This window comes from Arvicola amphibius, chromosome 2, assembly GCF_903992535.2.
Source record: "Arvicola amphibius chromosome 2, mArvAmp1.2, whole genome shotgun sequence".
Lineage (NCBI taxonomy): Eukaryota > Metazoa > Chordata > Mammalia > Rodentia > Cricetidae > Arvicola > Arvicola amphibius.
The window spans coordinates 20,207,343-20,279,431 of record NC_052048.2 but is presented as its reverse complement, the minus strand read 5'-3'; the positions used below and the strand labels follow the sequence as shown (position 1 = coordinate 20,279,431).

The window sequence follows — 72,089 nt, the reverse complement described above, 5'->3', positions numbered from 1 at the left end:
ATTCAGGATTGAGACTTTATTCTGATAGATTTTTCCTGTAATGAGTATAAAGTGTCCCTTTCCATCTCTTCTGATTGATTTTAGTTTGAAGTCAACTTTGTTAGAAATTAGTATGGCCACACCCGCTTGTTTCTTAGGTCCATTTGATTGATAAACCTTTTCCCAACCCTTTACTCTGAGTAGATGTCTGTCTTTGTGGTTGAGGTGTGTTTCTTGTAAACAGAAGAATGTTGGATCCTGTTTTCGTATCCAATCTCTTAGCCTGTGCCTTTTCATAGGTGAATTGAGTCCACTGATATTAAGTGATGTTAATGACCAGTGGATGTTAACTCCGGTTGTCATTTTTTATTTGGTAGTAGAGATTGTGTGTTTCCTTTCTTTGAGATGTGCTGGTGAAGGGTCGCTAGATGTCTGAGTTATTTTGGGCAATGCTGGACTCCTTTGTTTGTGAATTTCCTTCTATTACTTTCTGTAAGGCTGGATTTGTGGCTACATATTGTTTAAATTTGTTTTTATCCTGGAATATTTTGTTTTCTCCATTTATAGTGAATGAAAGCTTGGCTGGGTATAGTAATCTGGGCTTGCATCCATGGTCTCTTGTTTTCTGCAAAACATCTATCCAGGACCTTCTGGCTTTCATGGTTTCCATAGAGAAGTCAGGTGTTAGTCTGATAGGTTTACGTTTATATGTTACTTGACCTTTTTCCTTTGCAGCTCTTAATATTCTTTCTTTATTCTGTATGTTTTGTGTTTTGATTATAATATGGCGAGGGGATGTTTTTTTTTGATCCAGTCTATTTGGTGTTCTGTAAGCTTCTTGAACCTTAATAGGAATATCTTTCTTTAGGTTTGGGAAGTTTTTTTCTATAATTTTATTAAATATATTTTCTGGACCATTGAGCTGTAATTCTTCTCCTTCTTCTACGCCTATTATTCTTAGGTTTGGTCTTTTTATTGTGTCCCAGATTTCCTGAATGTTTTGTGATGAGAATTTGTTGGATTTGCTGTTTTCTTTGATCAGTGCGTTTATTTTCTCTATGGTATCTTCAGAATCTGAGATTCTTTCTTCTATCTCTTGTATTCTGTTGGTTATGCTTGTTTCTGCAGTCTCTGTTCATTTACATAGATTTTCCATATCCGGCTGGCCCTCAGTTTGTGTTTTCTTCCTTGCCTCCATTTCAGTTTTCAAGTCTTGCACTGTTGCCATTATCTATTTGATTGTTTTTTCTTGGTTTCCTAGGATATCATTTACGATTTACTCAATTCTTCAAACTTTTTGTTATTCTTCTCGTCCATTTCCTTAAGGGAGTTTTTCACCTCCTGTTTAAGGGGCTCTATTACTTTCACAAAGTCATTTTTTTCTACTTCTTCTTGATTAGTGTATTCAAGTCCTCCTATTATAAGTTCGCTGGGTTCTGGTGCTTTCATGTTGTTTTTCAAATTGTTGGAGGAATTCTTGCATTGGCGCCTGCCCATTTCTTCCTCTGAATAATCCCCTTTGGGTCTTCTTTTAGAAGTTCAATTCACCCCAGTGAATTCAATTTACTCACCCCAATGAATGATGGATCTTCTGGTAGACAGTCAGGTCTCCTTGCTGGCCAAGCGCCTCACTGACAAAGGGCCTACCTTGCTGCAGGCAGGCTATTGAAACAGGGGACCTCCCTCTGGTCTGGGTGCACTCAATTCCAGGTCCCTGATGCCCAAACAGGCTGAGCTGTGGGATTTTGTGGCCCCAAAGACAGGAGGATGAGGCGGGGGGAGGGGGCGAGGGTTCTGGGTGCAAGCTGGGAAGGGACAGGAAGAGAGAGGCAGTATTCGGGGAGAATAACCCCTGCAGGAAGAGCAGGAAGTGTGTGTGTGTGGGGGGGTGTTGGGGAATATCGGTGGTCCCTCTCCGGGCAGCTGCCACGGTTCAGGCACTCACTCACTCCAATCTGGCTTATTTATTCTTTTGCTGTCAAGTTTCTTGAGTTCTTTGTATATTTTGTAGGCCAGTCCTCTGTCTGATGTGGGGTTGGTAAGATCTTTTCCCATTCTGCAAGCTACTGTTCTGTCTTGTTGACCATGTTATTTGGTTTACAGAAGTTTTTCAGTTTCAGGAGATCCCATTTAGTAATTGTTGCTCATAGTGTCTGTGCTATTGGAGTTATATTTAGGAAGTGGTCTTCTGTGCCAATGCACTCAAGGCTACTTCCCTCTTTCTCTTTTATAAGGTTCAGTGTGGTTGGTTTTATGTTGAAGTCTTTGATCCACTTTGACTTGAGTTTTGTGCATTGCAGTAGATACGGATCTATTTGCATTCTTCTACATGTTGATTTCCATTTATGCCAGCAGCACCATTTGTTGAAGATGCTTTCTTTTTTCCATTTTATAATTTTAGTTTCTTTGTATTAAAAATCAGGTGTTTATAGGTGTGTGGATTAGTAACAGGGTCTTCAGTTTGATTCCATTGATTCTATTGATCCACATGGCTGTTCTTCCCCCCCCCCCCCCCCAAAAAAACAAAAACCAAAGTTTCTCTGTAGTTTTAAAGTCTGTACTGGACCTAACTCTTGTACACCAGGCTGGCCTGAAACTCACAGAGATTCATCTGCCTCTGCCTCCTGAGTGCTGGGATTAAAGGCATGTGCCAACATTGCCTGGCCACATGTCTGTCCTTATGCCAAAACCAAGCTGCTTTTATTACTGTAGCTCTATAGTAGACTTTGAAGTCAGGGATGGTGATGCCTTTTGAAGTTCCTTTATTGTACAGGATTGCTTTGACTACCCTGGATTTTTTTTTGTTTTTGTTTTATATGAAGTCGAGTATTGTTCTTTTGAGGTTTGTGAAGAATTGTGTTATGGGGATTGTTTTGAATCTATAGATTGATTTTGGCAAGATTGCCATTTTTACTATGTTGATCCTACCTATTCAAGAACATGGGAGAACTTTCCATTTTCTGATATTTTCTTCAATTTCTTTCCTCAAAGACTTGTTGTACAGGTCTTTCACTTGTTTGGTTAGAGTTACCCCAAGATATTTCATTTTATTTATGGCTATTGTAAAGGGTGATGTATCTCCGATTTTGTTCTCATCCCATTTATCACCAGTATATAGGAGGAATATTGATTTTTTTAGTTAATCTTGTATCCTGCTATATTATTGAAGGTGTTTATGAGTTGTAGGTGTTCCCTGGTGGAATTTTTGGGGTCATTTATGTATACTGTCATATCACCAGCAAACTGTGAAAGTCTGACTTCTTCTTTTCTGTTTTGTATCCCCTTGATCTCCTTTTTTTTTGTCTTATTACTCTAGCTAGGACCTCAAGTACTATATTGAATCGATATGGAGAGAGTGGACAGCCTTGTCTTGTTCCTGATTTCAGTGGGATCACTGTGAGTTTCTCTCCATTTAGTTTGATGCTGGCTGCTAATTTGCTGTATATTGCCTTTATTATGTTTAGTTATGTTCCTTGTGTCCTTGTTCTTTCCAAGACCTTTATCACGAAGGGGTGTTGAATTTTGTAGAAGGCTTTTTTCAGCATCTAATGAGATGATAGTGTTTTTTTCATTTTAGCTTGTTTATATGGTGGATTACATTGATGGATTTTCATATGTTGAATCATCTCTGCATTGCTGGGATAAGGCTATGGTAGATGATTTTTCTAATATGATCTTGTATTCAGTTTGTCAGTATTTTATTGAGTATTTTTACATCAGCGTTCATAAGTGAGACTGATTTATAATTCTCTTTCTTAGTTCTGTCTTTGTGTGGTTTGGGTATCCGGGTAACTGTAACCACATAAAAAGAGTTTGGCAATGTTCCTTCTGTTGTTATTATTTGGAACAATTTGAGGAGTACTGGTATTAGTTCTTTGAAAATTTGGCAGAATTCTGTGCTGAAACCATCTGGTTCTGGGCTTTTTTCTTTTCTTTTTTTTTTTTTTTTTTTTTACATTTCCCCCTTTTATTTTTAAACATTCAAATATATGAAAAATTAGAATCAAATATTGTGTACGTTTCATGTCATTTCATCAGGTATTAAGATTTTGTAATTTTATACTATTCTATGAAGTATTTACAAGTAAGATGCAGGGGCTGTAGCTCAGTGGTAGAGCCCTTGTCTAGAAGGCCTGGTATAAGCTCAGCAGGAGAAAACAAAAAGCAGTCATAGACATCATGTCACCACATCCCTAAGATGTTCACATATGCGTATATAGTGATATATATCACAGCATATATGTGAAATACTGTGTCTATCTGTTGTGGTATATTTATAAACATGTATGTCACATATATGTATACACGTACATACATATATATGGAACAACATGAAGTTGCCATTGAACTTCAAACAGCGAGCGAACATAGCAGGCTATGTTCAGAAATATCCCCAGTAGGGGATGTCTTTAAGCTGGACTGGCAGACTTCTCCTAGTGCTGGGCACGTGGGTCCTAAAATCGTGGATGCTTGCACCCTGTTTCCATCTTCAGAAGCAAAGCGGTGTGCAAGCACTTATTCCTATAGCTACAGAGGCACACTCCTGCAACATTTATTTTGCTCTGACAGCACTGTTTTCCTGGTAGAAAGCATTTTTCTGTGTATAGCTGTAGAGACTGTAAAGGAATCCACACAGTAAGTCTATTTATAGCATATAGAGGGGCTTTGTGTATGCAGAGACATCAGCCCAAATGTAGAATGTTGAAAATGCAGATTAATACGGTTTATAGCTCAACAAAACCAGACTGAGGCTCTGTCACATACCCTGCTCTTTGTGCTTCTTAGGACAAAGGCATTTGGAGGTCCTCTCTGCAGTGCGAGAGGCAGGAGTGAGCTCTGCTGTGTGCTGTGCTAGTGTTTTACTGAGGGAGGACCGAGGCTGGCTGTTTTCAGGAACCTGGTGAGCTGCTGCTTTGTCTGCAGACTCCCAACAGCTGTCTTTTAAAGAGAATGCAATCTGGCTGCCAGTATCTTCTTAGCTGAGCACCCAGTTTCCTTCCCTAAACCACTCTGATTTGGTGACTAATACAGATTTCGTTTTTACCTGTGCGGAAATGACCGCTAGGGACCCAGAGTTACAGTAACCTTAGGACAGGCTAGCAGCATTCTCAGCCAGTAGGAGCAAGGTTAGGCTGACCCACTCCAGATCAGATTATGCTTGAAAACACACTAGATATTTGTCTATATTTTAACTCTTTTGGTGGATTTAAAAATTTTGTCGTGATGAAAATGATCAATGAAAATAGTCATTTGACCTATGAAGGGTGAACTTTGTCTTGTAATTTGTATATTCTAGTGTGATTTAGAAGTCTCTAAATTTCATTCCTTTGTGCATTTCTTATCCCTATTCCCAAATTTCCCTTATTTGGCTCTCATGAATTTTTCAGGGATATATATATATATATATATATATACACAAATATATATACAAATATATATATACATACAAATATATATATATTCCTGGGAAATTGTATGTATGTATGTATGTATGTATGTATCTATGTATCTATGTATCTATGTATGTATGTATGTATGGGCTTTTTTCTTTTTTCTTTGATAACTGTTTCTATTTCCTTAACAGTTATATGTCTATTTAATTTGCTTATCTTATCTTGATTTAATTTTTGTTTGTGATACTTATCCAGAAAATTGTCCATTTCTTTTAAGCTTTCCAAGTTCATGGAGTACAGGTTTTTGAAGTATGACTTCATGATTCTCTGGATTTCTTCCATGTCTGTTGTTAAGTCTCTCTATTCATTTAGTCCCCCCACACTGTCTCCCCTTTTGTTAGTTTGGATGAAGGTTTGTCTATTTTGTTGATTTTCTTGAAGAACCAACTCTTTGTCTCATTGATTCTTTGCATTGTTTTAATTGTTTCTATTTTGATTTCAACTCTCAGTTTGATTATTTCCTGTTGTCCAGTCTTTCTGTAAGTTTATTATTTTTCTTTTAGAGCTTTCAGGCATTCTGCTAGTTCACTAGTGTGGCATTTTTCCCGCTTCATTATGTAGGCATTTAGTGCTATAAATTTTCCTCTTATCACCTCTTTCATGGGTTCCCATAAGTTTGGGTATGTTCTGCGGTCATTTTCATTGAATTTTACGAAGTCTTTAATTTCTTTCTTATTTCTTCCTTGACCCAATGGTGATTCAGTTGAGCATTGTTCAGTTTCCATGAGTTTGTGGGCTTTCTGCAATCATTGTTTTTGTTAAATTCTATCTTTAAGCCATGATGGTCCGATAAGAGACAGGGAGTTATTCCATATTCTTTGTATCTGTTGAGATTTGCTTTGTTACCAAGTATGTGGTTGATTTTGAAGAAGGATCTATTAGATGCTGAGAAGAAGGTATATTCTTTTGTGTTTGGGTGAAAAGTTCTATAGATGTCTGTTAAAATCATTAGAGTCATAACACCTGTTAGATCTTTTATTTCGCTGTTAAGTTTCTGTCTGGCAGACCTGTCCATTGGGGAAAGTTGTGTGTTGAAGTCTCCACTATTAGTATGTTGGGTTTGATGTGTTATTCAAACTTTAGTAGTGTTTCTTTTACAAATGAGGGTGCCCATGTATTTGGAGCATAAATGTTCTAAAATGATACTTCATTTAGATAGATTTTTCCTGTGATGAATATGAAATGACCCTTTTCATCTCTTTTGACTAATTTTAGTTTGAACTCTACCTTGTTAGATATTATGATAGCTACACCAGCTTGTTTCTTAGGTCTACTTTATTGGAAAATCTTTTCCCAACCCTTTACTCTGAGGTAATATCTGTCTTTATAGTTGTGGTGTGTTTCATGTATGCAGTGGAAGGATACCATTCTGGTAGCCTGTGTCTTTTTATAGGCCAATTGAGTCTATTGATATTATGGGATGTTAATGACTAGTGATTGCTAGTCCCTGTTATTTTTGTTTTTGTTGTTGTTGGTGGTGCCATGTGTGTTTCTCTTCTTTGGGATTTACTGGTGTGGGATTATCTAGTACCTGTGTTTTTGTGGGTGTAACTAACTTCCTTGAGTTGGAGAAAACCTTCAAGTATTTTCTGTAGGGCTAGATTTGTGGATAGGTATTGATCAATCTGGTTTTGTCATGGAATATCTTTTTTTCCCTCCATCTACATTGGTTGAAAACTTTGCTGGATATGGTAGTCTGGGCTGGCACCCATGGTCTTTTAGTGTCTGTATAACACTCGAAAAGGACCTTCTTGCTCTCAGGGTTTCCATTGAGAAGTTGGGTGTAATTCTGAGAGGTCTGCCTTTATATGTTACTTGACCTTTTTCCTTGGCAGGTCTTAATATTCTTTCTTTATTCTCTATGTTTAGTGTTTTGACTATTATGTGGCAAGGGGACTTTCTTTTTTGGTTCATTCTGTTTGGTATTCTGTAAGCTTCTTGTATTTTCATAGACATGCCCTTCTTTAGGTTGGTCAAGCTTTCTTCAATGATTTTGTTGAGTATATTTTTCTGTGCATTTGAACTTGGCCTTTTCTCCTTCTTCAATGCCTATTTTTCTTAGGTTTGACTTTTCATAGTGTCCCAGATTTCCTGGACATTTTGTGTTAAGAATTTGTTGCATCTAACATTTTTTGGATCTATGAATCTATTTCCTCTATCTTATCTTCAATGCCTGAGATTTTCTCTTCCATTTCTTGTATTCTGTTGTTTATGCTTGCATCTGTAGTTCTTGGTCATTTACCCATATTTTCCATTTCCAAATTTCCTTCGGTTTGTGTTTCTTATTGCCTTTATTTCATTTTTCAAGTGTTAAACCACTTCTTTCACCTGTTTGATTGTTTTTCCTTCATTTTCTTTAAGAGATTTTTTGACTTCTTCCATTTTTTTGGTTGTCTTTTCCTTCATTATTTTAGAGAATTTTTCATTTCCTCTTTAAGGGCCTCAATTATCTTCATAAAGTTATTTTAAGGTCATTTTCTTCTGCTTCATCTGCATTAGGATGTTTCAAGTGTCGCTGTTGTAGAACAACTGCTTTCTGCCAGTGCCGGATTGCTCTATATGTTGTTGAGTGCATTCTTACCCTATTGTCCACCCGTGTCTTACCCCTGTTGTAACAATTAGATCCTGATTCCTGGAATCCTTGAACTTCTTTTTCCATAATTCTTCACATTCTGCTTTTCTCTTGGTAAAAGAAAGAAAACTACACACTTGTCTGGATTTTACTATAGAGAAATGCCAGCCTGCAAAACATGGCATGGTCAAAATAGTTCTTACCAACACAGTCACCACCAAAATCCAGAACAACAAAAAAGCCCAATGGGTCCCCTAGCAGTTTATTGGAGAATCTGACCATAGAGCAGTGGTGTTCTGCTGGGAAATTCCAACTGCCACCCACCTGCTCTTTCTGCTCTCACTCTTAACCACCAGTTTCCTGTTTGTAAAACTGTTTTTCTACTTGGTTTTGAGATGCATACTTCTGAAATCTCAGCTTATGCCTCTCATCACTCACGCTCTGGAATCCTCTACTGTAGTCAGCTGTGTTCATATTTGACCCATAGCTGTTGAAGTACTGTGAATGAATCTCCAATACATTACTTCTGCAGGGATCCAGCTATATGGTATTATTGAAAATCAAGTGTGTAAGAGGGTGTCATAGGTTGACTGAATCAGTCTGCTTCCATCTTGGGTTTAAAAGTCATCTTATAGTAAAGACAAACCAGTTTTATTACTATTTATAATTAAATATCTTTCTCAAGGATTGGACTATGCCTCACCTACAACCTTCAAATGATTCTATACTGCCTGTTTCAGGAAATGGCAATCATGCCTTTGTTTCAAAATTTGTTATGACTGCCTCATTACACTTAATGTTCAGCTTCTGTAACCTGGCCTATGTGTTTGACAAATCCTCTATTGGGAAATTCCCTACTCTTGAACTGTAAAAACCCTTTTCTTCTATAGCTAGTCTTTCTTGTCAGACTTTGGACAACCAACTCCCAAATAACAATAGAGAGACTTATTAATTATCAAACCTTGACTTTTAGCTTTGGCTTGTTCTCAACTAGCTCTTATAAATTAAGTTAAGCCATTTCTATTAATCTATGTTCTACAACATGGATATTTACCTTTCCTACATTTTGTATATCCAACTTCCTCTGTGTCTCTCTGGAATTCCCCCCCCCCCCCAACACTTAGATTTATCCCCAGTTCTTCTCTCTCCCCGTAAGTCCCACCTATTCTCTCTTGCCCAGCTATTGACCGTTTAGCTCTTTATTAAATCAATCAGAAGGTATCTTGGCAAAGATAAATCTTCACAGTGTACAAAAAGATTATTCTTCAACAATCTTCCCCATATCCAATTATGATTTATTGAACCCATCCTTAAGGAGAGTCAGCCCATGTTTAAAAAAAAGCTTGCTTTAATTAATTTTGCCATGATTTAGGTCAGTGTTCTTTTTTTCTTGCATCTGTTGTATTAACATTGTACAGAGAAAATAAGGACAGAGGAGTAATAAGGACAGGGTCTTAATTGTAATGGTGGCAATATGATTATACATGTTCTCAAAATTCATGAAAATATAAAACAAATCAATATATTTTACTGAATATAAATTACATTTTAAAATGTACCAGTTGACTTTAATCATCACATTTTGTTCATTTTCAGAAGACTCTAAGATCACAGGGATCAGAGTAAATGAATGAAAAAAACCAAGATATAGGACTGAATGCTTAAGTTGAGGAGAACAGGAGACAGAAATGGGGAAGCAGAGTTAGAAGCAGAGGTCCCAATGGTGAGCAGTTTCAGTTCTCCTTGAAACAGAAATGTTTTTGATTCTCTCCAGTCCAGACGTCAGAAGTGACTCAGTTCCCGTTTCCTTTCTTCTAAGAGAGCTCCCTGCCTGGATGCTGTGCATGGGGGTGTAACTGACATTAAGCTTGTCTGCTGAGGAGCTTTAGATCCCTAGATCTTCCTAGCAGAAACACACTGTATCAATTCCCCAGGTTTAGCCCATAACATAAATAATTTTGGGGTATCTTGAGCAGGAAAAGTTACAGTAGCCTTTGAGGCCATTGGAGATATCAGTGCTCCCTTAAGTCTGTTTCCTCTTCTCAGATGGACAGAATCTGCTTCTTGTCCTGGGTAGACATGACACACCATTGTGTCCTGTCATAAGAGTTCATCCTGCTGGGCATGTCACTCATCTGGACAAGAGACCACCCCTCAGCAAGGCTGATCCACCTAAAGCCATGCTAAAGAGGTGGCAGGAGAAAGTATTTTTTTACTGAGATAATGTGATTTACTTTCCTGAAACTCCACTCTGTGTGGTCACCTGTGGAGCTGCAGACAAACAGTCTGTGAAGCTCGCTGAGTTTTCTGAGTTCTAAATCATAAGATTTGAGCTTCTCCGTGTTCTGATCTTTTACTATTTTTGGATATTGGACAAAGTTGGGATTTTTAACTCTTTCTCTGAACATCCCAGATTTTTCATGTTGCTGCTTGTTAAATGTGGAGTTCTCCAAAATTTGTGGGAAAGCATATAGCTTGTCTTTTGGATTTTGGCTCTATAGAAAATTCTAAACCCTTTTTTTTCTTTCTAGTTGTACTTTAAACAAAGATGTCCTTTGAATTCAGTGCACCAAAATTTCCACAATGGCTTTACTTTTCAATAAAGTAATATGCAATGTTCATTTGAATACCCACCAAGCCCTATTTGGGTGTTTCACTCCTGAAATTTAACTATTTATTTATTTGCATATGTAGCTTTTATTGCTTCCATTCTCCTCCCCATTCTCTTCCTCCTCTTTCTTCTATTTAAACCCTAAATGTTCTTTATGGAAAATCTCAAGCATATACTGTTAACCATGTGTCAGCGGGCTGGTCTCACAGACAGTGAGTCCCCAGAAAGTGCAAGTTCCCAGCGAAGGTGCAAGTTCCCGGAAGCGAGTGGTGTCAGCAGGCAGCAGGTGGGAGGCACATGGACAGACACATCATACAGAATAGAATTAAATATTTATTAGGTGGGTTATGAAGGGGAAGGAAAAAGGGGAGAAGGGGGAAAGAGAGAGAGAGAGAGAGAGAGAGAGAGAGAGAGAGAGAGAGAGAGAGAGGAGAGAGAAGAGAACAGAGAGAAAGAGAGAGAGAGAAAGAAGGGGGAGCTGGAAAGGGAACAGAGAAAGAAGCCAAGATGGCAAGGGAGGGAGGGGCTACAGGGAGTGGGCGTGGCTTGTCTCTTAAAGTGACAAACAATCATAACATTTCCAGCTCTTTTTTATAATAAAACACAGAAGATTAGACACCACAGGTGATGGAATCCCGGCCCATTTGTGGGCATTGTCCTGGGTGGGGGGAACTTGAGAAGGCTGGTTGCTGGCCCCATCCTGGCACAGCTGGTCTCCCTGCTCCTATCCAGTGTTTGTGGCATGGAAATGTCTGGTGTCTCTTATACCTGTTTAAGGTATTGGCAGAACAAAGAACAAAGTTAAACTAAGGAAAATAAATTTTTAGGACCAGGGAATTGAGGGATATATCTGACCTGTTTAAGGTGGATCCTTTAATTCAGATCCCTGGAACTCACAAGAATTCCTTGGGTTTGTGAAAACAGAAGTTTTAGACACATACATTGTATAATGACTGTGACATATTTTTGTACAATGAAAAGTATTTTTAAGACTATGGAAAGCATTATGAGAGAGATATTAGATTTGAAATTTGTTTGGTAAGGATTTTTTTAAAACTGGCAAAACCTCTCAGCTATCAAACTGTATCAGAGATCTTTGAGAAGGATAAAATTTTACTTGAATTACTGATTAGAAAATGACAGAGAACTTACTTGGTTGGCACCCAGAGCTACTCTTTTAGGGTCCTCCATTGTCACTGAAAGTCGCATTTGCCTTTTGCTGCTTAGCATAGGGCCTGCCAGGCTCCAGAAGATCCTGTGGGCTAAGAAATCTGTAGGAAGACAAGCCTACCTTGACCTGAGCAGCTAGGCTGTCGATTCCAGCAATTCTGTCCACATCAGGAGATCTTCAGCTTAGATGAAAGGCAGTTTTGCCCAGTGTAGGTGGATGTTGTTGTGTGTCCATTTGTCTTCTGTCTTCTTTGGAGGAAGTAGAGTGCTGCTGCTAGGAGTCAACCTGTCTCTTTTTGTTATGAACAGTTTTTAATAATTAAATATTTAAATATCACATTCCCCAGATCTCTGAGCAGTTGAGGGCTGTTTATTAGGTATAATTACAGTGTAGAATCTGTCTGGAGAGTTGGGTCTGAGTTTGACTGTACTGGTTCTTAACAGGTAAGATTTACACTCGTAAAATGGTAGGAAGAAGAAAAAACTGCTTGCAATAGAAGGTTAATGACAGAACTGATAATAGTAGAGAACAGCTTAATATATTTTAAATGAGGGTTGGATTAAATATAAGGCATTTTTGTGAGAGACTTAAAAGTACATACCAGTTTAAAACATGAGACTTACTGATTTTGTAGACTGAAATGAGATGTAATGAACAATTATTATACACAGCATGGCACTGTGCAAAACATATGTAACAGAGTCAACAAGAGGAATGTAGTGAAAACCAGGGGACAAGGCGGGGCATACTTCAGTAAAGATGGGAGAACTTGGTCACCTGATCTGGCTCTCAGTGAAGATGGTGGGAAGTTTACCCATGTAATAAAGTCAACACTGGGGAACCAGGCAGGTAATACCTCAGTAAAGATCATGGAACTTGGTCACCTGAACTGGCCCTCAGCCAAAATGGTGACAAAGTCACCTGACCCCAATCAAAATGGCAGTAGCCACATGTTGTATGAAAAAAGCCACAAATTTTTTTTCTCATGGTTTATTTTTTTTATATTTAAAAATTTCCATCTCCTTCCCTCCTCCTCCCCCCTCCCTCCACTCCTCCTCCCCCTTCCCTCCCCTCCCCTCCACCCATACCTCCCCTCCCTCCCTCTCAAGGCCAAGGAGCCATCAGGGTTCCCCAATCTATGCTAAGACCAGGGTCCTCCCAACTCCCCCCTGGTCCAGGAAGGTGATCGACCAAGCTGAGAAGGCTCCCACAGAGCCCGTCCATGCAGAAGAATCAGAGCCCAGAGCCATTGTCCTTTGCTTCTCAGTCAGCCCCCGCTGTTGGCCACATTCAGAGAGACGGGTTTGGTCGCATGATCCATCAGTCCCATTCCAACTGGAGTTGGTGATCTCCCATTAGTTCTGTCCCACCGTCTCCATGAGTGAATGCGCCCCTCTCGTTCCTGACTTTCTTTCTCATGTTCTCTCTCCTTCTGCTCCTCATCAGGACCTTGGGAGCTCAGTCCGGTGCTCCAATGTGGGGCTCTGTCATTTTCTTCATCTATCGTCAGGTGGAGGTTCTATGGTGATATGCAAGAAATTCATCAGTATGGCTATAGGAACTGGCCTTTTCAGGCTCCCTCTCCTCAGCTGCCCAAGGAACTAACTGGGGGCGTCTCCCTGGAAACCTGGGAACCCCTCTAGGGTCAAGTCTCTTGACAACCCTCAGGTAGCTCCTTAAATTAAGATATATGCTTCCCTGCTCCCATATCCACCCTTCCTATATCCCAAGCACCCCATTCCTCTGAGCTCCCCCCATTCTCCCCTTCACACTTTTCTCTCCCCATCTTCCCTTGGCCCAGTCTTGCCCAACCCTCAAGTTCCCAATTTTGCCTGGCGATCGTGTCTACTTCCAATATCCAGGAGGATTACTATATCTTTTTTTGGGAGTTCACCTTCTTATTATCTTCTCAAGGATCCCAAATTTATAGGCTTGATGTCCTTTAATTATGGCTAGAAACCGATTATGAGTGAGTACATCCCATGTTCATCTTTTTGGGTCTGGGTTACCTCACTCAGAATAGTGTTTTCTATTTCCATCCATTTGCCTGCAAAATTCAAGATGTCATTGTTTTTTACCGCTGAGTAGTATTCTAGCATGTATATATTCCACAGTTTCTTCATCCATTCTTCCACTGAAGGGCATCTAGGTTGTTTCCAGGATCTGGCTATTACAAATAATGCTGCTATAAACATAGATGAGCATATGCTTTTGTTGTATGATTGGGCATCTCTTGGGTAGATTCCCAATAGTGGAATTGCTGGGTCCTGGGGTAGGTTGATCCCGAATTTCCTGAGAAACCGCCACACTGCTTTCCAAAGTGGTTGCACAAGTGTGCATTCCCACCAGCAATGGATGAGTGTACCCCTTACCCCACAACCTCTCCAGCAAAGGTTATTATTGGTGTTTTGGATTTTAGCCAATCTGACAGGTGTAAGATGATATCTCAAAGTTGTTTTGATTTGCATTTCCCTGATAGCTAGGGAGGTTGAGCATGACCTTAAGTGTCTTTTGGCCATTCGAACTTCTTCTGTTGAGAATTCTCTGTTCAGTTCAGCTCCCCATTTTTTAATTGGGTTAATTGGCATTTTACCGTCTAGTCTCTTGAGTTCCTTATATATTTTAGAGATCAGACCTTTGTCAGTTGCAGGGTTGGTGAAGATCTTTTCCCAGTCAGTAGGCTGCCTTTGTGTCTTAGTGACAATGTCCTTTGCTTTACAGAAGCTGCTCAACTTCAGGAGGTCCCATTTATTCAATGTTGCCCTTAAAGTCTGTGCAGCTGGGGTTATGCGTAGGAAACGGTTCCCTGTGCCCATTTGTTGTAGAGTACTTCCTACTTTCTCCTCTATCAAGCTCAATGTGTTCAAATTAATATTGAGGTCTTTAACCCATTTGGACTTAAGTTTTGTGCATGGTGATAGATATGGATCTACTTTCATTCTTCTACAGGTTGACATCCAGTTATGCCAGCACCATTTGTTGAAGATGCCCTCTTTCTTCCATTGTGTACTTTTGGCTCCTTTATCAAAAATCAGGTGTTCATAGGTTTGTGGTTTAAGATCCGGGTCTTCTATACGATTCCATTGGTCAACTTCTCTGTTTTTATGCCAATACCAAGCTGTTTTCAATACTGTAGCTTTGTAATAGAGTTTGAAGTCAGGGATGGTAATGCCTCCAGAAGAACCTTTATTGTATAAGATTTTTTTGGCTATCCTGGGTTTCTTGTTTTTCCATATAAAGTTGATTATTGTCCTCTCAATCTCTGTGAAGAATTTTAATGGGACCTTGATTGGGATTGCATTGAATCTATAGATTGCTTTTGGTAGAATTGCCATTTTTACTATGTTGATCCTCCCAATTCACGAGCAGGGGAGATCCTTCCATTTTCTGGTATCCTCTTCAATTTCTTTCTTCAAAGACTTAAAGTTCTTGTCAAATAAATCCTTCACTTCCTTGGTTAGAGATGCTCCCAGATATCTTATGCTATTTGTGGCTTTTGTGAGAGGTGATACTTCTCTGATTTCCCTCTCTGCTTCCTTATCCTTTGTGTATAGGAGGGCGACTGATTTTTTGGAGTTGATCTTGTAACCTGCCACGTTACTGAAGGAGTTTATCAGCTGTAAGAGTTCTTTGGTGGAGTTTTTGGGGTCGCTTATGTATACTATCATATCATCTGCAAATAATGAAAGTTTAACTTCTTCCTTTCCAAATTGAATCCCCTTGATTCCCTTATGTTGTCTTATTGCTATTGCTAGAACTTCAAGCACTATATTGAAGAGATAAGGAGAGAGTGGACAGCCTTGTCGCGTTCCTGAATTTAGTGGGATAGCCTTGAGTTTCTCTCCGTTTAATTTGATGTTAGCTGTCGGCTTGCTGTAAATAGCTTTTATTATATTTAGGAATGACCCTTGTATCCCTAATCTCTCCAAGACCTTTATCATAAAAGGGTGCTGAATTTTGTCAAATGCTTTTTCTGCATCTAATGAGATGATCATATGGTTTTTTTCCTTCAGTTTATTTATATGATGGATTACATTGATAGATTTTCGTATGTTGAACCAGCCCTGCATCTCTGGGATGAAGCCTACTTGATCGTAATGGATAATTTTTCTAATATGTTCTTGGATTCTGTTTGCCAGTATTTTATTGAGAATTTTTGCGTCAATGTTCATGAGTGAGATTGGCCTGTAATTCTCTTTCTTGGTTGAGTCTTTGTGTGGTTTAGGTATCAGGGTAACTGTAGCTTCATAGAAGGAATTTGGCAGTGACTCTTGTGTTTCTATATTATGAAATACCTTAAGGAGTATAGGTATTAGGTCTTCTTGGAAGTTCTGGTAGAATTCCGCATTGAAACCATCTGGTCCTGGGCTCTTTTTGGTAGGGAGGTTTCTGATAACAGTTTCTAATTCTTCGCGACTAACAGGACGATTTAGAGCATTTACCTGGTCCTGGTTTAACTTTGGTATATGGTATTTATCTAAAAAACTGTCCATTTCTTTTACATTTTCCAATTTTGTGGCATACAGGCTTTTGTAGTAAGATCTAATGATTCTCTGAATTTCCTCTGTGTCTGTGGTTATGTCCCCCTTTTCATTTCTGATCTTATTAATTTGCGTGTTCTCCCTCTGCCGTTTGATTAGTTTGGCTAAGGGTTTGTCAATCTTGTTGATTTTCTCCAAGAACCAGCTTCTTGTTTCATTGATTCTTTGGATTGTTTTCTGTGTTTCTATTTTGTTGATTTCTGCCCTCAGTTTGATTATTTCCAGTCTTCTACTTCTCCTAGGTGAGTCTGCTTCTTTTTTTTCCAGAGCTTTCAGGTGTGCTGTTAAGTCACCAATGAGTGCTTTCTCCATTTTCTTTAAGTGGGCACTTAGTGCTATGAACTTTCCTCTTAGCACTGCTTTCATTGTGTCCCATAGGTTTGAGTATGTTGTGTCTTTGTTTTCATTAAATTCAAGAAAGACTTTAATTTCTTTCTTTATTTCTTCCTTGACCCAGGTGTGGGTCAGTAGTTGACTGTTCAGTTTCCATGAGTTTGTGGGCTTTCTGGGGGTAGCATTGTTGTTGAATTCTAATTTTAATCCATGGTGATCCGATAAGACACAGGTGGTTACTAATATTTTTTTGTAATTGTGGAAGTTTGCTTTGTTACCAAGTATATGGTCAATTTTCGAAAAGGTTCCATGAGCCGCAGAGAAGAAGGTATATTCTTTCCTATTTGGGTGGAATGTTCTATAGATGTCTGTTAAGTCCATTTGGTTCATTACCTCCATTAAGTCTTTCAATTCTCTGTTAGGTTTCTGTCTGATTGACCTGTCCATTGGTGAGAGAGGAGTGTTGAAGTCTCCAACTATTAGTGTGTGTGGTTTGATGGCTGCCTTGAGTTCTAGAAGTGTTTCTTTTACATAAGTGGGAGCTTTTATATTAGGGACATAGATATTCAGGATTGAGACTTCATTCTGATGGATTTTTCCTGTTATGAGTATAAAGTGTCCCTTTCCGTCTCTTCTGATTGATTTTAGTTTGAAGTCAACTTTGTTGGAAATTAGTATGGCCACACCCGCTTGTTTCTTAGGGCCATTTGCTTGATAAACCTTTTCCCAACCCTTTACTCTGAGTAGGTGTCTGTCTTTGTGGTTGAGGTGTGTTTCTTGTAAACAGCAAAATGTTGGATTCTGTTTTCGTATCCAGTTTCTTATCCTGTGCCTTTTTATAGGTGAATTGAGTCCATTGATATTAAGTGATATTAATGACCAGTGGTTGTTAACTTCAGTCATTTTTAGTAGTAGAGTTTGTGTGCTTCCCTTCTTTTAGTTGTGCTGGTGAAGGGTCGCTAGATGCCTGAGTTTTTGTGGGCGTTGTTGGACTCCTTGGTTTGTGATTTTCCTTCTATTACTTTCTGCAAGGCTGGATTTGTGGCTGCATATTGTTTAAATCTGTTTTTGTCCTGGAATATCTTGTTTTCTCCATCAGTGGTGAATGCAAGCTTTGCTGGGTATAATAGCCTAGGCTTGCATCCATGTTCCCTTAGTGTCTGTAGCACATCTATCCAAGCTCTTCTGGCTTTCATGGTTTCCATTGAGAAATCAGGTGTAATTCTGATAGGTTTCCCTTTATATGTTACTTGACCTTTTTCCTTTGCAGCTCTTAATATCTGTTCTTTATTCTGTATGTTTTGTGTTTTGATTATTATATGGCGTGGGGATGCTTTCTTTTGATCCAGTCTATTTGGTGTTCTGTAGGCTTCTTGTACCTTCATAGGAACATCCTTCTTTAGGTTGGGGAAGTTTTCTTCTATAATTTTGTTGAATATGTTTTCTGGGCCTTTGAGTTGTAATTATTCTCCTTCTTCTACCCCAATTATTCTTAGGTTTGGTCTTTTCATGGTGTCCCAGATTTCCTGAATGTTTTGTGTTAAGAATTTGTTAGATTTGTTTAGTTCTTTAATCTGTGAGTTTATTTCCTCTATAGTATCTTCAGAGTCCGAGATTCTTTCTTCCATCTCTTGTATTCGGTTGGAAATACTTGTCTCTGAAGTTTCTGTTCGTTTACTCAGAGTTTCCATTTCCAGTCGTCCCTCAGATTGTGTTTTCTTCAATACCTCCATTTCATTTATCAGGTCTTGTACTGTTTCCCTTACCTGTTTGATTGCTTTTTCTTGTTTTTCTTGTTTTTCTTGGGTATCTTTGAGAGATTTATTTATTTCGTCTACCTTTTTGTTTGTCATCTCCATTTCTTTATGGCAGTTTTTTACCTCCTGTTTAAGGTCCTCTATTATTTTCATAAGATACTGTTTAATGTCGGTTTCTTCTATATCTTCTGGGGTAGGGTGTTCAATTCTTGTTGTTTCGGGATGTCTGGCTTGTGGTGATGTCATGTTGCCTTTCATGTTGTTGGAGGAGCTCCTGCATTGGCGCCTGCCCATCTCTTCCTTCAAAAGGAGCCCGGAGGCGTTTGGTGTCCTAGACCAATCTTTGCTGTGACTGAAACTGGTTGGATCTCCCCAGTGCCAGAGGAGGACCTATTCCTTGCGTCACAATCTGAAGAAGCCCGCACTCCCTTGCAGGAATCCTCAGACCTGCCTGGAGGCCAGAGTCTGACTCCTCTGGGTGGATGGCCTTAGAACAGGAGCAGGACACCTGAGAACACTAGGGAAATCTTGGGAGACACAGGGACGGGAGAAACCGACACAAGCCTGCAGAGGGAAGTGGGGGTAGGGGGTCTGTGCTCTCTTCCAGGGCAGGTTGCCCCAGGGTCCGCATTCACTCACCAGTTCAGATGGAATGTCAGGTCACAGGATCAGGGATTCCAGGCAGCCCAGGGTCGCAGCCCAGACAAAAGGGCCAAGGTGGGGGCAGTATGGGATGGAATACCACACAGCGAACCTGGCAGCACAATCTGAAGGAGCCCGCACCCCTCCGCAGGAATCCTCAGACCTGCCTGGAGGCCAGAGTCTGGCCCCTTTGGGTGGATGGCCTTAGAACAGGAGCAGGACACCTGAGAACACTAGGGAAAGCTGGGGAGACCAAGCCACAAGTTTTGAGCTGTAAGGATTTTAAGCTGAATAAGAGGGACCTAAAGGCTTGATCTGCCCTGTCATTGAGCTGCCATCCCACACCACAAGCCGCAGAGGGGAGCAAAAGGCTGGAACCAAAAAACCTGCACCATGCCATGGCTGGAATTGAAAAAAGCCAGGGAACATGGATGGTTGCTATTTACAGCTGAAATTGTTAAAACCCGCAAAACAGTGGCACCTCAAGGCTTATAATTGGAATGTGTCCCCGTATAGGCAGGGTGCTGCAAATCAGCATGAACACCCAGGACCCATGGCCGAGTGTCCTCTGACCGCGTGTGGGGTGTTACGGCCTGGCTGGATCTGTTCGGGTGGCTCAGAAAGCAGAGACCAGAGGCCACTCCTAGTGACCTTTTACTGTGAGGAAAGAAAAAGGAAAGAGAAGAAATGGAAAACAAGATGAAGAATCTGAAGGACCCTGGGTCCCCAGTAGAATGCACCGCATGGAGTGTACAGTGCTAACATGGGATGACGGACCCTGGGTCAGTCCAAACATTATTCCAGTTAAGGGAAGCAACCTTAGCAGAATGGGGGAGACTCACCGATTGAAGCCAGGAAGCTGGTGGTGGGAGTCGAAAAAAACTCTGGTTCAGGATTCTGACCCTGGGAGAGGAGTTCTGGGCAGGAGCACCTATCAGAGTCATGTGGCACCAAAATGTTAGGAATTTGTGCATCCTGGGCAGCTTGTGGCGGGATCCCGGTGGCTGGTCCCCAACCATGTGTCAGCAGGCTGGTCCCGCAGACAGTGAGTCCCCAGAAAGTACAAGTTCCTGGTGGTGAGCAGTGACGGCAGGCAGCAGATGGGAGGCACATGGACAGACACACTGTACAGAATAGATTTAAATATTTATTAGGTGGGTTATGGAAGGGAAGGAAAAAGGGGAGAAAGGGGTGTGGGGGGAAGAGAAAGAAGAGGACAGAGAGAGAGAGAGAGAGAGAGAGAGAGAGAGAGAGAGAGAGAGAGAGAGAGAGAGAGAGAGAGAGAGAGAGAGAGAAGGGGGAGTTGGAAAGGGAATAGAGAGAGAAGCCAAGATGTCAAAGGAAGGAGGGGCTGCAGGGAGTGGGCGTGGCTTGTCTCTTAAAGTGACGAACAATCATAACATATACAAAAACAGTAAAAATCCCTAGTGTGATAAATTCTCAACTTGGGCTAATTTGTCTCACAGAACTGTGGGATGGGTATGAAATCTGTACAACAAACAATTATGGAAATATTTGGCTCATCTGAAAAAAATCTACAGTCTTCTCAACTTTGCTTTTTTGGTAAGTATGAACATTGTTTTCTAGTAACCCCCAGCAAACAAACAAACAAACAAAGAAAAATTCAAGCAATGGAAGAGGATAGAAAAAATTAAAAAAAAGAATAAAAGAGTTTCTAAATATAGAAGACAGTTTCTTTTCCAAGTCTGAAGCAGAAATCTCACAGCATTCTTCATTTCCATAATTTTCCACAAACCAAAAGGCCAGAGGATTTGCTGGGAGGAGATTTTAGCTTCCCATTTCCTTATCTGTGCACATTGAAACCTGTGCTGTTAAAGTTTCCTTCCCTCTGAGACATAAGGAGCATGGTCTACAGCAACTTTCTGTAATTCACCAGATTGGAAATTACCAGATAGAGTGGACTAGAAAACTAAACACACACACACACACACACACACACACACACACACACACACACACACCATAGATGCACACACAAAAACCCATACATGCACACACAAAACACTCCCAAAACAGACTAGATTAAATGAAAAACCCAACCCTCTTAACTAAACAAACAAAAACTATGGCTTAGGCTCTTGTAATTAATTAATTGTTCATTTCTCTTGCCCAGAAATACTTGAGTACTATCTGCTCTGATAGAGTAACTGATATACCAGAGGCCTCCAAACATCTTCACAACTACAGAGATCTACCATGAGAGGCTAACAGGCAGGCGGTTCAGCTCCTCTGAGGGTCCCTGGTGGATCTCCTCTCTTATAGTTTGAATCAAGTTGCATTCAAATACATACCTATTTCTATTTCTTGTGTATCGCCATACAAAGACCCAAATCCCTCCAATGTGATGATGTTTCCCATTTTTTAATGTGGGAAGAAACTCTCTTTTAACTAATTCCTCCCTTGAAGAATTCCCAGTTTTCTCACTAAATTTGTTGCCCCTGGTGATGAAGATATGAGAGGCTTATTGTTGCTGTGTAGAACAGTGAGAGCCTGAATGGATTTCAAGGCAGCTACCTAGTTTGACAGCAGTCTGAGAAGGGGATTCAGGGAGAGCCTGCCAACAGAGAAGAAAGAGAAACCTAGCCAGAAGGATGGTGACCCCAGCCACCTATAGCTTCAGCCTATGTCAGTGGCTGTAAAGTTACAGGCAAAAAACTCTATCATGAATTTGTACCCCAAATGTTGGGCACCAGATGTAGTGCAAATAATAAAAACACAGAGACAGATATTGGGGTTCAAGATGAAGATCAGAAAAACAAAGCAACCAGCCACTGGCTCTTATTTCTACCTCAGACGGAAATGGTTGATCCTGCCTTCAAAAATTCTCAGACTGAGAGTGAGCTGAGATCTGTCTCCTACCAGTTTATATTCTTCTTTAGTGCTGGGATTAAAGGCATGCACTACCACTGCCTGGCCTCTATGGCTAATTAGTGTGGCTGCTGGGATTAAAGGTGTGTGCCCCCACTGCCTGGCCTGTATGGCTGACTAATGGGGCTGTTTTACACTCTGATCTTCAGGCAAGCTTTATTTATTAAGACAAAATTGCTATACACTATAATGAAGTATTTATTTTGAAAAAGGATCTCATTGTGTAACTCTGGATAGTATCAATCTCACTATGTAGACCACGTTGGACTCTTACACAGATATGCTTGTCTCTGCCTCATAAGTGCTAGCATTAAAAATGCAAACCATACTTAGCCCATATTTTTAATTTTGGAATGTTGTTACTCATAGACTCTTTAGCCTTGGCTATTCCAATAATATTCAATTATTACAATGTTTGGTAGAAGAATGAAGGAACTACTGAAAAGAAGGTAAAGGGAACATACATCTACAGAGCCATGACCTATACAGGGACCCGCAGCTCCATTCCTCAGTGTGTGCTCCACAAAGAGTACAGAACCAGACCTGTCTGAGAGATCTCATTGTGTTGTGATTGATGATCAGTTAATTGGAAGAGTACGCATTCATGACAACAATGGTGTGATAGAATGCAACAAAGAACTAAGTACAACAGACAAAACAGGAATGAGCATACAGTGGATATTGTGAATTGTGATATATGCAGTGTACTAGAGAAGCATATTGTGTTATAATACCCTAATGGAATGTGGTGTGGGAAGTCCTTCTGTATATGTCTTGCTTTTATTGGTTAATGAATAAGACTGCTTTGGCCTACGACAGGGCAGAATAGAGTAAGGTGAAAATTGTAGACAAATGTGGGTGGGGAAGAAGGCAAAGTCAGGGAGATGCCGTGTAACCACTGAAGGAGACAGATGCCTGGAAACCTTAGCAGTAAACCAAAAGTCTTGTGGTAAAACATAAAACAATAGAAATGGATTTATTTAAGATGTAAGAGTTAGTTAATAGGAAGCCTGAGCTCATAGGCCAAAGAGTATTTTACTTAATATAGTTTCTGTGTGATTATTTTGAGTCTGGGCAGCTGGGAAATGAACAAGCAGTCTCCACCAATAGGAATGGGCTGTGATAATAGAGAGCAAAGTTTTGTTACCCACGGCAGTGTAATGATGATGCAAGTGCCTGTTCCACTTAAAAAAATAAAAAGAGAGAGCACAAGGATAAATCCCTATAGAGAGCACTACATAAATGTTCAGTACATAAATGTTCAGGAGTGATATGTTACAGCTGACCGAACAAGTGTTTGTAACTCTGTAGTAAAACTTTGACATAGCTATTAAGGTTATGCATAATCAGACTATGCTGTAGAAATTTTATTTGTTTACATGTACACAGAAGGCATGTACAAAATGGTCATGCAAGCATTATTTCTAACAGCCAATTCAGAAATGTAGATGCTCATTAAAAGAAGAATAGAATGTAGTATGCCTACCACACATCACTGAACAGACCCATTCATGCTAGGTAACTGTCAGGAGCTATGCAGCCTAGTCTGGAATCAGCTCATGACTACCTGTCCAATGGGTTTTCTAGGGGCATGACACCTGTGGAAATGGCTGAACCTGAGCAGACTGGACCCTGGCAGGGTGGCGTCAGAAGGTGGTTTGTATTGGGACTGAAGGGAATAGGATTCTGTATAAGGGTGCTGCAGACCTTCCAGGAAAGCCCCTGGTTTTAGGGAAGGACAGGTAATCAAAGAATTTTTGAGATGTGTGTGGCCTGTTCCAGTAGAAATGGGACAGTGTGGTTCAAAGGAACCTGCTCTTTATACAGATATTCTTTTTTTTTTTTTTTTTTTGGTTTTTCGAGACAGGGTTTCTCTGTGGCTTTGGAGCCTGTCCTGGAACTAGCTCTTGTAGACCAGGCTGGTCTCGAACTCACAGAGATCTGCCTGCCTCTGCCTCCTGAGTGCTGGGATTAAAGGCGTGCGCCACCACCGCCCGGTTTATACAGATATTCTTAAGCAAATGGTTAAAGCAAAAGGTTTAAAAGTTTCTACTAGTTTGCATTCCCACCAGCAATGGATGAAGTCAAGACCGTGAGGGGTGTGTCCATTCACCGAGACAATGGGACTGATCTAATGGGAGCTCACCAAGGCCAACTGGACTGGGACTGATGGAGCATGTGATCAAACCAGACTCTCTGAACGTGGCTGACAAGGAGGGCTGACTGAGAAGCCAAGGACAATGGCACTGGTTTTTGATTCTACTGCATGTACTGGCTTTGTGAGAACCTAGTCTGTTTGGATCCTCACCTTCCTAGACCTGGATGGATGGGGAAGGAACTTGGACTTCCCACAGGGCAGGGAACCCTGACTGCTCCTTGGACTGGAGAGGGAGGGGGAGGAGGGATGAGGGAGGGGAAGAGAAATGGGAGGAGGGGAGGAGGTGAAAATTTGTAAAATTATATAATTTAATAAAAAAAGTTTCTACTAGTCAAGTCATGGGGATATTACAGTTTATTCAGAAAGTTTGCCCTTGGTTCCTACAGAGGAAACACCTTTGTTATCTCATTCAGGATCCGAGAAAGGGACAGCAAAAGTATCATAATTCTGATTGGTACACCCTGTAAGTCACTCCACACAAACCCTTGAGAAACATAAAAAGGGGCTGGTGGGACCTCTTGCTGCTGTGCATCAGGCCCACTCACAGGATGATTCCTGGGGGTGTGGGAGAAAAGGAAAAGTTAACTCACAGAATGTTATGGGTTTGGGAAAGTACCTTGGAATGGCCACTTGGCTAAAATTAACCAAGGAAACCTTGCTGACAGTGTCTAAGGTACTGTGCCACATCCCTGACACTAAATTGGAAATGCCAAAAGGCGATCCCCTACCCCACTTTAATCCCAGCACTTGGGACCCTTTACTTGTTTGTCTCCCCAGGAGTTTCTTCCCCTTCCTGCTCTATGCACTTGTCTCTCTGCTCCTGCTGGGTGGGTGTCACTATGGCGCTCCCAGCTTTGCTTAGTTTTACTATGAAAGCCATACAGGTATGCCAGGAAACTTCTTTTCACCCTACTGGACTTCCATCACAGGGAGAGGGACACCTTTCCTCTGTGATTTGGGACATTTCTCTCTGACAGGTCTTTCAGTATTTTAGGAGACATTCCCAGATTGAAATTCTTGTGACCATGACACTTATATCCTCTGCTTTTTCATAACTGTTCTTGGTTCTTTCCTGGAATTCCTTTACCTCCCAATTCTCATTTTACCCTAAAAATCTCGCCCTTGTGATCTCTCCTTTTTTTTTTTTTCAGGAGGGAGCCTTAGTAGTTTGGAATAAACCTTGTCCTTTTTCACCCATGGGGTGGCTATTCTTGTTTTTTTTTTTTTTTGCTGAGCCTCTTTTTATTCATGGTGTGCTATAAAGTTACCAGTCTCTCTACGAACTATATCTATGATTGAAAGTTTTATTTTGATACTAGAAGAGCTTTATTCAAAATAATTATTTTTAAAGGCTAATCCAGAGGGAGATGGATCAGAAAGTTGTGGTCCTATACAAGCTATTAACTTATTGTAAACTGTAAAAGATAATTAAAAACTATACAAGTTAATGGTTAGTCAGCTTACAAATGATCAAATTCTTTAAAAGGTTCAAAATTATGCTTATAGTCATGTTAAATACTAATGTATTTAATTTGAAAAATAAGCCCTACTCAACCCTATGTATAAGTTTTTAAAGTTAAGCCTAAAAATAGTAATTAGAAACACGGTTTCTAATATGCTTCAGAGAGCTGCAAAATATGGCATTTAAAACATTTAAGTTTCCATAATAGACTGCCCCATAACTGACTTGTTGCCACAGCTTTGCTCAAAGTGTGGGCACTTTTGGGCTGATCATCCTACTTTTTTTTCTGGTGAAAGTGAAGCAATCCCTTAAATTGTTCTACAGAAAAAAAAATCTCAGACCTGCTTCTGGCAACCAAAGGCCTATGCTGCTCTGCATGGCAGCTAAAGATTAAATGCCGAAGGTTTATAGCTACTGCCTTTAACAAAACTGGAGAAACCCAGAGCCTGGGGTAACCTGTCTGGGTAATGGGCCTTTGTCATTTCATTTGATGCTTAGACCATTTAGATGATATTTGCAGTTATTATCTGTCCTTTTCAGATCTCTGAGGCTATGGACTGACTGTAGCTTTAAGAGCAACAAGCACCCAGTTCCTTTCACAAGGTCTCAGCTGCTTCTCACTTCTCTTCTTCTGTGAAAACCAGGCCACAGGTCTCACTTCCCCAAAGCTGCTGCTGGGTCTGAAAACAGTTTGCTTTGCTACCAGGTTCCAAAAAGAGACAAATTCACCAAAAAGGTTTCAAAGTAACTTTGTATTATTACTGCATTTCAAGTAACTGGCTTTACAACAAGTGCTTCAGTAATCAACCGCCCACATCTCATGGTAAACAACTGGGTAAAAAGAGTGTAGAACTCACAAAGTCTAAAGTCATAAAACCAAAAGCTGTAAGGTCTAAAAATATAACTTAAGGTCTAAAAATATAACTTAAGGTATGTAAATACAAGTTGTAGAGGTCTGTGAACATGAAGGCTTGGGTGGCGACAGTCTGAAAAGGTGTTTTGAGGAATGTGGATCTCATTTGTGAGGGTATTAAAAGATGGCTTACGGTATATAAAAATGTTCCAGATTTCCTCCCTCACTATGCTATTGTTATATTAAAACTTTAAGCTTTCAGAGTTCTAATAACCAAAAGTTCTGATAAGCTATTACTCTAACTCTGGTAAACACTGACTATTATCCTATTCACAAGCATAAGATTTTAAATTTCTCTTTGGTTATTTTCTAAATATAGAGCTAAAAATATTTCTTATTGTACTAAATCATTTGTCTAATCTAATGTCTAATCTAATCTAATTTGTCTAATCTAATCTAATCATCTGGTGTACCCAGTCTTCTAGAAAAAAAAGTTAATGCTTTCAACCCAAATTATTCTTAGGTTTACCAAGTTTCACTATGACTCAAAGACATGAGTCTACTACCTTTAGACAATGTGAGTTTCAGTACAGGCTATGAACAGTGAAAATGTTAACATGCTGGGGGGATGGAATCGCTTCTCCTTTTCCTAATTTTGGGACATCCCTCTCCCAGCTTCCAGGACTATGGATCCAAAAGTTTCAAATGTATACCTAAAAAGAAGATTCCCTTCTAAGATTCTTTAGCTTTATTTCTTGCCCTTAATATAAATCGATTCCAGCAGATTTACAATCCAGAACTAAAGACTGCTCCAATTGCTGCCTGCACGTCCCTAGCCTCAAGGGGTCTTGAGTGAACTGCCATGCCGAGAAATGCAACAGGCATCTACAGAGGCCTTCTGGTAAGTTATAGTCTGGTTTTGTTTTGTGGGATCCCTATCTAAGACATTGAGAAGATTTGGCCGGACCCCAATGTTCTCCCATCCAGGGCAATATAGCGAAATGTGACCCTCCCACCTGGTTCTGGTTCTGCTTGAAAAGTTACATTTGTTTTGTTGGAAAGTTTTGCTATTTTTCCAGAAAGTTGTGTCTTCTTGTTTTGTTGGAAAGTTTCATCTTTCCACGTCCATAAATTTTGTTGCAAAGCTGAGATAGAAATGGGTCATATATTTTTGCTATCTTTGCTGCAGCCAGCTGCCCATCACCCCCACTGTTATGGCTGCTTTTATGGCCGGGCCTCAGAATTTATCTCTGAGCTCTCTGGTCACTGGATTCCATTTTGCAGGAGTTCAGACGTCTTTTGGGTGTGGATAACATTAAAATTGTTTTATGCTGTTCAATTTTATTGGAAAGCTGGCTCAAGCATCCTTAAAATTTTATTTATGTCCTTTGTCAGTTTAAAGCATCTGTCACAGAAACAGGGAAAAGAAAGCAGAACAGCCAAAAATTTAGACTTGGTTTATGTGAACATTCTGTACCTCAAGATTTAAAAGTTTACTTTATTGGATATGTGGCATGTCGCAGTAATTGTTAGATAATTTGAACACACACACAGCATTTTATTTGTGTTCTCTGTTCTGTACTATTTTCCTTCAGTCTGTTTGTATCTATGCCCATACCACACTGTTTTGATTACAACAAATTATTAATATGTTTTCAAATTAGGCGCATGTGTCTTCCAAGTTTGTTTTTAATGCTTAAAATCCTCTGAAATTCCATTTAGATTTCTGGATAAGTTTTTCTATTTCTACAAACATTTTATTAAGATTTTAATAAGGAATGCTTTGAAACCATAGATACTTTGTGTAGCATGATAGTTCCAAGAATATTGCCATTCAGTCCATTAACTCAAGATTTTATTAGTGTTTGCTATCATTCAACAATGTTTTATCGTTTTCACTGTACAAATGCTTCATATCTGTAATCAGCTTCATTCCTAAATATCTCAGTCTGTTTCATGATATTAGAAATGGAATTTAAAAAATTTCCTTTTAAATTGCTTTTTAATGATGCATGCTGTACAAAAAGGTTTTTAAAATTTCTGATTTTTAATTTTATATTCTGAAATTTTAAATTACTTTTTCAGTTCTAGTGAGTTTGTTCATATGAATGTCTGACGTATACAGTGTGAGACATACTCGGAGGTTTCCATTCTTTGAGAATTATATATGCACACAATGCATTTTGATCATATCCATCCCTCACATCATTCCCCACCACATCTCATCCCAGATCCCTCTTCAACACATCCTTCTCCCAACCGAAAGGCTTTTTCATAGTTTTACTTTCTTATTTATAATCTACTGAGTTCAGCTACCTGTATATGCACAGCTGTGGGGCCACCACTAGAACATGAGCAACACACCAGAGGCCACACCCACAAAGCAAACCGACTCTTCCTTTCCTAAAGCTAATAACTAACTGCTAATAGTTCCTCAGGAAGGGGTGGGGCCTTATGAGCCCCTCCCTCAACCATGCTTATATTTTAGTTTTTGTATTTTTGAGAAAATAAAAAATTAGTTTGTTCTGTAATCTGGTGCCTTGGAACTCAAGACTTCACTAGTTAGGGTCTAACTTACTTCCATTCAACAATGTTTTACCATCTTCACTGTATAAATCCCTCACATCTGTAATTGGCTTTATTCCTAAATATTTGTCTGTTTCATAACATTAAAAATGGAATTGAAAAAATTTCCTTTTAAATTGCTTTTAAATGATGCATGGGGCACAGAAAGGTAATAATTCTTGTAATCTCTCTGTAACCTGGTGCCTTGGACCAGGCTGGCCTTGAACTCACAGAAGATATGCTGTGCTTGCCTCCCAAGTGCTAGTATTAAGCAGTATGAGCCAACACACCTGGCCTGTGCTGGAATTTTGTCAGGCATGATTTTGTGCAGATAACCACAGTTGTGAGTTTGTAAGAGCAATGACCATATCATATCCGGAGAGAGAATTTCAGGGTATTTTTGCATTTTTATCACCTGCTTCTTCCACGATATCCCCTGTGTGGGAATTAATATAGACATCACATTTAAGGCTGGGCACTCATAGTTACTTATTCTCAGTACTTCGAGCAGTTACACTCATACTGGATTTATCATTGCTGACTAAAAAAAATATGCTTCACTGACCAAGGTGAAGAGCATCATTAATCTATGGGGACAAGCATAGATATTTAGAAGGTAGTATGACAGCATGGCCATTTACCAAAAGAACAACAGGTTCTTACCTTGGGCCTGTGATCTCATAGTCATTGTCTTAGTCAGGGTTTATACTGCTGTGAAGAGACAACATAACTATTGAAACTCTTGTAAGGAAAACATTTAATTGGGGTGCTCACAGGTTCAGAGGTTAGGTCTATTATTATCATGGCAGGAAGCATGGTGGCATGCAGGCAGACATGGAGCTGGCTGCATCTTGATCAGAAAGCAACAGTAAATGGACTCAGACACCAAGCAGTATCTTGAGCATAGGAAACCTCAAACCCACCCCCACAGTGACACATGTCTTCCAATAGGGCCATATCTACATCAACAAAGCCACACCTCCTAATACGGCCACTGCGCATGATTTTATGGCAACCAATTATATTCAAATCACCACACCATTGGTTTCAATACATATACAGCACCAGGCATAAATTCTCTCCTGTGGAGTAGGGGACCTCAGACTCATTCTGAAACCAGATGTTTACCCCATAACCTTCAGACCAGTACAGCTCCAGTGATCATTTTGTATACGTGGTTGGTGTTGTGGGTCAGTACCATTGATGGCTTCTCCCTCAGCAGCTGCACAGTGCCTTCCAGCGTTGGATCACAGCTTGGAGGTTTTCTGGTTCAGGTTGCTTTATTTATGTGATAACCATGTGTTATCTTCAGCAATAAGGTCTTAGCTAATAGTAATTGTGGACAATCAAGGACAATGTTACTATTCTGTGTTGTTTTGGGGACCTTTGATGTCTCCCTGACCAAGAACTTGTAGGGTATCCCATGCTGGGTATTGAGATGTTTGTTTAATAACCCAAGTCTTCTGGGAGCAGTGTTGCCTATCTAGGCAGGATAACTCACCTCACCTCAAACTCTTTACAAATATATCAAACTTAGATGGACTTACTGATTCAGTTAGGGTTTACTATTGCTGTGAAGAGACACCATGACCATGGCAACTCTTACAAAGAGAACATTCAATTGAGGGTGGCTTGCTTACAGGTTCAGTCCATTATGATAATAAAGAGGAACCACTTTGGTGGTCCATTTTAATGTCCAAAACACTAAGTAACCACGGCCTGGGTCAGGGTGTGTAGCCACATCTATTGTCAACAACTTTGAAAGAACAAAAATAAGCTCAAACTCTCTGATCTCAAGTCAAGGTGGAGCAGGGTCACTTCTTTGGGTCCCCACACTTTTGCCTCCACCAGCACACACATGTACTACAGATACTAACCTACACACATGTAAACAGACATACACACATGCACACATAACATATACATATGCAAAAACAGAAATAAAATTATGTCATAAGCATCTTACAATCTGTGACACTTTAGTTTAATAAGTACTTTTTTCCTTTTGTTAGGCCATCTTTTGCTATTTAATTTTTTCCATATGATTTGGGCATCTAAAAAACCAGTATCATCTTTCTTAATCTTTGCAAGGTCTTTATCTGAGGTAAACTTCATCAGTCTGAGGTTATTGTATTTCTCAAACCAATATATTCTTGCCTTCTTCTCTTTCTACTGCCTGCCCATGAACTGTGCCTCAGACATGCTTTCTTCTATTACCTGGGGGCTCTAAACTGGTGACATGCCCATTGGCAGTCCAAGTATGACAATTCAGAAACACTTGTCAGGTATCCCAAACAAACCAGAAAATTTCATTCTTACCCAATTTGTTTCGTTGAAAAGAAGGAGGCTGTCTTTGATGACCCTGACCAACAGGTTGTTTTTCAGCAACAGCTTGCTGAAAAGGAAGGTCCAGGGGATCAGAGATACAGAAGATGAAGGCAATCTTGGGATGAGTTACAGAAGCTGTGCTTTATCCCAAGCAAAGTTATCAAGAAATACAGCATCTCATACACTATTTGCAGGGGATAAATGGGGCAGCGCCAGAAGAAAGCTAACATACAGTGGGATGAAGTCAGCAGGAAGCCAACCAAGCAGTGATGTGCAAAGGGAACATGAGTATTGAAAGGCCATGGCAGACCAAGAACACAGTGGGCTGGGGACTGACAGCTCCAGTCTTTATACGGAAATATCCAAGTTCCTTGTAACTGAAACGTTAAGACCTTTCCAGCCTTATCACCAGCCCCAGACTAGCCTTTCCAAGTTCATCCCTGGCCACAACACGGGATTAGTTCCTTTTGTCCTTTCATCAGGGCCTCTGAGAAAGCCTTGGACACTGTGGTGATTTGAAAGAAAAGGTCCCCAAAGAGAGTGGCACAATTAGGAGGTGTGGTCTTATTGGAGGAAGTGTGTCCCTGTAGGGGCAGGCTTTGAGGTCTCTTTTGCTCAAACCTTCCTCAGTGTGACTTACAGTTGGCTTCCTGTTCCCTGTAGGTACCTCTCCACTACATCTGCCTGCACGTTGCCGTGGTCCCATCATGATGGTAATGGACTGAGCCTCTGAAACTGTAAGCGAACCACCACAATTAAATGTTTTCTTTATAAGAATTGCTATGGGCATGGTGTCTCTTCACAGCAACAAGAACCCAAACTAAATTAGAAGTAGATTGATCTGTCTCTCAACAGTGTGGGAGGTTTCCTCCTAGGTCTTCTGCAGGATGAAGCAGGAGAGAGCTGCACCAGTTACCTACCCCCTTCTCTGTAGTGCAACTCCTTGGTTTTAAAGTGGGCTCTGACTGCACCCTCCCAGCTAGTCTCAGACTTCTCACCGAGGTGCTCTTGTCTGTATGGTCTAAAGCAGTCCCTCTGTGGAGAAGGAGGAGGTCTTGTAGTTTCCTGGTGAGCCATTCTTCACATCACCCACTCCTTTTTTTCTTTCTTTCTTTTCTTTTTTTTTTTTTTTTGTAGTTTTAGCCCAAAGCATATGATCTTACCTGACAATTATTATTTTCTGGCTTTTATTTTTACCTTCTTGCTCAACATTATTACTTTATTACATTCATTTTCACATTAGAGAGTACGATTGCTTATAGTTTACTCATTTTTCTATACATCCAAACTTCCATTATTTATCTGGAAGAGTTTGATATGAAAAGAGGCTTCTAGTTAAAACTTGTCTTTATTTTTTCTTGAGACACTCAATATTTGTTTTACTATTGCCACACTCTGAAATCCTGCATTACTTAGAATCACTCACTATTTGACTTACTTTGATTTAGTATCTCATATTTGTATGTAACACCATGCTGTAGTCTTTCTCACACATTCTCTGTCTTTCTATCTGTCTCTTTCCATCTATTTCATCATGATAAGACCAAGGTAATTCTGAATTCTGATCTATCTATCTATCTATCTATCTATCTATCTATCTATCTATCTATCTATCTCATACTAAAATATTCTGGCAATCAGGTGGTCAAAAGACATCATTAGCACAGCTAAATTCTCTAGAAGTGCAATCTCAGGAGGGTTTTATTTTTATCTCTCTGATGATGACTGTATACCTGTACAGTAATTGGTGATGTTTCTGATATTCTGTAACTGACAAGTGGTCAGTTTACTTCACACTCTTGTGGACAAATGATACTAATCTCTGGTTGTTTTTCCACTTAGTTCACACTTTGTGGCAAAGAGGCATCTGTAAGCATCTTTACTAGAAATCTTTTTACCCAAAATCTGCCATTCTTGGCAGAGCTATTGTGGATTCTAGTAGCTCTAGACAGGTTAGATCTTACAGCTGAAGTTCAGCATCCTCACAGCATCATTTGACTCTCCTCAGAGCATCAGGCTTCTCTTCGCTCTATTGATATTTCCTGTTCATCCCACAGCTTTCATTGGCAGCAGGACTGTTTACTTAAATGTGCTACATGAATGAACTTACACCAAGCAGTATCTTGAGCATAGGAAACCTCAAACCCACCCCCACAGTGACACATGTCTTCCAATAGGGCCATATCTACATCAACAAAGCCACACCTCCTAATACGGCCACTGCGCATGATTTTATGGCAACCAATTATATTCAAATCACCACACCATTGGTTTCAATACATATACAGCACCAGGCATAAATTCTCTCCTGTGGAGTAGGGGACCTCAGACTCATTCTGAAACCAGATGTTTACCCCATAACCTTCAGACCAGTACAGCTCCAGTGATCATTTTGTATACGTGGTTGGTGTTGTGGGTCAGTACCATTGATGGCTTCTCCCTCAGCAGCTGCACAGTGCCTTCCAGCGTTGGATCACAGCTTGGAGGTTTTCTGGTTCAGGTTGCTTTATTTATGTGATAACCATGTGTTATCTTCAGCAATAAGGTCTTAGCTAATAGTAATTGTGGACAATCAAGGACAATGTTACTATTCTGTGTTGTTTTGGGGACCTTTGATGTCTCCCTGACCAAGAACTTGTAGGGTATCCCATGCTGGGTATTGAGATGTTTGTTTAATAACCCAAGTCTTCTGGGAGCAGTGTTGCCTATCTAGGCAGGATAACTCACCTCACCTCAAACTCTTTACAAATATATCAAACTTAGATGGACTTACTGATTCAGTTAGGGTTTACTATTGCTGTGAAGAGACACCATGACCATGGCAACTCTTACAAAGAGAACATTCAATTGAGGGTGGCTTGCTTACAGGTTCAGTCCATTATGATAATAAAGAGGAACCACTTTGGTGGTCCATTTTAATGTCCAAAACACTAAGTAACCACAGCCTGGGTCAGGGTGTGTAGCCACATCTATTGTCAACAACTTTGAAAGAACAAAAATAAGCTCAAACTCTCTGATCTCAAGTCAAGGTGGAGCAGGGTCACTTCTTTGGGTCCCCACACTTTTGCCTCCACCAGCACACACATGTACTACAGATACTAACCTACACACATGTAAACAGACATACACACATGCACACATAACATATACATATGCAAAAACAGAAATAAAATTATGTCATAAGCATCTTACAATCTGTGACACTTTAGTTTAATAAGTACTTTTTTCCTTTTGTTAGGCCATCTTTTGCTATTTAATTTTTTCCATATGATTTGGGCATCTAAAAAACCAGTATCATCTTTCTTAATCTTTGCAAGGTCTTTATCTGAGGTAAACTTCATCAGTCTGAGGTTATTGTATTTCTCAAACCAATATATTCTTGCCTTCTTCTCTTTCTACTGCCTGCCCATGAACTGTGCCTCAGACATGCTTTCTTCTATTACCTGGGGGCTCTAAACTGGTGACATGCCCATTGGCAGTCCAAGTATGACAATTCAGAAACACTTGTCAGGTATCCCAAACAAACCAGAAAATTTCATTCTTACCCAATTTGTTTCGTTGAAAAGAAGGAGGCTGTCTTTGATGACCCTGACCAACAGGTTGTTTTTCAGCAACAGCTTGCTGAAAAGGTAGGTCCAGGGGATCAGAGATACAGAAGATGAAGGCAATCTTGGGATGAGTTACAGAAGCTGTGCTTTATCCCAAGCAAAGTTATCAAGAAATACAGCATCTCATACACTATTTGCAGGGGATAAATGGGGCAGCGCCAGAAGAAAGCTAACATACAGTGGGATGAAGTCAGCAGGAAGCCAACCAAGCAGTGATGTGCAAAGGGAACATGAGTATTGAAAGGCCATGGCAGACCAAGAACACAGTGGGCTGGGGACTGACAGCTCCAGTCTTTATACGGAAATATCCAAGTTCCTTGTAACTGAAACGTTAAGACCTTTCCAGCCTTATCACCAGCCCCAGACTAGCCTTTCCAAGTTCATCCCTGGCCACAACACGGGATTAGTTCCTTTTGTCCTTTCATCAGGGCCTCTGAGAAAGCCTTGGACACTGTGGTGATTTGAAAGAAAAGGTCCCCAAAGAGAGTGGCACAATTAGGAGGTGTGGTCTTATTGGAGGAAGTGTGTCCCTGTAGGGGCAGGCTTTGAGGTCTCTTTTGCTCAAACCTTCCTCAGTGTGACTTACAGTTGGCTTCCTGTTCCCTGTAGGTACCTCTCCACTACATCTGCCTGCACGTTGCCGTGGTCCCATCATGATGGTAATGGACTGAGCCTCTGAAACTGTAAGCGAACCACCACAATTAAATGTTTTCTTTATAAGAATTGCTATGGGCATGGTGTCTCTTCACAGCAACAAGAACCCAAACTAAATTAGAAGTAGATTGATCTGTCTCTCAACAGTGTGGGAGGTTTCCTCCTAGGTCTTCTGCAGGATGAAGCAGGAGAGAGCTGCACCAGTTACCTACCCCCTTCTCTGTAGTGCAACTCCTTGGTTTTAAAGTGGGCTCTGACTGCACCCTCCCAGCTAGTCTCAGACTTCTCACCGAGGTGCTCTTGTCTGTATGGTCTAAAGCAGTCCCTCTGTGGAGAAGGAGGAGGTCTTGTAGTTTCCTGGTGAGCCATTCTTCACATCACCCACTCCTTTTTTTCTTTCTTTCTTTTCTTTTTTTTTTTTTTTGTAGTTTTAGCCCAAAGCATATGATCTTACCTGACAATTATTATTTTCTGGCTTTTATTTTTATCTTCTTGCTCAACATTATTACTTTATTACATTCATTTTCACATTAGAGAGTACGATTGCTTATAGTTTACTCATTTTTCTATACATCCAAACTTCCATTATTTATCTGGAAGGGTTTGATATGAAAAGAGGCTTCTAGTTAAAACTTGTCTTTATTTCTTCTTGAGACACTCAATATTTGTTTTACTATTGCCACACTCTGAAATCCTGCATTACTTAGAATCACTCACTATTTGACTTACTTTGATTTAGTATCTCATATTTGTATGTAACACCATGCTGTAGTCTTTCTCACACATTCTCTGTCTTTCTATCTGTCTCTTTCCATCTATTTCATCATGATAAGACCAAGGTAATTCTGAATTCTGATCTATCTATCTATCTATCTATCTATCTATCTATCTATCTATCTCATACTAAAATATTCTGGCAATCAGGTGGTCAAAAGACATCATTAGCACAGCTAAATTCTCTAGAAGTGCAATCTCAGGAGGGTTTTATTTTTATCTCTCTGATGATGACTGTATACCTGTACAGTAATTGGTGATGTTTCTGATATTCTGTAACTGACAAGTGGTCAGTTTACTTCACACTCTTGTGGACAAATGATACTAATCTCTGGTTGTTTTTCCACTTAGTTCACACTTTGTGGCAAAGAGGCATCTGTAAGCATCTTTACTAGAAATCTTTTTACCCAAAATCTGCCATTCTTGGCAGAGCTATTGTGGATTCTAGTAGCTCTAGACAGGTTAGATCTTACAGCTGAAGTTCAGCATCCTCACAGCATCATTTGACTCTCCTCAGAGCATCAGGCTTCTCTTCGCTCTATTGATATTTCCTGTTCATCCCACAGCTTTCATTGGCAGCAGGACTGTTTACTTAAATGTGCTACATGAATGAACTTAATGCTGGAATGTTTATTCACACATTTCCTGTGTAAGGGCATGCTATCTTGACAAAAAAAGGAGTTTATGTGCCAGGAGCATGCATCATTATCACATTTCCCGGTAATTGTAATATAATAAACCCTGAGATCCTTATATAATATACATTGAAATTTCTGTCTGCTAGAGTTGATATTTTTTCTAGAATTTTTTTTATAGAATCACTCAAGATGGACAGCTCTGGAGAGTCTTGTACAGTTGTTGAAATCTCAGGTTCGGTTGAAGAATAAGGCAGAATCCTGAAGCATGGTCAATAAAACTCAGAGACCAATATTGGTGTTTAACCTGAAGATCCAAAAAGCAAAGCAGCCAGCTACTGGCTCTTTCTTCAACCTCAGTCCAAAATGGTGATCCTCCAGAAATCTCAGAATGAGACTTTGAGAACTGTCTCCCCCGCCCCATTTTATAATCCTCTCTAGGGCTGAGATTAAAACTGGGGACCACTGGGATTAAAGGCATGCACCGCCTGGTTTCTATGGCAAACTAGTTTGGCTACTGGGATTAAAGGTGTGTCTTACCACTGCCTGGTCTATAAGGCTGTCCAGAGGAGCTGATTTACTCTCTGATCTTCAGACAAGCTTTATTTATTAAAATACAAATGAAATGCCACTACAGAGCCCTATGCTTGGCATTGAGTAAAATGGTTGTCATCAAAGAGTGGCAACTGAGGAGTTTTCACTGAGTCTTATGTTCAATGTGAGACCCTAACATATGCTTCCCCTCACTTTGTAATCATCAGTGGTCCTGGGAAATGAGTGTGCTCCCCTTGTTGTGAGTATACACCTGACTCCTGGAACTCACAGCCTGCAGACTGTTGCCACGGTCATGTGACTGTGAGTACCTGGTACAATTCCACTCTGCCCACAGAAAGTGACTTTAAGGAAATCCTCACTTTTCTTTTTCAGTTGTGATATGAGACTGTCTGACTTAGGTGTGGTCCTTGCACTAAGGCTCTAGGCCTGAAAATCCTTGGAGGAGTTAGCACATCCCATAAACCCATGTCCTTTTCTCTCTATAGTTCTGACAGATGAAGTCCTTAACTCAGGCGAACATTGCTACATCTGCGTGGACCTCAGGACAAGGCTGAAAGACATGTGTGCTTCCCTCCTCACTGATTTTCCTATTGTGTCAGTCATGCATTTCTTTTAATTATTAATTTTTAAAAATCACATTCACATTTTCATTTCCACATTTCACAGCTTCCTTCATAGTAGGAATGTTTCAGGAGGGTTTTATACCTTCAATTCTTGTCAAATAGAAAAGATGACTTTCGCATATTTTTATTTTCGTGACATGGCACAGAACATTTCCTGGGAGTGCAGCGAGGAGGAGTCCTCAAATTTTAATTCAATATTGATTGCTTTGTTTGCCTACGCCATGATAAAGTAACTGAAGACAGATGATTGAAGGAAGAAGAACCAGAAGTTCAGAGTAGATTATGTGTTGCGTCTTCTATTTGAAAGATAAGAACTTGGAAACCATGTGATCACAGTGGACCCCATGTTCAGTAACTGTGGAAAAAACCCTTAGCTTCAAGTGTGGGTGAGTGTGGGTGCAGAGCAGAGCACTCACAGAGGATTTCCTTTTGTCATTTGTCCTCACAGAACTTGTCTGTTCACAGTTCATATCTCAAGCCTACAATGGACCCATCGAGAGTCTGTAGTGATGAAAAGACCTTGAGGACCCCAAGGCACAAGCGTGCGTCAACCCCATCTCTTCCCCCAGGTAAGTACTTGGATATATTCTAGAATTAAGATTCCCATTATGTTTTAGTTTTAACAGTTTTAACAGTTTTTGTTTGGGGTGGTGAGATAAGTCCTCAGGTAAATCACTTGCTTCAAATACCTGACAACCAGAGTTCAATTCCCAATACCTTTGGTGGAAAGAAAATCATCTCCTGAAAGTTGTTTTCTGACCTCTACACCTAGTGTGGCATCCATATGCCTGCAGTCACACATAGGCACACACACACACACACACACACACACACACACACACACCTGTAGTTACATGCACACTCATATTCACACAATACTCTCTCTGTCACATATACACACTAATGAATTAAAAAGTTATTTCTCTGAAGCTGTGCTATTCTTAGTATTGTTGATGAGTGTAGGACAGCTTGCCTGTAGACAACTACAACATCGGGAAGCAAAAGCATACACGCTGCCATTTTGTACGACTAGCCTTCGAAATGTGAACAGGGCTTCTCTTATTCAGTGTTAGTTTCAAGACCCCGAAGAAATAATATTTTTCACATATGAACAGAAAAGTGTGTTTAGAGACACTGCAGACTTGTCCATTCTAGTACAGAACAAACACTTGAACTCAGCTCTAACTGCACTTGCACCCCTGGCAGTCAGCACTGGGTAAATCAGCCCTCTCCTCTCCTAGAGAATGCAGTAATTGGAGTGAAAGAATGTAAAAGACTGAGGTAATGCTCAAAAGATAACATGGCAGAGGGAGTATGACAAAGGACCAGAAAGTGAGGTAGAAAATGTGTCAAATTGTCATGAGAAACTATTGCATTCTATGATCTAATTAACCTTACTAATATCAATAACATATCAGCATTTTCAATTTGATATTATTTCTACATTTTGGAAACTGTGTGATTATCAACATTTTAGGATTTTGGATTAGGAACTATTAAATTATAAAAATTAAAGTCAGAACAAAAACAAAAATTAAAAGAAAAGTGTGTTTATAGGGTTATGTACTGTGAACAACCATTGATGATACTGGTCATTCAAAAAATATAATCTATCATTTTGGACAAACCTCTCATAGTTATTATATAATAGGAGGATGCCATGAAGGAAAACATTGCATTGATAGGCTTTGAACTCTGCCACAAAGAATCAATAGAATTATCATGTTACTGTTCTTCCTGAAATTTTAATTACTTTTTTGTGTAGTAATTAAAGTCTCTCAGTTATTTCAGCATTATGTAAAAATTAATGACAATGTTTAAAATATAATGTATAGTATGGCATAATCTGTGTGAGATACAACTGCCCATTCCTCTAATAATATCACTGGATACAAGATGTAGCTCTTCTGATATGAGGCGCTGTGTCCTGAGGTTAGCTCAGAGTATACAAACTTGCTTTTCCCTCTCTTTCTCCCTCCTTCTGTCCCTCCCTCCCTTCCTCCCTCTTTCTTTTTTCCCTCTTTACCTTTCTCCCTCATTCCTTCCTTTGCTTTTTGCTCCCTTATTTATTTCTCTTCTTTCTTAAAGGGAGTACACATGTATTTAGGAATAATTGTCTTTAATTATGCACCCAAACTTCAAAAGCCAAATTACTCAGTGATTTAAAGCAAGCAAATAATTTTTTAAAAAGTTAAAGTCAGGGAAATAGAATCATTAAATCTGCTTCTTTGTCATCTTCACATCAGGGTCAGAGGAAAGTGGAGGCTTTGAAACTGCTGGAAGGATTCTTTTGCTGGTATGATAGAAAGAAACATGCTTTTATTTTCTTGTGTTTAAGCCTAGCAAAATGAAGGTTGAGAAAGACAATGAGATTTCCTCAACACTACCATCCATGATTCCAAACCAAGAGACCAGAAAATTTGTTCACCCTCATTATGATTATTAACCTACAAAGCATCAGCTTGAACATGAGCCCAAAGGACAAAAGCAGTAGAATAAAGCCAGAGTAAAGCCCGTGAAGGGAAAACACTGACTTCGCAGTGAAGAAAATGAAACAGCCGTCACCAATTAGCTAAACAGCTCAAAACTGCAGGTAATTCACAGCATAGTGATTAGATCTCCCAGTGAACCAACAAACAAATACAGAAAGAGGGACATGGGCAGTGACCTGCTTTGTAGCCAAATGATCAAAAGTTTGCTTTGATAGTAGGATGGCTAAAAAAGGTGCACAGGGCTCATGCATTCACTTAGAAATGAGCCCCTATGTGCCAAGCGCTGTTCTGGATGATGATGATCATCTCAGAAGCTGTAGGTAATCTGGAGATTATCTAAAGCACACAGGGATAAGCACACAGGTTCTGTGCAAATAACACATTTTGTAGAAGAGATTTGATCTCATATGCAGAGGTTTTATAAGCAATCTTCTGTGGACAGTGAGCAATGCTGTGTGGTCAAAGGTGACACAAGATTGTCACGGAAGGAAACATGCAGGCATTGAGCCTGAGGAATGAGAGCTGTGCTGTCATTCCTGCCTTGTAGGACATGTTGTGTTACGGGACAAGGTTCCCAGAAATACTCAAAATATGAGGAGACTAGAGTATTTAAAACAGCCTAGAATTTCTCCTGAACACTAGTATAACACAGAGTGACTGAGTCCATTAAATAAGCCTAATGAGTCTAGTATTAAGATCACTCTGCTTGACGTGATGCCATCTCTAAAGGCAAAATCTTAATTTCCATTTAAGTGTTTCCTTGTTGGCATCCAGCATGTTATGGTCTCTGAGGCAGGTGTTAATATCTCACTGACTCTGCACCTACAGTCAGAAACCCTACAAGGAAAAGGACTCTCTCTCTCTCTCTCTCTCTCTCTCTCTCTCTCTCTCTTTCTCTCTCTCTCTCTCTTTCTCTCTCTCCCATGTGTGCACATGCATGCACACACGTATGTGCATTTTTAAAACAGTATACATAGAGTGAAGCACTAACTCCAGTTTTAGTCGGTCTACTAGGAATGCAAAAAGAGTCTTTGAAGTTAAGGGGTCTTATGTAGTTGCAAAACCACCTTTGATTTTTATCTCATGTGTCTTTGAGTAGATTTAACAAGTGTTTATGTTGCACTTCTTAGATACCTATCAGTGCCAACACTGGCATCCATTGGCTTTGAAACTCGGCTGTGCTGGGCTGATCCTTCTTTTCTTGGGCCTGATTGGACTCAGTGTCTTAGGTAAGTGAAATAAGAGCCTCAGCTTCACTTTTCCCTCATAAACTTATAAGTCCTCTTCATAGCATTTGGCCCCCTTGAGACTAGCAGGGAAGTCAATGACACTGAATGCTACAGGACAACATTCCTTGTCCACTATAGAAACTTCACATTGTTTCCATGCCTCTCGATTCACATATGGGGTGTGTCATATGTGTATCTAGAACTGCAGAAGAATATGTCACAAAATATGTGACAAAAATGTGAGAAGAATCAAGGAAACCAAAAAGTCCCCATATTTAGCTTATTTATTATACATGTCCACCTTCTCTTGCGATGAATGATTGAAGAAGTGCAAACTCAGGTGTGACTGTGAGCACCCACAGTTTGACCTGTCAATCAGACCATAAGCAACCTCAGAGCTGCCATGTATTCTGTGCTTTTCTGGTTCATATATCCCGTCTCCACGCTTGTCTCTTAATCCAGTTTGATGATACTTTCTCTCAGTCCATATGGTCAGATTTTTTGCAATAACTTTATTTTCTGAAGTGAGAAATACTGTTTTATCTGCAGCACAGTGGCTGTTCCTTAAACTACCAATGCCTCAGCTCCTGACTACACCTTTGCAACCATCACCTCACTTTTGAAACTGTGACCCGGGGTAGCTTTCATGTCCCACTGCCCACCCTTGCCACTACCTTAGCCACCTCCATGTAGGGAGGCAAATGCTGTTTTTGACTAAGACTCTATATTTTTATTTTACCAATGAAGATTTCAGAGTCAGATGCTGGCTTGAAACCTGCTAGCTCAGAGAGGCAGAGAAAGCAGCTGGCTCATATTCCTTCTCTGCTGTTTGTTGTAGAATATTTCTATACACTATGTGAATATATATCACCATGATTGGTTTAATAAAGAGCTGAATGGCCAAAGCTAGGCAGAAAGAGGTTAGATGGGACTTCAGGGGGCAGAGAGGTCTCGGGGAAGAAAAAAGTCAAGGTCACCAGCCAGATGAGAAGGAAACAGGATGGACAGTACAGAGTAAAGGTTACTGAGCCTCATTAAAAATGCAGATTAAGAGAGTCCGGTTTGATCACATGCTCCATCAGTCCCAGTCCAGCTGGCCTTGGTGAGCTCCCATTAGATCAGTCCCATTGTCTCAGTGGGTGGACCCACCCCTCCTGGTCCTGACTTCCTTGCTCATGTTCTCCCTCCTTCTGCTCCTCATTTAGACCTTGGGAGCTCAGTCCAGTGCTCCAATGTGGGTCTCTGTCTCTATCTCCATCCATGGCCAGATGAAGGTTCTATGGTGATATGCAAGATATTCATCAGTGTGGCTATAGGATAAGGCCAGTTCAGGCACCTTCTCCTCTGCTGCCCATGGAACTAGCTGGGGAAATCTCCTTGGACACCTGGGAACACCTCTAGAGCCAAGACTTTAGTCAACACTAAAATGGCTCCCTTGGTTAGGATAACTTCTTCCCTGCTCCCATATCCACCCTTCCTCCATCTCAATTATCCCATTCCCTCAAGCTCTCCCCAATCCTTCCCTTTTCCCTTCTCTCTCCCCATCTCCCCTTCCCCTCAATCCACCCCACCCCCCTGCTCCTGACTTTTGCCCAATGATCTTTTTTTTTTCACTTTTTGAATATCAGAAACTATTTTATTTTTTTTTTCCTCATGGTTTATTTTTTTTTATATTTAAAAAATTTCCATCTCCTTCCCTCCTCCTCCCCCTTCCCTCCCCTCCTTCTCCCCCTTCCCTCCCCTCCCCTCCACCCAAACCTCCCCTCCCTCCCTCTCAAGGCCAAGGAGCCATCAGGGTTCCCCACTCTATGCTAAGATCAGGGTCCTCCCAACTCCCCCCTGGACCAGGATGGTGATCGACCAAGCTGAGAAGGCTCCCACAGAGCCCGTCCATGCAGAAGACTCAGAGCCCAGAGCCATTGTCCTTTGCTTCTCAGTCAGCCCCCGCTGTTGGCCACATTCAGAGAGACGGGTTTGGTCGCATGATCCATCAGTCCCATTCCAACTGGAGTTGGTGATCTCCCATTAGTTCTGTCCCACCGTCTCCATGAGTGAACGCACCCCTTTCGTTCCTGACTTTCTCCCTCATGTTCTCGCTCCTTCTGCTCCTCATCAGGACCTTGGGAGCTCAGTCCAGTGCTCCAATGTGGGGCTCAGTCACCTTCCCGAACTGTCGCCAGCTGGAGGTTCCCTCCCGGTCCTGACTTTCTTTCTCATGTTCTCTCTCCTTCTGCTCCTCATCAGGACCTTGGGAGCTCAGTCCGGTGCTCCAATGTGGGGCTCTGTCATTTTCTTCATCTATCGTCAGGTGGAGGTTCTATGGTGATATGCAAGAAATTCATCAGTATGGCTATAGGAACTGGCCTTTTCAGGCTCCCTCTCCTCAGCTGCCCAAGGAACTAACTGGGGGCGTCTCCCTGGAAACCTGGGAACCCCTCTAGGGTCAAGTCTCTTGACAACCCTCAGGTAGCTCTTTAAATTAAGATATATGGTTCCCTGCTCCCATAACCACCCTTCCTATATCCCAAGCACCCCATTCCTCCGAGCTCCCCCCGTTCTCCCCTTCACACTTTTCTCTCCCCATCTTCCCTTGGCCCAGTCTTGCCCAACCCTCAAGTTCCCAATTTTGCCTGGCGATCGTGTCTACTTCCAATATCCAGGAGGATTACTATATCTTTTTTTGGGAGTTAACCTTCTTATTATCTTCTCAAGGATCCCAAATTTATAGGCTCGATGTCCTTTAATTATGGCTAGAAACCGATTATGAGTGAGTACATCCCATGTTCATCTTTTTGGGTCTGGGTTACCTCACTCAGAATAGTGTTTTCTATTTCCATCCATTTGCCTGCAAAATTCAAGATGTCATTGTTTTTTACCGCTGAGTAGTATTCTAGCATGTATATATTCCACAGTTTCTTCATCCATTCTTCCACTGAAGGGCATCTAGGTTGTTTCCAGGATCTGGCTATTACAAATAATGCTGCTATGAACATAGATGAGCATATGCTTTTGTTGTATGATTGGGCATCTCTTGGGTAGATTCCCAATAGTGGAATTGCTGGGTCCTGGGGTAGGTTGATCCCGAATTTCCTGAGAAACCGCCACACTGCTTTCCAAAGTGGTTGCACAAGTGTGCATTCCCACCAGCAATGGATGAGTGTACCCCTTACCCCACAACCTCTCCAGCAAAGGTTATTATTGGTGTTTTGGATTTTAGCCAATCTGACAGATGTAAGGTGATATCTCAAAGTTGTTTTGATTTGCATTTCCCTGATAGCTAAGGAGGTTGAGCATGACCTTAAGTGTCTTTTGGCCATTCGAACTTCTTCTGTTGAGAATTCTCTGTTCAGTTCAGCGCCCCATTTTTTAATTGGGTTAATTGGCATTTTACCGTCTAGTCTCTTGAGTTCCTTATATATTTTAGAGATCAGACCTTTGTCAGTTGCAGGGTTGGTGAAGATCTTTTCCCAGTCAGTAGGCTGCCTTTGTGTCTTAGTGACAATGTCCTTTGCTTTACAGAAGCTGCTCAACTTCAGGAGGTCCCATTTATTCAATGTTGCCCTTAAAGTCTGTGCAGCTGGGGTTATGCGTAGGAAACGGTTCCCTGTGCCCATTTGTTGTAGAGTACTTCCCACTTTCTCCTCTATCAAGCTCAATGTGTTCAAATTAATATTGAGGTCTTTAATCCATTTGGACTTGAGTTTTGTGCATGGTGATAGATATGGATCTACTTTCATTCTTCTACAGGTTGACATCCAGTTATGCCAGCACCATTTGTTGAAGATGCCCTCTTTCTTCCATTGTGTACTTTTGGCTCCTTTATCAAAAATCAGGTGTTCATAGGTTTGTGGTTTAAGATCCGGGTCTTCTATACGATTCCATTGGTCAACTTCTCTGTTTTTATGCCAATACCAAGCTGTTTTCAATACTGTAGCTTTGTAATAGAGTTTGAAGTCAGGGATGGTAATGCCTCCAGAAGAACCTTTATTGTATAAGATTTTTTGGCTATCCTGGGTTTCTTGTTTTTCCATATAAAGTTGATTATTGTCCTCTCAATCTCTGTGAAGAATTTTAATGGGACCTTGATTGGGATTGCATTGAATCTATAGATTGCTTTTGGTAGAATTGCCATTTTTACTATGTTGATCCTCCCAATCCACGAGCAGGGGAGATCCTTCCATTTTCTGGTATCCTCTTCAATTTCTTTCTTCAAAGACTTAAAGTTCTTGTCAAATAGATCCTTCACTTCCTTGGTTAGAGATACTCCCAGATATCTTATGCTATTTGTGGCTATTGTGAAAGGTGATACTTCTTTGATTTCCCTCTCTGCTTCCTTATCCTTTGTGTATAGGAGGGCGACTGATTTTTTGGAGTTAATCTTGTAACCTGCCACGTTATTGAAGGAGTTTATCAGCTGTAAGAGTTCTTTGATGGAGTTTTTGGGGTCGCTTATGTATACTATCATATCATCTGCAAATAATGAAAGTTTAACTTCTTCCTTTCCAAATTGAATCCCCTTGATTCCCTTATGTTGTCTTATTGCTATTGCTAGAACTTCAAGCACTATATTGAAGAGATAAGGAGAGAGTGGACAGCCTTGTCGTGTTCCTGAATTTAGTGGGATAGCCTTGAGTTTCTCTCCGTTTAGTTTGATGTTAGCTGTCGGCTTGCTGTAAATAGCTTTTATTATATTTAGGAATGACCCTTGTATCCCTAATCTCTCCAAGACCTTTATCATAAAAGGGTGCTGAATTTTGTCAAATGCTTTTTCAGCATCTAATGAGATGACCATATGGTTTTTTTCCTTCAGTTTATTTATATGATGGATTACATTGATAGATTTTCGTATGTTGAACCAGCCCTGCATCTCTGGGATGAAGCCTACTTGATCGTAATGGATAATTTTTCTAATGTGTTCTTGGATTCGGTTTGCCAGTATTTTATTGAGAATTTTTGCGTCAATGTTCATGAGTGAGATTGGCCTGTAATTCTCTTTCTTGGTTGAGTCTTTGTGTGGTTTAGGTATCAGGGTAACTGTGGCTTCATAGAAGGAATTTGGCAGTGACTCTTGTGTTTCTATATTATGAAATACCTTAAGGAGTATAGGTATTAGGTCTTCTCGGAAGTTCTGGTAGAATTCCGCATTGAAACCATCTGGTCCTGGGCTCTTTTTGGTAGGGAGGTTTCTGATAACAGTTTCTAATTCTTCGCGACTAACAGGACGATTTAGAGCATTTACCTGGTCCTGGTTTAACTTTGGTATATGGTATTTATCTAAAAAACTGTCCATTTCTTTTACAGTTTCCAATTTTGTGGCATACAGGCTTTTGTAGTAAGATCTAATGATTCTCTGAATTTGCTCTGTGTCTGTGGTTATGTCCCCCTTTTCATTTCTGATCTTATTAATTTGCGTGTTCTCCCTCTGCCGTTTGATTAGTTTGGCTAAGGGTTTGTCAATCTTGTTGATTTTCTCCAAGAACCAGCTTCTTGTTTCATTGATTCTTTGGATTGTTTTCTGTGTTTCTATTTTGTTGATTTCTGCCCTCAATTTGATTATTTCCAGTCTTCTACTTCTCCTAGGTGAGTCTGCTTCTTTTTTTTCCAGAGCTTTCAGGTGTGCTGTTAAGTCACCAATGAGTGCTTTCTCCGTTTTCTTTAAGTGGGCACTTAGTGCTATGAACTTTCCTCTTAGCACTGCTTTCATTGTGTCCCATAGGTTTGAGTATGTTGTGTCTTTGTTTTCATTAAATTCAAGAAAGACTTTAATTTCTTTCTTTATTTCTTCCTTGACCCAGGTGTGGGTCAGTAGTTGACTGTTCAGTTTCCATGAGTTTGTGGGCTTTCTGGGGGTAGCATTGTTGTTGAATTCTAATTTTAGTCCATGGTGATCCGATAAGACACAGGTGGTTACTAATATTTTTTTGTAATTGTGGAAGTTTACTTTGTTACCAAGTATATGGTCAATTTTCGAAAAGGTTCCATGAGCCGCAGAGAAGAAGGTATATTCTTTCCTATTTGGGTGGAATGTTCTATAGATGTCTGTTAAGTCCATTTGGTTCATTACCTCTATTAAGTCTTTCAATTCTCTGTTAGGTTTCTGTCTGATTGACCTGTCCATTGGTGAGAGAGGAGTGTTGAAGTCTCCAACTATTAGTGTGTGTGGTTTGATGGCTGCCTTGAGATCTAGAAGTGTTTCTTTTACATAAGTGGGAGCTCTTATATTAGGGGCATAGATATTCAGGATTGAGACTTCATTCTGATGGATTTTTCCTGTTATGAGTATAAAGTGTCCCTTTCCATCTCTTCTGATTGATTTTAGTTTGAAGTCAACTTTGTTGGAAATTAGTATGGCCACACCCGCTTGTTTCTTAGGGCCATTTGCTTGATAAACCTTTTCCCAACCCTTTACTCTGAGTAGGTGTCTGTCTTTGTGGTTGAGGTGTGTTTCTTGTAAACAGCAAAATGTTGGATTCTGTTTTCGTATCCAGTCTCTTAGCCTGTGCCTTTTTATAGGTGAATTGAGTCCATTGATATTAAGTGATATTAATGACCAGTGGTTGTTAACTTCAGTCATTTTTAGTAGTAGAGTTTGTGTGTTTCCCTTCTTCTAGTTGTGGTGGCGAAGGGTCGCTAGATGCCTGCGTTATTGTGGGCGTTGTTGGACTCCTTGGTTTGTGATTTTCCTTCTATTACTTTCTGCAAGGCTGGATTTGTGGCTGCGTATTGTTTAAATCTGTTTTTGTCCTGGAATATCTTGTTTTCTCCATCAATGGTGAATGCAAGCTTTGCTGGGTATAATAGTCTAGGCTTGCATCCATGTTCCCTTAGTGTCTGTAGCACATCTATCCAAGCTCTTCTGGCTTTCATGGTTTCCATTGAGAAATCGGGTGTAATTCTGATAGGTTTCCCTTTATATGTTACTTGACCTTTTTCCTTTGCAGCTCTTAATATCTGTTCTTTATTCTGTATGTTTTGTGTTTTGATTATTATATGGCGTGGGGATGCTTTCTTTTGATCCAGTCTATTTGGTGTTCTGTAGGCTTCTTGTACCTTCATAGGAACATCCTTCTTTAGGTTGGGGAAGTTTTCTTCTATAATTTTGTTGAATATGTTTTCTGGGCCTTTGAGTTGTAATTCTTCTCCTTCTTCTACCCCAATTATTCTTAGGTTTGGTCTTTTCATGGTGTCCCAGATTTCCTGAATATTTTGTGTTAAGAATTTGTTAGATTTGTTTAGTTCTTTAATCTGTGAGTTTATTTCCTCTATTGTATCTTCAGAGTCCGAGATTCTTTCTTCCATCTCTTGTATTCGGTTGGAAATACTTGTCTCTGAAGTTTCTGTTCGTTTACTCAGAGTTTCCATTTCCAGTCGTCCCTCAGATTGTGTTTTCTTCAATACCTCCATTTCATTTATCAGGTCTTGTACTGTTTCCCTTACCTGCTTGATTGCTTTTTCTTGTTTTTCTTGTTTTTCTTGGGTATCTTTGAGAGATTTATTTATTTCCTCTACCTTTTTGTTTGTCATCTCCATTTCTTTATGGCAGTTTTTTACCTCCTGTTTAAGGTCCTCTATTATTTTCATAAAGTACTGTTTAAGGTCGGTTTCTTCTATATCTTCTGGGGTAGGGTGTTCAATTCTTGTTGTTTCGGGATGTCTGGCTTGTGGTGATGTCATGTTGCCTTTCATGTTGTTGGAGGAGCTCCTGCATTGGCGCCTGCCCATCTCTTCCTTCAAAAGGAGCCCGGAGGCGTTTGGTGTCCTAGACCAATCTTTGCTGTGACTGAAACTGGTTGGATCTCCCCAGTGCCAGAGGAGGACCTATTCCTTGCGTCACAATCTGGAGAAGCCCGCACTCCCTTGCAGGAATCCTCAGACCTGCCTGGAGGCCAGAGTCTGACTCCTCTGGGTGGATGGCCTTAGAACAGGAGCAGGACACCTGAGAACACTAGGGAAAGCTTGGGAGACACAAGCCTGCAGAGGGAAGTGGGAGTAGGGGGTCTGTGCTCTCTTCCAGGGCAGGTTGCCCCAGGGTCCGCATTCACTCACCAGTTCAGATGGAATGTCAGGGCACAGGATCAGGGATTCCAGGCAGCCCAGGGTCGCAGCCCAGACAAAAGGGCCAAGGTGGGGGCAGGGCGGGATGGAATACCACACAGCGAACCTGGCAGCACAATCTGAAGGAGCCAGCACCCCTCCGCAGGAATCCTCAGACCTGCCTGGAGGCCAGAGTCTGACCCCTTTGGGTGGATGGCCTTAGAACAGGAGCAGGACACCTGAGAACACTAGAGAAAGCTTGGGAGACACAAGCCTGCAAAGGGAAGTGGGGGTAGGAGGTCTGTGCTCTCTTCCAGGGCAGGTTGCCCCAGGGTCCGCATTCACTCACCAGTTCAGATGGAATGTCAGGGCACAGGATCAGGGATTCCAGGGAGCCCAGGGTCGCAGCCCAGACAAAAGGGCCAAGGTGGGGGCAGGGCGGGATGGAATACCACACAGCGAACCTGGTAGCACAATCTGAAGGAGCCAGCACCCCTCCGCAGGAATCCTCAGACCTGCCTGGTGGCCAGAGTCTGGCAGCACAATCTGGAGAAGCCCGCACTCCCTTGCAGGAATCCTCAGACCTGCCTGGAGGCCAGAGTCTGACTCCTCTGGGTGGATGGCCTTAGAACAGGAGCAGGACACCTGAGAACACTAGGGAAATCTTGGGAGACACAGGGACGGGAGAAATGGACACAAGCCTGCAGAGGGAAGTGGGGGTAGGGGGTCTGTGCTCTCTTCCAGGGCAGGTTGCCCCAGGGTCCGCATTCACTCACCAGTTCAGATGGAATGTCAGGGCACAGGATCAAGGATTCCAGGCAGCCCAGACAAAAGGGCCAAGGTGGGGGCAGGGCGGGATGGAATACCACACAGCGAACCTGGCAGCACAATCTGAAGGAGCCAGCACCCCTCCGCAGGAATCCTCAGACCTGCCTGGAGGCCAGAGTCTGACCCCTTTGGGTGGATGGCTTTAGAACAGGAGCAGGACACCTGAGAACACTAGAGAAAGCTTGGGAGACACAAGCCTGCAAAGGGAAGTGGGGGTAGGAGGTCTGTGCTCTCTTCCAGGGCAGGTTGCCCCCGGGTCCGCATTCACTCACCAGTTCAGATGGAATGTCAGGGCACAGGTTGCCCAATGATCTTGTCAACTTCCATTACCAGTGTAACAATGAAGGGGCCAGGCCTGCTTGTTTGTTGGGGTTTTTGCCCCGCCTCGTACCCCACAGCCGGCAAGCCCCAAAGAAATAACACAGAGATCTCTATAAGTTATAAAGCTGATTGGCCCATTAGCTCTAGCCTCTCACTGGCAAACTCTCACATCTTGATTAACCCATTTTTCTGATCTATGTTAGCCATGTGGCTCAATACCTTTTTCAGTGGTTGCAGATCACATCCTGCTGCTTGGGTGATCTGGGCAGGAGTAGGGGGAATCAATTTCCTCCTTCCCAGAATTCTCCTGTTCTCATTACATCATTTCTATTTCCTGTCTGGTTTCCCCACCTTTACTTCCTGCCTGGCCAATCAGCGTTTATTTAAAACATGATTGACAGATTACAGACAATTCTCCTGCACCAATCCAGGAGGATAACTATATGTTTTTCTGTGGGTTCACCTTCTTATTTAGCTTCTCTAGGATCACGAACTATAGGCTCAATGTCCTTTGTTTATGGCTAGAATCTGCTAATGAGTGAGTACATACCATATTCCTCTCTGAATGTGACTGACAATGAGGGCTGACTGAGAAGTCAAGGACAATGGCACCGAGTTTTGATTCTACTGCATGGACTGGCCTTGTGGGAGCCTAGTCTATTTGGATGCTCACCTTCCTAGACCTGGATGGAGGGGAGAGGACCTTGAACTTCCCACAGGGCAGGAAACCCTGACTGTTCTTAGGACTGGAGAGGGAGGTGGAAGAGGAGTAGGGGAGTGGGAGGGAAATGGGAGAAGGAGAGGAGGTGAAAATCTTTAATAAATAAATAAAAAATAAAAAAAAGAAATTCTCAGCTATAGCCCTAAAATACTATGTAACAGCATGATCAGTCTTTTATGGGCATTAGCTAGGAGTCTGAGCATTAATAGTCACAAGATTTTTACAACACATAAAGAGCATGAATAATAATTATTATGGAAGCCAAAAATGACCCAAGACTGCTTGGTGCTGGACTTTCAGAGTCTCTGTCACTGGTGTGCTAATCATTTAATCAATTTGCACAGGGTTTGGTGTAAGGTGTGTTGTGGTTTTCTGAAACTTATTTTTGACAAATGTTTTTCCATCCTCACCACTTAGGATCATCCAAGGACCCATTAGCAGAATTATGTAGTAATACGTGGAAAACAGAAACATGTACACTGAATTGGCATTCATTCTTCAAAATAATATGGGAAAATAAAATGTCCATTCACAAAAAAATGCAGATTAAAAATATTCAGGACTCTATTTCTGAAGGGAGAAAGGGGTATATTATATAAAATGATGGGATAAAAAGTAGTTGCTGAGTCTACTTTTGAATAATCACTAGTCTCAAATATTTTACATTAGTATGGATTTTTGTATGTTGATACAAATTCAAGCTTATTTTAGTTATACTGTATATATTTTCTACTCTTGTTTAAGGTATTATACCTATGCAGCTCATTTAAAAATATAATGTAAAATATTAGTTTTTGAAAGCTATTTAGGATAATAAAAAGACAGGTTAATAAATAGTCATATATAACAATCAAGCTTATAGTCAAGTCAGGTATATTTTTAAGATCATACAGAGCTATTTTAGATAGATAAGTGATCTTCAAACACTTCAAAGATCTATTAGAATATGCATTTAAAATGTTTTAATAGCATAAGGCTTTTCATGACAGTGAGACACACCTACTCCTGGCAACACTAATTTACTTCAAAAGAGGATGATAGACACAGAAGAATCTTCATATGGAGTTTGCTTTTTTTGTGTGGCCAAAGCTAGCCATTTGGACAAGAAATTGCCTTTGCCCTGACTTCTGACATTATGCTGCCTAAACTGGACAAAGCAGGACACAAAAGAAAGCAACTGACAAATGTTGCCAAGATATGATAGGACAGTCCTTCAAAAATTCTTGCTTCACAGAAAAGTCTGTCAAATATTCTAGGCCTGTAGGCCAAAGATGGATACCCAATGTTATAAAAGAACCTTGGGTGACTGTCCAGGCCACCAGCTGTTTCTGTCATTTTTATAGGTTTGGAAGTGGCTTGGTCTGTACCTCTTGTTTCTTCAGGTAATATTATATCCTTCTTGGGCCTCTGATGGAGTTGAAGAGTAGATAGTTATAGTTACAGTTTTCTTTGTTACCAAATTCAAAAAAGAAACTCACAAAAGCGGTATAAAATTGATAAGGTTGAGAGACATAAAGCTTAAATTGTTTATCAAAAATATTTTGAGGTCCAAAAAGATAGTTTTCAGATGGTAATCAAGTTATGATTGAAAATAGTTTATGTATAAAACTTTAAATTTATCAAGATAAGATTATTTATCAAGATAAGATAGGGCATTTTCTCCAAATATGTCAAATACAAATGGACTGGACATTGTGAATGCAGTTCTTACCTGATGGTTGTTCTTATTGTTTGTAGTTTTAGTATGTTAGAATTAAGATCTTTCCCTTTTATTTAGACAAAAGGGGAGAATGTTGTGGAATATTCTTTTACATTGTGTGAAGATGTGTCACTATAACACATTGATTAGTTTAATAAAGAGCTGAATTGCCAATAACTAGGCAGGAATAGGTTAGGTGGGAATTCTGGGTACACGAGGTCTTGGGGATGAAGAAAGGTAGAGTCACAAGCCAGACATATAGAAAACATGATGAGCATCACGGAGTAAAGGTAATTGAGCCAAGTAAAAAACCAACAAGATAGATTTGAAAATGTGTGCTAATTTAACTTATACGAACTAGTTAGGAACAAGCCTAAGCTAAGGCAGAGCTTTCATAATTAATAATAAGTTTCCATGTCATTATTTGTATGCTGATAGCCCAAAGAAAAAGCCCGCTACAGCCATTGTCCCAAAAATAATTTCTCCTACACCAACTGAAACAAAATCTTCTCCACGCAGATGTTGTCCCTCCCTTCTAGTTCCTGTAGCCCCACCCACTTCTTCTGAGTTTCCCTAACTTTCTATAGTTATTTCAACTCAACTGGTTCTTTGGTCCACCTCTTGACCTACAGTTGCTTTTATTTAAACAATACAATCTTGGTGATCACAGTGTGATCAAATATCCTGTGACAGAAAAATAGAATACAAATTCCATCATTTGTTTCAGTATTTAATTCTCTCTATGTGTTTTCTTACTTAATAGTGCGATTCTTAGTGCAAAAATCACCAATAGAAAAACACAGTGTGACTGCTCAAGGGAACAGGACTGAACAAACAGGTAATTGTGTGGCTTGATTTTCCCAATAATAAGAGGTAATTTTTGATATATACTGTGAGTTACCTCAGTCAAAGTTCACAATAGCCCTCCATGAATGATCATGTCACTATGTTTTTTTTTTCTGAGAAAACAGCCATAAAATGTTGGGAACTCATGAAGAGTCACACAGTTTATAATTATTGATGCTGGGAACTGCAATGAAGCTGTGTGACCTTGTTATCTATCATCTTAATCACTTAACCATGCTGCCTCAGGGTGCTGGTACACATGATCCTTACTAGGCAGATATCAAGTTAAAAGTGAAATATTTGATTATTTTAAGGAACATGTTGTACAGTTTACTTTGAAGCTAATTAATAAAAACAAAACATAAAATGAATCCTTTGTCATTAATTATGATTCCTTGCCATATGAGAGCATTGATCTTGTTCCAGCATGAGCTAATGAAGCAACTACTGTGTGGAGCTGTTATGCAGCAGGAACAGGACCAAAACAGAACATGTCTTGTTTTTCACTCTAGGGAGATCAGTCATACTAATGTGTCCGAGAGATTGGCATCCATACCGGGATAAATGCTTACATCTTTCTCAAACTTCTGGACCTTGGTCTGAAGGCCTAACTTATTGCTCTGTGAAAGAAGCCACTTTGCTGCTCATTGAAAATGAAGAAGAATTGGTAAATTGCTCAGTAGAGCATATAACACTTTCATTATGCTATGTTGATACTCTGACTTTAACAGACTGTCTATGCTAAGGAAGTGGAGACTTAGATTTTAAATATCTTGTAATCTGAGAGACTAATTGAATTTATTATTTAATAACTGAATATAGTGTCATGAGTATTAAAAGTATAAATATAGAGAGATAGATTTCACAGAGAAGAGAGAACTTTACTGCTGGGGACCTAGGACAGATTTCAAATAGAAGTAACTATTTTAGGAGGTTGGCAGAAAAAAGTAAGTCACAAGTAAACATTGTGGATTAAGTCTTTCACTCTGTTTTGGTTATAGAGATTCATTCATGATTTTTCAAGGAGAAAAAGACAGCAGTTTTTTATTGGACTAAATTATGTACCACTGGAGAAAACCTGGAAGTGGATAAATGGCTCCATATTAAATCCTGATTTGTAAGTATTAAAAGAGCTAATCTGAATATTCAATTTGCACACAAATCACTGAAAATTTAATTTATTTTAATTAAGTTTATAAGTTCTTGAGAGGGTCAGAATAGGCTGAAAAGACAGTTCCAAGATTGGTCGAAATTTTTCATGTTCAAGTAGACATCAACCATTTATAAGAGTGTGTGTGTGTGTGTGTGTGTGTATGTGTGTGTGTGTGTGTGTGTGTGTGTGTATGTGTATGTTTGTATTTATTTTCAAAGGAGTTTTAAAGGACAAGGAATAGATTAACTTCTTAGGTTTGGAGATAAAAGAGAAAAATATTTTAAAATTTCTATCTGGATTACATAGGTTTTTCTTTCTTTTCCCACTTTTCTACTTCCTACATTTACATATAATTTAAATATTTTCTTTTATTTGTTTTATATGTGTGTATCTGAGTGTATGTATGTGTACTATGCACATGTAGAAGCCTACAGAAGTCAGATTCCCTGGAACTGGAGTTACAGATGGTTGTGAGCGGCCATATAGGTGCTAGAATTTGAACCTGGATCCTCTGTAAGAGCATTAAATACTGTTAACTCTTAAGTCATCTCTCTAGGCCCCTACACAATAATTCTTAAGCAAGACTTTAGAACAAAGTTGCAGCATAGCATTTCATGAACTTACTTTCTCTAGGCAGAATCAGTATAAACATTGCTGTTTAAAAACATTTTCATACACAGTAGGGGCTCATTTGTGTGTGTGTGTGTGTGTATGTCTCTTTCTGTGTATTTCCTAATTGTAATATAATTACAATTAATCGTACTTAATTTTGATTCATAGTAAATATATGATTATAAGTGGAGATATCTATGTAAGGCAAAGGATGTAACTCAGTTACGGTGTGATTTTACTCTTTGGGTAAGAGAATACTCTGATTAGACAGCAGCGACCAGGTACATTTGGCAGCCATCATGCTATAATGGAAAGTGTCCATCAAACCAGCTTCTGTTTTAACTGGACTGAAAAATGGCTCTGGGTAAAAGCTCTAGCTTTGTAAACTTTCCAGTTCAGTCCACAGAACCCATATAAAAAGCCAGATTAAGAGATGCACACCTGTATCCCAGCACTCCTGCAGAGAGATGGGAGGTAGAGACAGAAGAATCATTCAGATGCACCGGGACCAGTGAGCCTGGAGTACACAGCTGTTGTATGGAGGCTGCTTGTTTGTTTCCTGGACACCCAGACCCCCAAAATAACCACACAGAAACTGTATTAATTAAATCACTGCTTGGCCCATTAGCTCTAGCTCCTTATTGGTTAACTCTTACATCTTAATTTAACCAGTTTCTATTAATCTATGTATTGCCAGGTGGCTGTAGTTTACCAGCAAAGTTTTGGGTATGTCTGTCTCTGGTGGCAGCTCCATGGCTTCTCCTCCATTCCGTTTTCTTTCTCCTAGCATTCAGTTTAGTTTCCCCCACCAACCTCTGTTCTACTCTGCTATAGGTCCAAAGCATTTCTTTATCAACCAATGGTATTCACAGCACTGTAGTGATGAGGCGGCGGGCTGCTTCCCGCCACCTGGCTAGCTTTACCCAAAATAATTACACGGAAACTGAATTCTTTTAAATACTGCATGACCCATTAGCTCTAGCCTCTTATTGGCTAACTCTCATATCTTGCTTAACCCATTTCTAATAATCTGTGGCATCTGACTAACTTTCCTTCTTCCTAGCATTTTGTTCTGTCTACTCCACCTATCTAAATCCTGCCCTATCAAAAAGCCAAGGCAGTTTCTTTATTAACCAATGAAAGTCTTCCATCACAGCACACAGAGAGGAATCCCACATCACACAGCACAGTGGCAGAAACAAGATAGAAAGGAGGCTCTCCCCAAAATTGTTCTCTGACTTCTACACAAGCTCTGACCCTTCCTATGTCCCTCCCTTTCCCCACTTTCTCTCACACATACACAAAGTAAATATTTATTTTAATTCCCAGCGCCCTGGTTTTCAGATAAGGAAACTTGGGGAAACAGAGGCAAAGTGAAAATTTTGCAAACAGGATTATTTTGGGAATTAAGTGAGATTGTGTTATATCCCTCACCAGAAGTCTGGCTGGGGAATCCCCAGGAATCCATTAAAGACTTTTTGAAAGTAATTCATTGATTTGAACAGATTGGCCTTAAGAAAAGGATCTTGAAGATTGAAAAATGAAGCTAACAGATGAAAAAAATAGGGACATTTGCAGAAGCCCAGCTGATGAAAGCTCATAATTTGAGTCGCATGCTGGGCGTGAGGGTGACACCAAATTTGCTGCTTAGGGACAAGGGACTTCAAGAAGAAATGATGAGAGGCAAGGGTCAGCTGTGAGAGAACCCTGCCTACTTCCTGATAGATGACATCCTCTGTTTAAGACAGGCAATTCATGAACTCACCCCTTCCTTTAATCACTCCAGAAGATGCCTGTGTCTGTGCATGACTTCTGGTCATTCCCACCTCCAGTGATCCCAGGAACCCTGAGTGTAGGACTAGTGTTATGATAATGCAAAGACTCACCAGCTCTGGGTTGAGACAGGTTGGAACTCCATTTCCACATGAGCTGAGGTTCTTTTCTTCTCTGCATCCAATTTGGTAGACCCACTGTGTTCACTCTGTGTGTCGAATACATTTACAGAGCACCTATTCTGAATAAATGTTGTCATGCATCCATGCATATTTCAGTGACTTCTCCAAACAGCAACCGGTAATACACTAAATATTTAAGAAATCTATAACTCAGTAAAATGAAGACGCTTCCCACATGATCACATGCATGTTAGTAACAGAACGAGGAATTTTCACTTCCCAATTCCCAAACCTCCTTTTTTCTACATTATTATGAAGGTTCTTGCTCTTATAGTTCTTCTCCTGTGAGGGTGAAACTGAAAATTATGGCATTTCTATCAGCTGTATTTTTAATGTTTACATGTGTTTCTAATGTTTGTTACTGTGTTTATTATGCTTAAACACTTTTAAGCATCCTTAAAAGTCCAAAGAAAATTAATGGCTGATGTGATAATTGTAAGAAAACCCTAAACACTAGGAGCAGCTATTTTTGCTCTTTAGATTAAGAATCATGGGCACTGAAGAAGAAAACAGCTGTGCAGTCATCTCACAGACAGAAGTGGTTTCTGACTTCTGTTCTTCAGACAACCGCTGGATCTGCCAAAAGAAACTGAACCATGACTGCAATCCTTGTCCTGACTCCTGATTGTGAATGGCATCTCTATTCCTTTGCCTTCCACACGGGATTGCTGCACTGAACTGTCAAGGCTGCCGTTCCTTGGCCCTCCCAGGGCAGTCAGTGACACAAAGCATGGACTCCAAAACCACTGTGACTCCTACAGATGCTAAATCCCATGTTTTTATTCTCTAACCAATGTTTTTATTGTATAAATGTAAGTGTACATGGATGCAGATGTGCCATTATGAGAGAGGTATTCTGTAGAAGGAGGTCCAGGACAGCAGAGGGCGCTGGAGGCCTTGTGTGGCCCTTGCTGATCTCTGTCCGTGAGGTCATCTTGCAAACAGCTGCAGAAAACCTCAAAATCCCGACTCTACACTCCATTCCAAGCTATCTTACATCCTTGATTAAATGTTTGACTTTGACACCAGAGGCACATAGTTAAGGATCTAGGGAAGGGAAGGGTTTGGTTTGATTGACACCTCCAAATTAATCAAGTCAATAATTAGCTAATGTTGTGATAATGAGAGTGACTCTAGGTAAAATGAGCTCTGTCCATGTGATGTCTCCCACGCTGTGGTATTATTGTACCAGTAGACTCTGGGCAGATGCTGATGCATTGACCCTGAACTTGTCAGTCTCCAGAGCTGTGCGACAAGAGGGTCTCTTCCCCTCCAATTTCTTGTTATGACAACAAAAAATGGACTAATACAGGGACTTGTCTCTTCCCACCATTCCAAAGGCCTTTCCATTTTAATTTTCTCATCACTTCTTTCTTCTGCACCTCTCTATAGCTTATGGAATATACTGTAGAAAGTATGCAGCTAAATATTTGGTTATTTTAGTATTAAATAAATGACATCTTTTCAATCTTCTTTTAGAGAAATTAAAATAAATATTTATTCTGATAAATATTCTGGATGTCTGCGTTTATTTCTTACTCTCATTGTTTTTGGTTTTTTGAGACAGGATTTCTCTGTGGAATAGCTCTGGCTGTCATGGAGACCAGGCTGGCCTCAGATTCACAGAGATCTACCTGTTTCTGCCTCTTGAGTGCTGGGATTAAAGGTGTGTGCCACTACTGTCTGGCTCAGATGTCTACTATTATAAAAATAAAAAAACATTGCCATATTTTCCAATGTAATAGTCTTGTGTTCAAGTCTGGCCCTCTGCCAATTACCAAACAAGAGAAGAGATGAATATATTGAGGATATGAACTAAAGGAAAACTGTCTACCTTGGTGGGAATAAAAACTAACATGGTTGTTATGGAAAACAGCATGGAATTCCTCTCCTCAAAAATTAAAATGTATCCATTGCAACACTGAATAATCTCACTCTCCATATATACTGCTTAAAAAATTCTGAAATGTTCTAAAAATGATTTTTAAAGTTGGAGGATGGAGCAGGTTTACAATTTTCCATCCTTTTACCCTAAGGTCGTATCTGTCTTTGATCTTGAGGTATGTTTCATGGACCAATAAATGGATAGGTCCTATCTTTTAATTCAATCTGTCAGTCTGTTTTCTTTGATTGGGGAATGAAAAGCATTGACTTTCATGCTATTTTTAAAAGTTATGTATTAATTACTTTCATTTAGCAATATTGTTTTATCCCCATTCCTTTCTTAACCATTTTCAAACAGTGGCCTCATGAATGTTTTTTTATCTTCACCTTCAGGATAAAGGATCCTGTTATATATCTTCTGTGGAGCTTTGTTGGTTATCAAGAATTTCTTAAGATTTTTTCATTTTATTTATATTCATCATAAACAATTACAGTAGTAATACATTAATATTTAGCTATTTGTGGCTTAAGGGATGTTTTAAATAACATTAATTAAACAGGATGCTTTTTTTAAATTTAAGAGCATTCAGGAAGTGCACTCCTATTTATAGTGTAAACACCCCAGTAACAGCTTTCTTTGTCTAGTTTCACCAATGTTTCCTAACTGTGGGGGACAGAAGATTAGTATACAGTGTTAGCAAATATGAATAAATGAGGGTGTAAAGAAGAATTTTAAGACACATGTAGGTAACTTTTCTGGAGACATCTTACAGAATTGTGACGGTTCATGTTGATTTTCTTCTGATAGCCTTCTTTTTTCCTTCACCCATTGGACATTTTAAATAATTGTTTAGAAACCCAATTCTAGGTGGTAAAGCCATGGCTCAGTGGTTAAGAGCACTTGTCACTCTATAAGAGAACATCAGCTCTGTATTAGTCAGGGTTCTCTAGAGTAGCAGAATTTTTTAAATTGATTTTTATTGGGCTCTACATGTTTCTCTGCTCCCCTCCCTGGAGGGGAGAGGCAGAGAGCAGCAGAATTCATAGAATGAATCTCTCTCATATATATATATATATATATATATATATATATATATATATATATATATATATATAAAGGGGTTGCGTTAGAATGACTTACAGGCTGTGGTCCAACTAATCCAACAATGCCTGGCTATGAATGTTGGCAGTCCACAAGGCTGGATGTCTCAGCTGGTCTTTGGTGGACACTGGAATCTTGAATAAGTAGACTTTAATGCCAGTGAATAAATGAAACCACTAGCAAGGCTAGAGTAAGCAGGCTAAGAACAAAAGCTTCCTTCTTTCATGTCCTTGTATAGGCTTCTGATGTGGGATTCCCCTCTGTATGCTGTGAATATCATTAGTTAATAAAAAAGCTGCTTTGGGCCCATTGTAGCAAAGAATAGGCAGAAATTCCAAGAAATAAAGGTAGAAGGAGTAGGTGGAATCAAAGAGAAGCCATGTAGCCACAGGAGACAGAGGCTGGACACCGGAAACCACATGCCTGATGCTGGAAGCCAGATACCAGAAGGAACTTTACTCATAGGCCACAACCATGTGGAAATACACAGATTAATACAAATGGGTTAATTTAAGATATAAGAGCTAGCAAGTAAGAAGAATGAGCTAATAGGCCAAGCAGTGTTGTAATAATACAGTTTATGTGTGATTATTTTGGGTCTGGGTGGCTAGGAACAATCACACAACCTCTGCCTATGAGCTTCCAGCAGAAGGTGTGGCCCATATTAATATTCAGATTAAAGGCATGTGTCTTCCTGATTCAACAGTCCTGATTAGAAGTGGATTTGCCCACTTCAAACCAAGCAAAAATCTCTCACAGGTGTGCCCTCCATTTCTGGTTTGTAGTTCATTTCAGACATACTCAAGTTGACAATGAAGAATAACCATCACATGTTACATTCCCAGGACCAATGATGGAAACCCAAACATTTGAAACTCCACAGGATTTGACACCTTCTTCTGGCTTCCTTGAGATCCTAACGCTTGTGGTCTACATGTAAACAAATGTAAATCTTTAAGAAAAATTAAATCTAATTCTGTCCTCTATGGAACTGCTATGATTATTTCAGACTGGAGGAAATTCTGTTTTCATTGCAGTCTCACTGCATGTCCAATTTTGGATACATACTTAGCATTAAGTATATTCTGAATCTTGTTTTATTTCTCTTATTACACTAAGTGAAACATGGTTCTTTAGGGTCAAATGTTGCATGTATTTAAACATTTCACACTACTTAACACTTACTTAGCACATAGTCAGTTTGCTTGGTCGAGCTATATAATTTTCTAATTAGAATCCGTGGTGGTTAGCAGACAAAAATAACCCAGGTTAATAACAATAATGCAGCTCTGTTGAGTTGCCATTGCCGCTGCACCTCAGCAGCCAGCCTAGCTTTGTATTCGCTGTCGGCAGTGTCTGCTCTCAGCAAGATGGACTTGGAGTTGCCACCGCCAGGAATACAGTCCCAGCAGGATATGGATTTGATTGACATCCTTTGGAGGCAAGACATAGATCTCCGGGTAAGCTGAGAAGTGTTTCACTTCAGTCAGCAACAAAAGGATTATTAGCCGGAAAAACAGAAAAAACTTGAAAAGGAGAGACAGGAGCAACTTCAAAAGGAATAGAAGGCCTTTTTCACTCAGCTACAACTGGGTGAATAGACAGAATTCCTTCCAATTCAGCCAGCCCAACACATCCCAACAAACAGCTATTCCCACATTTCCAAACCAGATGCCCTGTACTTTGAAGACTGCATGCAGCTTTTGGCAGAGATTTTTATTTGTAGGTAACCATGAGTCACTCACCCTGGAGATCCCCAGCCACGTGGAAAGCCCAGTCTTCAGCAGTCTAGATCAGGCTCAGTCACAGACAGCTCTCTGGAGACAGCCATGACTGATCTAGACAGGATGCAGCATGACGTGGAGCAAGTTTGGCAGGAGCTTCTTTCCATTCCCGAGTTACAGTGTCTTAATACTGAAAACAAGCTGTTGGTTGAGACTTCCACTGTTCCCAGCCCAGAAGCCTACCTGACAGAAATTGACAGCAATTACCATTTCTGCTCCTCCATCTCCCAGCTGGATAAAGAAGTGGGCAGCTGCAGTCCCCATTTCCTTCACGGTTTTGAAGATTCTTTCAGCAGCATCCTCTCCACAGAAGATGCCAGCCAGCTCAACTCCTTAGATTCAAATCCCACATTAAACACAGATTTTGGGGATGGGTTTTATTCTGCTTTTGTAGCAGAGCCCAGTGGCGGTAGCAGCATGCCTTCCTCTGTCGCCGACAGTCATTCTTTTGGGGATCCGTTGCAGCTTCTGTCGCCAGCTCAAGGGCACAGTGTTCCTGTGCATGACCCGCATTGTGAAAGTTCAACAGCAAAAGAAAGGCCTGTGAGTCCTGGCCATCAAAAAGTCCCGTTCACAAAAGACAAACATTCAAGCCGCTTGGAGGCTCATCTCACAAGAGATGAGCTTAGGGCAAAAGCTCTCCATATCCCATTCCTTGTTGAAAAAAATCATTAACCGCCCTGTTGATGACTTCAATGAAATGATGTCCAAGGAGCAGTTCAATGAAGCTCAGCTTGCATTAATCCGAGATATATGCAGGCAAGGTAAGAATAAAGTCGCCGCTCAGAACTGTAGAAAAAGGAAACTGGAGAACATAGTAGAACTGGAGCAAGACCTAGGCCACGTAAAAGATGAGTGAGAAAAACTACTCAGAGAAAAGGGAGAAAAGACTGAAACCTCCATCTCCTGAAGAGGCAGCTCAGCACCTTGTATCTTGAAGTCTTCAGCATGTTACCTGATGAGGCTGGAAACCCTTACTCTCCTAGTGAGTACTCCCTGCAGCAGACCAGAGACGGCAATGTGTTCCTGGTTCCCAAAAGCAAGAAGCCAGGTACTATGAAAAACTAGGTTCAGGAACATGGGGCCTTTTGTTTGGAGCTAGTGTTTGTTTTGTACTGATAGAACTTCCTACTGTGATGTGAAATGTAGAAACACGTTATAAGTAACTATGCAGAATTTTAGCCACGGCGAGTGCAGAAATAATAGGAAACTTTATGACGCATTAAAGTCTCAATGTTGAATCAGTTTCATTTTAACTCTGGAGTTGATTTCTTGGGGCTCATTTGGGCTAGTTTTTGTGTAAGTGTAAAAACTACAAAACTTATTTATACTGTTCCTGTTTGTTACGTTCATAGATTTATATGACATCTGGCTAAAAGCAAATTATTGAAAAACTAAACCAAACCACTATACATTTTTGTATACTGTTGAACAAAAAGAATGACATTTGTATATTGTTTAGCTCTGACAAAAATTAAAGGACCTAGCACTAATAAAGGAATATCATGACTTAAAAAAAAACAATAATGCAACAGGAACAACTAGAAAAATGCTAAAAACTCTAATCATTTTAATCAGAACAAGCAAAATCAGTAGCAAGTGATTCATATGCATCTCAGATTTAACTAATGAAGCTATATATTAATAAACTAGAACACCAATAGGATAAATAATGTAAATATGATGGTCATTTGTGGCCTATTTAATATGACCAACTTCTCAACATTCTGTAGCTTAAGACAGAGTACTTCAGCTTTGTCATGTGGTTAGAGTAGATATTTCCACAGGTCAAGTCTCAGAAGACTTTTGCCCTGGCTCACTTTCACACCCATGGACTCTTGAGAGGTCAGTTAAGGCCTGACTGACACACCACAAGCTTCCAGTGTTCCATCAGCTTGTGTATGTGGTCACTGGACATAGCTGGAAGACACAGGGGGAAGGACTTCCATGCAGTGATATGGGCTCTCTCTCACATTCTATTGGATAAGCCAAATTCACCTCCATTTCTTTTTTTAAAAAAAGAATTTATTTTTAATATTTATTTATTTATTATGTATACAATATTCTGTCTGTGTGTATGCCTGCAGGTCAGAAGAGGGCACCATACCTCATTACAGATGGTTGTGAGCCACCATGTGGTTGCTGGGAATTGAACTCAGGACGTTTGGAAGAGCAGGCTATGCTCTTAACCTCTGAGCCGTCTCCCTAGCCCTTCACCTCCATTTCAAGGGTGGTGAATTGACATCTTGCCTTTATGGAAAGAATTTCAAAGTCACATTACAAATGGCCTGAATATAAGGAAAAATAAGAAACTAAGGCTTTTATTTAACTTCCAGCATATATACCCTTAATATTATTTATTTTTTTACCTGACTCCAGAGAGTTTGTAAGGGAAAGTCTACCAGGACTAGAGGGCCTCAGAAGGATTTTCCTGCCAGGAGTGTTCATCTATAACTATAATCCCAGTACCTCAGAGGTAAAGGCTTGAGGAACAGAAGTCTTAGGTCATCTTCATGTACATGAGTTTGAGGCTAGTCTGAGCTACATGAGGCCCTTTCTCAACAAACTGTTCTAACACCTATATACAAAATATTGGGTATTATTGTACATGTGACTATAACTCCAGCTATGTGTATGGTGGCACTATGTGTCTCTGGCATGGGAGGATATCTATAGGCAGGAGGGTAACTGGGGTGACTGTAAGCTTAATTGTGGGATCAGTGAGGACCTGTCTCAAGGGAATGAAACAGAGGTGATACAAATAAACATCTTATGCCTCCCTGCTCTGCTTTCCCAGATGTGTGCACCTGCACACACACACACACACACACACACACACACACACACACCACCTGCACACACACACACACACACCACCTGCACACACACACACACACACACACACACACAATGCACTTGAGAAGGCAATTTCAGTCAATGAAATATATGTCACTTATTGTGAAACTATTTTTCCTAGAAGAAAGTGATGAAGAAAAGAAGTTGAAAACACTTTTGAGACTATTCATGACCAAAGAGGAAAGATTCAGATGCTTTAAAAGTTTTTGATCGCTAAGCTACAGCTTTATTTTCACTTAAATTCAAAACCAGATTTATTGCCCTATGTGATCATAATGCATAGCTATGCTTTTGAAACCACAGTACTTTGAAGAGAAATTTCACACCTATGCAAAATCTCAAGAATAGTTGAGCCAACAGTATTCTTTCTAGCTTTGACCCTATAGTAACCTATAGTGTTGGGGATTGCACATCGCTGGACCCTTGACTTTCTTTGCCTGCCTCAGACCCTTTGCCTGCTGGGGTGGATGGAGTAAACAACTTGTTTTTCGGTGCCTGCAGCTGCTCTGAGCATGAGACCCTCATGAATTCCTGATGGCAGGGGAGTGGTTCCTGGTGGGTTCTACAGCTGAAAATCCCAATAGCTGGGCCGTGACTGTCAGTTAAGGATCCCTACATAAACATCCCTGGAGCACAATAAAGTTGGCATTCTTGTATCAAGGATAACCCATGTCCTCCTGTCCCTGTGTCTCTGTCTGTGTGTGTGTGTGTGTTTAAATCTCTTGTCCCTTTCCTGGCTCGTGACTGTCTGTAATGCAGGCGCCATATTATAGCAATTTTTCCAAATTTGGATATTTTGAAAGTAAATTAAGCCTAAGAAATTAAGAAAAAATAACTTCATATAGCTCAAGATAAATTTTATGTCTACATATTCTGAGATTTAGTAATTTTTTTGTTAGAGATTTTTGAAACAAGCCCATCCTCCCCAACCCAGAGTCCAGTCAGAGTGTAGATTTAAACTTCACATTTGGAACACAGACAATGATCCATCCTTTCCTTCCCTTCAATGGTGTGTGTGTGTGTGTGTGTGTGTGTGAGAGAGAGAGAGAGAGAGAGAGAGAGAGAGAGAGAGAGAGAGAGAGAGAGAGACTTTGAGAAAACTAAGTTTCAATGTTAAAGGCATGAAATGATGTACATGATTCATTATTTTAGGGAAGGTGCCTCTGCAGTCATGGGGGAGAGAGTGGGTGGGATTTGTCTTTTAAAGGGACAGGACAGACTGAAATTACCTGGTGCGAGTGAGAAGGAAACACAGAACACGCAAAAAAAACCTGCTAGGAGTTTATTAGAGGGGGCGTGTACAGGCCTGGGAAGTCAGTGTGCAGAGATAGATAGATAGATAGATAGATAGATAGATAGATAGATAGATAGATAGAGGACGTGTCCAGCTTCTAAAAGCTACCTAGCACAGGCACACAAGGGTGACATGGCTGTGTCATACATGGATGATAGAGCTCACCCATACCCATAAGGGCTTAACTGAGTCATACATGGATGATGCAACCACACATGCACCCAAGGGCTTAGCTGAGTTACGTGTGGAGAATACAATCCATGCTACACATGAGTCAAGCAGGGCCCTTTAACATCCCTGGGGCCATTAGGCACTTCTGCCTGAGGGCTTGTCTGCACATGCATGGCCCTTAGAACCCAGAAGTATCAGCCATATTGTGGTTAAAATCATAACACACACCATTACAAGTTGGGACCGTTAAATATTTGAATTTATAATCTGTGGTTCTGATCTGCTGTTGCTTAAGAATCACTTGTGATTAACAAGAGACCAAATCTATTAACACAAAAGCTTTGTTTTGTTGTTTTATTAGTCAGTTGGGGCTGTAAAAGAGACCAGCATAATTTAAATAAAATATTCTGGGACATTCTTCCTCAGGGTCAGCACACAGAATCTATAGTACAGAGGAGATCTACACTGTAACTTGTATTGGCAGCTGATTCTGGTAATGTGTAATAGCCACCCAGGTGATATTGGTTTTGAAGGTATGAAGAAGTCGCAAAGAGCAAGGCAGTAAACTGCACTCTTCTATGGCTTCTACATTTGTTCCCACCTCAGGGTTCCTGCCTTGTTTGAGTTCATGCCCTGATTGCCTTTGATGATCATGGTGGTTTGAATACGAATGAACCTCATAGGTTCTTGTATTTGAATGCTTAGTAACCAGGCAGAGGCACTATCAAAAGATTTAGAAGTATTAGGAGGTGTGGCCTTAATGGAATAAGTATGGTGTTGTTGGAGGCAGTGTGTTCCTGAGGGGTAGACTTTGAGGTTTTAAAAGCCCATGCCAGGTGTCTTAGGTTTCTATCGCCGTGAAGAGACATCATGCCATGGCAACTCTGACAAAAAAAAAACCATTAAATTATGATGGATAGCTTATAGTTTAGAGGTTCAGTCCACTATCATTATGGTAGGGAGCATGGCAGCTGCAGGAAGACATGGTGCTGGCTATACTCATCAGAAGGCAACAGAAAGTGGACTCACTGTCCCACTGAGGGAAGTTTGAGAAAGAGACCTTAAAGACTTCCCCAACATATTCCTCCTTCTTTCTCTCTATATATGTATGTAAATATAAATATGTTTATTTTTTGTCCTAGGTCATTCATCTATTTTTTGAGCCTTTATTAATACTATTTTTTATCTAGACAATATAGATATCTGTTATCTCAGTTTGTTCAAAATCCTGGCCAGATTCTCTCTCATGATATTAAACATCTATTGTTTTTTTTTTTTTTTTTTTTTTTTTTGCTGCATTTTTTTTTCCAAGACAAGGTTCTCTGTAGCTTTGGAACTTGTCCTGGAACTCTCTCTTGTAGACTAGGCTGGCTTCAGACTCACAGAGATCCTCCTTCCTCTGCCTCCTGAATGATGGGATTAAAGGCGTGGGGCACCACCAACTGGCTTAAATTACATTCTAAATCATAAACTCCAACTAGGGTTGCTGGTTTCTGCTAGTGACTGTCAGGTTGGCACCAAAATCTGAACAGAAGCAAGAATTCTTAAGCCAACAGGTGACCTGGGCTGATTTCTTTTAACTTAAATGGAATTTCCAGGCCCAGTACTCTATTTGGAGTGAAAACTAGAACTGGCAAAATTACTAGAAGAATTTTTGCGTACATTGAATGACAGCATGTCTGGTTTCTTAAATGCAGACTCAATAAATTTGAGGACATTTAAGGATAAAATTTTGTTTGATCTATAACATTTGAAATACAGTTGATATCCAGATGACCTGTTATACAATTTCTTCTTTTTTTTCAACAGAGTAACAAATTTCTGATTATAATAGGCAAAACCTCATTTATATTACCTTAATTGAAGAATAAAAATTGTTAAAGTCTTTTATTTGTGCCAAGAATAAAAATTGTTAAAGTCTTTTATTTGTGCCTTTAATTATTTTAGCCCTTTAGTGTTGTTTCCCAAATTTGTTTTGCTTGCTTAGGCATTTTATCAAAGAATATCATAAAGGTAAAAGAGAATTGTCTATATTTTCCTGTATATAAACCTTTTAATTTTTAATTTTTGCATAACAAATGTATGTGGGTGCCACTTTAATATCTTATTTATTAAATATATGGTGCTTTAAAATTTTAACTCTTATAAATTTTGTTTTTATGATTTTGTACTTATCTGTTATTTTTATTTTTAGGAAAAGAGTTATCACATAAAAAATATTTTTATCCGAAATATTTTGGACACTTCTCTTTGCCTCCTTAGTTAGCAGATATCATGTACTTGTCTTAATCAAGATGGTGGTGGTAAATTCATATGGCTGTTATTAAAAACATCCATTTTTTAAAAATAAGAATTGAATCCACATACATACACAATATATTATAGTAGGGTACAGCCTATAGAAGCTAGGGCTTACAAGTGAGAAGCATCTTTGCCTTTTGGTCTCTCAAGCTTAGTAAGTCTAAACCTTAAATGTGATGTTAACCATAACAACAGACAGACATAACACACACACACACACACACACACACACACACACACACACACACACACACAATATTTCTACTAACCTCAGAAAGGGAACCTTTATCAGAACACCATGATGATTATACCAAGGTCCACTTTGGTGAACCAATGAGTTTCTCATTGGGGTTACTAACAGGATTAAGGGATTGACCCATCCTTAAATTCTTAGCACTCAGAGATAAAAGGAGAAAAACTCTCTTTGGTTAGTATGTGGCTGTAGCCTCTACCTATTGCATAAAATGTCCCAGTCCTCATTAGAAATATTCATAGCTTATATATTGTTATACAGTGTTGTTGTGGAATAATCTTTTTGTACACTTGTGAAGATATGTCTTTGCCAAGGCAGCTTCTGATTGGTTTAATAAAGAACTGAATGGTCAATAGCTAGTGAGGGAAAGGCTACGCAGACACGTTCCACAGTTTCTGGTTCAGTGGGATATTTTAATAGTTCCACTATTTCCCTGGAAGTGTAGGGGCCCAATCACTTCTGTCAATCAAAGGAGTTCTTTGTAGGCACTTATAAAAAGTTTTTATTTAAAGTTTCACACATTTATGAATAAGTTTGGAAAGCTGAAAATGTCTACAGCAAAGCCCCAAGTGGCAGTAGTTTCATGAACGTTGCAGAAGTCATGGATTCTAAACCTCACTGACACATGCCTGAGTCTGGTAGTGTTGTGTTTACATCTGCATGAGTGATACATGTGTGGTATTCAAGCAAAGGTCTCCTGGATATAAAGATGTTCAATGTTGAAGCAGGATAGCTCTGATGATGGACTTTTGATTTTTGCTTATTCACATGGAAAAGTACCGTAGGCCTGTTAGTGATAATGGTGGGTAAAGAATGTTGTTATCCACATTATGAATATTAATTATTTCTTGTTGGATTTTAGGCTTGCCATCAGAGGGACTAAAGAAGGGGCCTTCCTGAGTAATGAAGGAAACAGAGGTGCCAGAATTAAGCCACAATTGTGGTGGTTTTTGTTAAATTACTTAACACTTTTTTGATTATCAAAATAAATTCTCTAAGTAATAACATATATTTATATATTTACTTATATTGGCTTTTGAGATGGGGTCTCTCTAAATAGCCCTGCCTGTTCTGGGACTCACTACATAGAACAAGTTGGTCTCAAACTCACAGAAATAAGCCTGTCTCTGCCTCTGAGTGCTGGGATTAAAAGCCTACAGCAGCATTTTAAACAAAAAGTTTACTCCTATGCAGGTAGTGCTGGGAGTGTAAACTAATGCAGCTACTTTTGAATTTAGACTGAAGGCTTCACAAACTACTGGAGGCAAAACTACCATACAACCTCGGTATACCAGCCCTGGTGCATACTCAACAGATTTTATATTTTACTACAGAGAAACTTGTATGCTCATTTTAATAGCTGTTTCATTCGCAATAGTCAAGAGTGAAATCAATACTGGGGTTAAGAGGTGAATAAATATGAAAAACATGGTACAAATACACAATGGAAGATTATTCATCTATAAAGAAAAATGAAGTCCTGAAATTTTCAAGTAAATGCATGGAAGTAGAAAAAATAGTGTGGTATCCTGGGCCCAGAAAGGCAAACATTGCACATTCTCTCATGCAGATCCTAGCTGAGATCTCATGTTTTGTGTGTTTAACTTTGAGCACAAGTGGGAGCCAGGAAACTAGAAAGGGATCTTTATGCTAAGAGAAGGGGTATAGTAGATTATAGATAACATGATAATAGAGAGTTAGTGTAGTGAGGAGCTGTGGGCAGGACTGCTATTTGTCCCGTCTGGCTCCCGGCCACTGGCTAGCTTGTGCCCCAAAATAACAACACACAAACTGTATTCTTTTAAATACTGCCTGACCCATTATTTTCAGCCTCTTACTCACATCTTGACTAACCCATATTGAATAATCTGTGTAACACCACGAGTGGTGTCTTACCGGGAAAGATTCTAGCGTACGTCCATCTTGGGCAGGAGCTTCATTGCATCTGTCTCCCTGAGGAGAGGCAAGGCAGTCTGCCAAACTTAGGAGAGGCGTGACATCTGACTGAGCCTTCTACCTCACTTCCTTCTTCCTGTTCTGTCTACTCCACCCACCTAAGGCCAAGGCAGTTTCTTTATTAATGAATGAAATCAACACAAACAGAAGACTCTCCCACATCATTTCCCCTTTTTCTGTTTAAACAAAAAAGAAGGCTTTAACTTTAACATAGCAAAATTACATGTAACAAAACAGTTATCAAGTAAGAATTACAGTTACAATATTTATATCTACTTTATCTTTTATCATAACTAAGGAAAACTAATTATCTATCTATTCTTTAACTCCATTGAAGACTCCAGAAGGATATAATATTACCTAAGTAAATGAGAAGTAAGCAACTTATAAAACTCTAGAAATCACAGAGACATCTTGCTGCCTGGACAGTCACCC

At 40.1% G+C, this 72,089-nt stretch overlaps 1 protein-coding gene and 1 pseudogene across 2 annotated transcripts; both read left to right on the top strand.

The window, feature by feature from the left end:
- The first annotated feature begins 27,032 nt into the window (after nt 1-27,032).
- Nucleotides 27,033-59,371, top strand: LOC119806544 (killer cell lectin-like receptor subfamily B member 1F). Of its 2 annotated transcripts, XM_038318321.1 has the most exons (8): nt 27,033-27,322; nt 31,978-32,051; nt 38,629-38,732; nt 41,786-41,884; nt 54,251-54,325; nt 54,846-55,000; nt 55,335-55,450; nt 58,534-59,371. In XM_038318321.1, the coding sequence occupies exons 3-8, from the start codon at nt 38,648-38,650 to the stop codon at nt 58,676-58,678; spliced, it is 675 nt and encodes a 224-aa protein (XP_038174249.1). In that variant the 5' UTR covers nt 27,033-27,322; nt 31,978-32,051; nt 38,629-38,647; the 3' UTR covers nt 58,679-59,371. The 2 variants fall into 2 exon arrangements, with proteins under 2 accessions (XP_038174249.1, XP_038174250.1); XM_038318322.1 differs by lacking the exons at nt 27,033-27,322; nt 31,978-32,051 and adding an exon at nt 35,500-35,605.
- Nucleotides 59,372-62,409: 3,038 nt separating this feature from the next.
- LOC119806559 lies at nt 62,410-63,891 on the top strand (annotated as a pseudogene).
- The last annotated feature ends 8,198 nt before the right edge of the window (nt 63,892-72,089 follow it).

What these genes read in the sequence shown, in the direction of transcription:
- LOC119806544 (XM_038318321.1), top strand. Translation starts at nt 38,648, where the DNA reads ATGGACCCATCGAGAGTCTGTAGTGATGAAAAGACCTTGAGGACCCCA. An exon ending in TTGAAAATGAAGAAGAATTG is followed by an intron (nt 55,001 to 55,334) that starts GTAAATTGCTCA and finishes TTTTGGTTATAG; the next exon opens with AGATTCATTCATGATTTTTC. An exon ending in TCCATATTAAATCCTGATTT is followed by an intron (nt 55,451 to 58,533) that starts GTAAGTATTAAA and finishes TTTGCTCTTTAG; the next exon opens with ATTAAGAATCATGGGCACTG.